The 50,536-nt window shown below is 55.5% G+C and overlaps 1 protein-coding gene across 1 annotated transcript; it reads right to left on the bottom strand.

Moving 5' to 3' along the window:
* Window positions 1-5,391: 5,391 nt before the first annotated feature.
* On the bottom strand, window positions 5,392-31,550 carry LOC142918166 (protocadherin Fat 1-like). Its single transcript, XM_076062280.1, has 16 exons — window positions 29,043-31,550; window positions 28,777-28,901; window positions 24,765-24,978; window positions 24,401-24,462; window positions 23,184-23,489; window positions 22,851-23,067; window positions 21,331-21,470; window positions 20,395-20,691; window positions 15,133-15,343; window positions 11,137-14,862; window positions 9,987-10,373; window positions 9,555-9,757; window positions 8,706-8,859; window positions 8,336-8,578; window positions 7,134-7,526; window positions 5,392-7,012 (listed from the first exon to the last, which is right to left on the bottom strand). The coding sequence occupies exons 1-16, from the start codon at window positions 31,432-31,434 to the stop codon at window positions 6,807-6,809; spliced, it is 9,276 nt and encodes a 3,091-aa protein (XP_075918395.1). The 5' UTR covers window positions 31,435-31,550; the 3' UTR covers window positions 5,392-6,806.
* Between the last annotated feature and the right edge of the window lie 18,986 nt (window positions 31,551-50,536).

The following is a 50,536-nucleotide window of genomic DNA, read 5'->3' as shown; positions in this document are numbered from 1 at the left end:
TCTTACCCCATGGCCCCTACTACTGGACATCTGTGATGCACTAAGAGCTTCACAGCTCTTCGGATTCCTCCTCCCGCTGCTGAAGTATGGATATTCTGATGCTGAATTGGCGAGGACAATTCACAATTGATTCAGTTGATTCCACCATCCACCCTCACCACCCTCCCCCACCATCCACCTCGCCTCACCCCTCTCCCTATCACCACCCTCCCCCACCACCCCTTCCCAACCTCCGCACCCCGCGTCCCCCCCCCATCTTGCTCGTCGTCGGCCACTGACAAACTCGACGGGCGACCGAGACTCTCGCCCCTGCGCTCTAAACCAAATCTCCCGTGTGATTTTTTTTTACGATGTCCCGGACGGGACGAGATTTTAACGGTCTAAACCCCCGACGGAGCGCAGCTCAGCTTGCCCGGCTGGAGGAGGCATTCGTGGACGAGCCCTACCCGGACCCACATCGACAGCTCATGCTCGCTCTTGCCACCAACATCTCGGTGAGGAAGGTCAAGGTAAGTCCCCCCCCCCCCACCAACCACGTGGTGGTAATCTCAAAGCTAGGGTGGGAGGAGCAGAAGTAGTCGTTGGCTTTAGTGACCGATCTTACCGGAGACGGTGGTCATGTCTGGTTGCTAGACTATCGCACACACAGACACACGTAGATACACACAGACACACGTAGACACACACAGACACACGTAGACAAACACGTAGAAACACAGACACACGGAGACACGTAGACACACAGACACACAGACACACGTAGACACACACAGACACACAGACACACACAGACACACGTAGACACAGACATATGTAGACACACACAGACACACGTAGACACATGTAGACACACAGACACAGACAGACACACGCAGACACACACAGACACACGTAGACACACACAGACACACGTAGACACACAGACACGGAGATACGTAGACACACAAACACACAGACACGTAGACACACAGACACACACGTAGACACACAGACACACACGTAGACACACAGACACACGGAGACACACGTAGACACACACAGACACACGTAGACAAACACGTAGACACACAGACACACGTAGGCACACACAGACACACGTAGACAAACACGTAGACACACAGACACACGTAGACACACACAGACACACGTAGACAGACACGTAGAAACAGACACACGTAGACACACAGACACACAGACACACACAGACACGTAGACACACAGACACACACAGACACACACAGACACACGTAGACACACAGACACACGTAGACACACACGTAGACACACAGACACACACAGACACATGTAGACACACACAGACACCACGCACACCGCTGGATGATTTTGTTATTGCGGTCCTGGTCAAGGGTTGGTTCCAAAACCGACGAGCCAAGTGGCGATGGCTGGAGCAGGAAGCGGCGTGGACGACGCACGTCACCGAAGCCAGGAACGCCGTCGCCACGGACGCCATCACCCCCGCCACGGCCACCAGCGTCACCGTCGCCACGGCCACCACCACCACCGTCACCACCACCACGGCCGCAATGAACCGGTAATTGGCATCGGCTCGCTCTGCGAGTCTGCGGAGAGCGGTGAGCATCGAGCGGTGAATGGTGAGCGTCCACAGAGCGTCCAAGCGAGGCGTCATCCATCCCACGTCGATGAACGGACAAGTTCAGCCTTGCAGCTCTTGACTCGCCTCACACTCATGGGACCCACGGTGGCTATGAGATGTTGACTACCTCGCCTGGTGTACAGGAGGTCGTGGGTTTGATACCAACCCTGACGATGCCTGCTGCTGTATATTTGGAGTCTGCGTCTGTCATCATCATCACGGTGGCTATGAGATGTTGACTACCTCGCCTGGTGTACAGGCGGTCGTGGGTTTAATACCAACCCTGACGATGTCTGCTGCTGTATATTTAGAGTCTGCGTCTGTCATCATCATCACGGTGGCTATGAGATGTTGACTACCTCGCCTGGTGTACAGGAGGTCGTGGGTTTGATACCAATCCTGACGATGCTTGCTGCTGTATATTTAGAGTCTGCGTCTGTCATCATCATCACGGTGGCTATGAGATGTTGACTACCTCGCCTGGTGTACAGGAGGTCGTGGGTTTGATACCAATCCTGACGATGTCTGCTGCTGCATATGTGGAGTCTGCGTGTCTCATCACGGTGGCTATGAGATGTTGACTACCTCACTTGGTCTACAGGAGGTTGCATAGATAATCGCCGTGATCGCGTGGAGTCTCTGTATCTCCATGAGTCTCTATGTATCTCCTTGAGTCTCTAGGTATCTATGAGTCTCTATGGTACCTAGAGATGCATAGAGACTCATAGAGACACATAGACTCATGGAGATACATAGAGACGCATAGAGACACATAGACTCATAGATATACTTACAGACTCATGGAGATACATAGAGATGCATAGAGATACATACTCATAGAGATACATAGAGACTCGTAGAGATACATAGAGACTTAGAGATACAGAGAGACTCATAGAGATACATAGAGATACATAGAGACGCATAGAGACTCACGGAGACTCATAGAGGTGCGTGTAGTGCCGTCGTTAGAGCAGCGGCCAAACCTCCGCCTCCACATTTACAGGCAGAGGCAGCAGCAGCAGCAGGTGAAGCGCGAGATCCACACGCGCTCCGCCAACCCCCACGTGGGAGCCAGCACCGCCAAGGTGACCGGCGTACAGACACCAGAACCTCCATCCGCTCCACCTCCATCTACTCCACCTGCATCTACTCCACCTCCATCTACTCCACCTCCATCTACTCCACCTGCATCCACTCCACCTGCATCTACTCCACCTGCATATACTCCACCTGCATCTACTCCACCTGCATCTACTCCACCTCCTGCACCTCCATCTACTCCACCTCCATCCACTCCACCTCCATCCGCTCCACCTCCATCTACTCCACCTCCATCTACTCCACCTCCATCTACTCCACCTGCGTCTACTCCATCTCCATCTACTCCACCTCCATCCACTCCACCTCCATCTACTCCACCTGCATCTACTCCACCTGCATCTACTCCACCTCCATCTACTCCACCTCCATCCGCTCCACCTGCATCTACTCCATCTACTCCACCTCCATCTACTCCACCTGCATCTACTCCATCTCCATCTACTCCACCTCCATCCACTCCACCTCCATCTACTCCACCTGCATCTACTCCACCTGCATCTACTCCACCTCCATCTACTCCACCTCCATCCGCTCCACCTGCATCTACTCCACCTGCATCTACTCCACCTCCATCCACTCCACCTCCATCTACTCCACCTCCATCTACTCCACCTCCATCCGCTCCACCTCCATCCGCTCCACCTCCATCTACTCCACCTGCATCTACTCCACCTGCATCTACTCCACCTCCATCTACTCCACCTCCTGCACCTCCATCTACTCCACCTCCATCTACTCCACCTCCATCCACTCCACCTCCATCCACTCCACCTCCATCCACTCCACCTCCATCTACTCCAGCTCCATCTACTGCACCTCCATCTACTCCATCTACTCCACCTCCATCTACTCCACCTGCATCTACTCCACCTGCATCCACTCCACCTCCATCTACTCCACCTCCATCCACTCCACCTCCATCTACTCTACCTCCATCTACTCCACCTCCTGCACCTCTATCGACTCTACCTCCATCCACTCCACCTCCATCTACTTCACCTCCATCCACTCCACCTTCATCCACTCCACCTCCTGCACCTCCATCCACTCCACCTCCATCTACTCCACCTCCATCCACTCCACCTCCATCCACTCCACCTCCTGCACCTCCATCCACTCCACCTCCATCTACTCCACCTCCATCCACCCCACCTCCTGCACCTCCATCTACTCCACCTCGTCCAACCCCCATCACCTGCACCACCACCCCCACCCTCCTCCTTCCCCATGTTCCTCCCCCCTCCTGCACCGTTCCTGCACCACGGCATCAATTCAAAGGTCGAAGTTCATCCGTCGCTGTAACAGTGACGGGGATTATCTGAACGGCACCCGGGCCTCCCCTAGGTCGACCCGGCCTCAAACGTGCGGAGGGGGGGCTCCTGGTGGTTCCCCGCCGGTTTGCGCCGTCGCCCGGCCACCCCCCGCCGGCATCCCGCCGGTTGCGGTGCTCTCAAGCGCCGCCGCTCGCACCGTCGGTGCCCACGCATCCCTGGTGGCGGTGGCGGCGGCGGCGGCGACGGTGACGACGGTGTTGGTGATTGTGGCGACGGGGATGACCACGGCCGCCGCCGCCGTTGCTGCTTCTACGAGCCGTCCTGAAATACGCCCTCGTCTGTAACGACGTCGCCGCACTCGACCGCTCCTTCAACATCGCCGCACAAGTGAACCGCTCAGCACAGCTCTGTGGTGGTGGTGATGATGGTGGTGATGATGGTGGTGGTGGTGATGATGGTGGTGGTGGTGGTTATGGTGGTGGTGGTTATGGTGATGGTGGTTATGATGGTGGTGGTGGTTATGGTGGTGGTGGTTATGATGGTGGTGGTTATGGTGGTGGTTATGGTGGTGGTGGTTATGATGGTGGTGGTGGTTATGATGGCGGTGGTGGTGATGATGGTGGTGGTGGTTATGATGGTGGTGGTGGTAGTTATGATGGTGGTGGTGGTTATGATGGTAGTGATGATGGTGGTGGTGGTTATGATGGTGGTGGTGGTTATGATGGTGGTGGTGGTTATGATGGTGGTGGTGGTTATGGTGGTGGTGGTTATGATGGTGGTGGTGGTCATGATGGTGGTGGTGGTTATGGTGGTGATGGTGGTTATGATGGTGGTGGTGGTGGTGGTTATGATGGTGGTGGTGGTTATGATGGAGGTGGTGGTCATGATGGTGGTGGTGGTTATGATGGTGGTTATGATGGTGGTGGTGGTTATGGTGGTGGTGGTTATGATGGTGGTGGTTATGATGGTGGTGGTTATGATGATGGTGGTGGTGGTTATCATGGTGGTGGTGGTTATGGTGGTGGTTATGATGGTGGTGGTGGTTATGATGATGGTGGTGGTTATGGTGGTGGTGGTTATGATGGTGGTGGTGGTGGTTATGATGGTGGTGGTGGTCATGATGGTGGTGGTGGTGGTTATGGTGGTGGTGGTTATGGTGGTGGTTATGATGGTGGTGGTGGTTATAATGGTGGTGGTGGTTATGATGGTGGTGGTCATGGTGGTGGTGGTGGTTATGATGGTGGTGGTGGTTATCATGTGAGTTGTATTAGCACTCCACTGAGATTGACGTTCCACAGTGATTTATAATAAAGGCTGTTACAAGTTCTACCCGCCTCGTGATTTACAATTCCATTTACGTATGAAGAAGGTGCGCAGATCCGGACAGTAATTACGTTTATTTTTTATTAAACTCATGATATTTAATAAAAAAAATTAAGTGAGGTAAACTACCTTAGCCCTCAGGTCTAAATGCGTAAAAAGAGAAGCGTGTGTATTCCCGTAATATGAGCACCGTATTTTCCCGCATATAACCCGCAGACGCATACACACCCCGTGTCAGCATGCGAGCTCGCATGCTGACAAGGGGTGTGGCCGACTCAAGCTACATAGAGCGACATTAACCTGGGGCTGCTGCTGCTACTGCTGATAGCGGGTGGTGGTGGCTGCTGATAGTGGGTGGTGGTGGCTGCTGCTACTGCTGATAGCGGGTGGTGGAGGTGGCTGCTGCTGCTAGCGGGTGGTGGTGGTGGCTGCTGCTGATAATAGGTGGTGGTGGTGGTGAGGGCTGCTACTACTGATAGTGGGTGGTGGTGGTGGTGGCTGCTGCTAGCGGGTGGTGGTGGTGGTGGTGAGGGCTGCTGCTAGCGGGTGGTGGTGGTGAAGGCTGCTGATAGCAGGTGATGGTGGTGGTGAGGGCTGCTGCTAGTGGGTGGTGGTGGTGAAGGCTGCTGATAGCGGGTGATGGTGGTGGTGGTGAGGGCTGCTGATAGCGGGTGGTGGTGAGGGCTGCTGATAGCGGGTGATGGTGGTGGTGGTGAAGGCTGCTGATAGCGGGTGGTGGTGGTGGTGGTGAGGGCTGCTGATAGCGGGTGGTGGTGGTGGCTACTGCTGATAGTGGGTGGTGGTGGTGGTGAGGGCTGCTACTGCTGATAGTGGGTGTTGGTGGCTGCTGCTGCTAGTGGGTGGTGGTGGTGGTGAACGCAACTTTGAAGGGGGCGAGGGTCTAAACCAAACAAACAGGAGAGAGGGGGGCACCATCAGTCGAACGTGGACTCGCCGCCCACACGCCGGCTGTGGCGAGGACGCAGCATCTCCTCCCTGCTGTCGTTGCCGCTCCACTCAACGGATGCCGAAACGGCGAAGGAGGCGGCTTCAACGGCGCAGCACAAACACAGCAGGGAGACGGCTTCTTCAACTGAACAACGAACACTACCAGCCACCATGGTCACCATGATATCGCCGCGTCCTGGCACCCCACGGTAGCCCCGCAGGCGGCTGGGCGTGACGGTGAGCGGCTCGGCAACGGGAAGAGTTCGCGAATTTAAATCCTGCTCGTGCAAAACAAAAGCAACGGTGCATTTTGACGGTCAGCAGGTGAAGACCCCCCCCCCGCTCGCTGAGCTGCTGCTGCTGCTAGCTGCCAGCTGCCGATGACGACCACGAGGGACGATGACCGTTTGGCCAAATGATCCCGTTGAAATGTAAATTTGCCGACGGTCTAGCGACAACGTAACCGCGTCGTTACGGGTCAACGCCACCACCTCCCCGACGACAGCGTCGCCAGGCAGGGCGTCCTCCCCGACGACGGCGCTTCACGAGCCCATTGGGGGAACCGCGGACGCGTCGTCGTCGACGTCGGTGACGTCCACGGTCACCACGGTGACGGCGCTCGGCGAAGTCGCCGCCCCTCCGGCGGCGTCGTCGTTGTCATCGTCGCTGGCGGCGGCCGCCCACACCGTCAGGTAGTGGTGGCGGCGCTTCTCGTAGTCCAGGGCCTTCGCCGCGACGCGTATTACGCCTGGGCACACGCGGCACACGCGACGCACGTCTGTGAGACGGAGAGACGGAGACACACGGACGGGGGAACCCCCCCACGGCCCGAGGGGACCGCCGCCTGCGCCCCGCGCCGCGTCTCTCACCGAGCCTCCGGTCGACGTCGAAGGCCCCGAGCTCGTTGCCGCCGGCGATGCCGTAGCTCACCGCGCCCCCCCCGCCGAGGACGGCCGCCACGGCGACGACCACGTTGCCCGGCGCTGCGTCTTCCGGCACGGCGGCGCGGTAGGCCAGCTGCCGGAACGCCGGGGCGGCGGCGACGCCGCGCTCGTCGTCGTCGTCGTGCAGGGACACGGAAATCACCGCAGTGGAGGACGCCGTCGCCGAGGCTCCGCCGCCGCTGTGGGCGAGCACCGTGAGGTTGTAGACGTCGCGGCTCTCCAGCGGACGCTTGACGGTGATGACACCCGAGCGGCCGTTGATAGCGAAGCGGTCGCCGGCAGAGTTCAGCAGAGAGTGAGTCACCCTGCGGTGGGGGCCTACAATACACGGCGACAACAACAACAACGGCCGTTCGCCACCGAGTGGCGGCGACGTCACCACGGCGCTTGTGCCAGGCCAGGTGCACGTTGGGGACACGTGGAGTGTCGAATGCCCGCCGGCAGGAGGTCACGGGGCAGACCCAGCAGGTGCCACGGGTTCACTGACCGAGACAAGTGGCCGATGCACCACCTGTGCCCCCTACTTTGCTTCAGCCACCCGGCGCTCCGCTCGTTGTTGTGAGTGTCGCTCCTCCGCCCTCCATTGTTGTTGGAGGGCGACTGCCTCCAACTGCCCAGTAGCGTCCTTCACGAGCCTCCTCCACAGAGGCCGATCTTGACACCGCTGGTACCGGTCATCGGCAAGTCCACTCAGCTCCACATCCTCCTGTACCACATCACTTCATCTCTTCGCGCCCGTTCAGCCCCCTATATCCGGCCAAACAGGAGCTGCTTGGGCTTGCGGTGGCTGGGCCATGTGGGCTACACGACCGAGCCAACGCAGTCTTGCCTGCCGGAACTCACCGATAAGAACATGTCTAGATTGCCAAAGATCCCATGTGTAGCCTCAGGCTGTAGGGGCAAGTGCTGTAAGAGAGCAGCACCTATGAAGGCCGGCACCGTGGCACACGAGGGGGTGGGTGGCCAGCACCATGCCCGGCCGCCTTTGTCTCTCGAGTGGCGATGTTCGCCAGGTTCGTAGCGCTGCGCGCTAACCGCTACCCATAATGTACACACACACGCGCACATACACAATCAAAGTCACGCGTGGGCGCGTGTGTACGTCGTCACCGTCGCCACCGTCGTACCCAGGTCGGCGTCGACGGCGCGCGCGCTCGTCACCGCCGTCCCTACACCGGCGTGGCTCAGGCGCAGGGCGACGGCGCGGGGGGGCGACCCCGTGAGGAAGCGCGGGGCCGAATCGTCCACGTCCTCCACCCTCACGAGGACCTCCGCCCGGCAGGAGCGGCCGCCGCCGTCGGTCGCGGCCACGGCGAGCGCGTGGGCCGGGGCGGCCTCGCGGTCCAGCGGCGCCAGCGTGAAGAGCTCCCCTACGCGGGGCCACGCCGACGAGAGAGACGTTAACCACCTCGCCCGCTACACAGGAGGTGGACGTGAAATTTGATCACAACCCCGACGGCTGCGAGAGCGCGATGGAGAGAGCGCGATGAGCGTTACCGCTGACGGAGTCCAAGCGGAAGAGATTCGCTCCGGCACCGTGTAGCGAGTACCCGATGGTTCCGTTAGAGCCGGAATCGGAGTCACGGGCTGAAACCCTCAGCAGGAAGACTTGTGGGGCGACGTCCTCCCGCACGGTAACGTTGTACCACAGCTGGGGCACCGTGGGGCACAGCGGTAGTGCAGTGAGCCCAAAGGTGAGGGAGAGCCGGTAGTCGAGGCGACACTTATTTAACAGTAACTATAGCACAGGGTCTCTAACACGAAGGGGGTGACGGCCCCTTACGCCCGCCATCTGGGGAGGTGTGGCCTCTGGGCTATCGTGTCCTATCGACTGGGACCACGTACACTCTCAGCCCTGCGGCTAGGGGCCCTAGGGGGAGGCTACTTTGACCCAACCCGGCCAAAGTCCTTGGGTCCGACCACTTTCCCTCACAGCCCCGGCCCTTACAAGGACAGTGGGTCTGGGGGTTCCCAGGGTCCTACTCTAAGCCCGGTCTCCAGTCTTCAACTTGAGAACTGCGGAACCCATTCAGGGGTCCGGCTTTTATACTCCGCCCCTGGCCACGCCCTCTCCGCCCCTGGCCACGCCCTCTCCACCCCTGGCCACGCCCTCTCCGCCCCTGGCCACGCCTTCCTTCCAGAGTGTTCCAGGGGATCCTAGAATATTCCCACAGCCCCCTTATTGGGGTCTTGGGAACCCCGGTGGCCCACATACCACCCCCTACTGGCGTCTGTCCGCCAGTGCAGGTAAGTATACCGTGTGTTCATGGCGTTACAGCAGTACGGTGGTGTGGTAGGGTATGACGAATCTGTGAGCCTGTGTGGCGAGTCTACGGTTACGGGTACCTTGTCACACACGGGGCCGTTGTCGTTGACGTCCAGCACGGTGACGGCCACGACGACCGTCCTCACCAAGGTGCCGTCGGTGGCCATCACCAGCACGTGGTGGCGTTCCTGCTCCTCCCGGTCGAGCGGCCGCTCCAGGCGCAGCGTCCACTCGCCCCCCCTCTTGACGGGGCCGAGGGAGAAGTGGCCCAGCGGGTCGCCGCCTGTGGCCAGCGTGGACGGGGGGTGGGACGCGGACGTCGCTCGCCGTCGAGACGGAGAGTGTGACGAAGAGAGTGTGATGAAGAGAGTGTAATGACGAGAGTATGATGACGAGAGTCGGTTTAATGCAGAGGCTTCCGCGAACAACTGTGAATGCGGTAGTGGGTTCACTCCAACACAACAGGTGTAGTGGCGTACTAGTAGACTACACTATACACTACTGTACACTACCTGTCAGGTGGTACGTAAGATCCCGGTTTTCCGGCGCGGCGTCCGCGTCGTCCGCCTGGACGACAGCCAACGCCAGGCCGGGCGCGGCGTCCTCCGGCACTCGGACGTCGATCACCGAGGCCGAGAACCGCGGGGGGTGGTCGTTGGCATCGCTCACGATGACGAGCACCTTGGCGACGGCCGGCGGGCGCTCGGGGCGTGCCGGGTCGAAAGCCTCGACGAGGAGGTGGTGCCGGTCACGGGCCTCGCAGTCCAGCCGGCTCAGCGTGCTCACCCAGCCGCTGCGGGCGTCCACCATGAAGAGCGGCTCCGCTTCTCCGGCGTCGCCGCTCTCGCGCAGCTCGACCAGGTTGTGTACCGGCTGAGCACCTCCGTCTCGGTCCGTCGCTGAGGGACGGGTCGGGGGGAGGATGGGGGGGGGGGGTGTTGTATGTAGGCCCTTTTTCCAAATTGATATTAAGAATGATTTTGCCAATATTTGTTTTATCAATCATGGTGTCGCTTGGAGGCCAGATGGGGTGAGGTGAACACCCTCCCTCCCCTCACAGCAACAGCCTCTCACACACAACCGAGGGACGGAGATAAGCCATAAAAGAATCAAACCAGGGTGAGACTGAACAGATGGCTTAATAAATCAGAACACACGGACACACGTACAACCAACCCCCCCCCCCCCCCCCCCCCCCACAGCACAGAGCGAAATCAAAGGAAGTTCCGATCCTTGGTGAGAAGGCGGCAGAGGAAGAAATTTGGCATAAGAAGAGAGACACGAGCCATACATCGTCATCACAGCTACCGGCGGCAGAAGACGGCGACCAACTAGCGAAGACGACAGCCAGCCACCGAGGTCGATCAGTCACCAAAGAGTTCTGCAATGTCAAGCCATCAACGTCGAGAAAGGGCGGAAAGCGCCAAGCATCGACCGAGCCAGCATCGCAGAGAACCAGCGGCATGCGCAATCGACACCGCCAGGGGAGAGCACGCCGCTGCGTCAACAGCGTCAGGCGGGGTCCCCCACCTGCCCTGCTGTTTCCAGGCCTCGTCCCTGCGGACACTTCCTCCCGCCGTGATATTTTCCCACCACACAGACACCCACACAAAGACGCGTTTGTTGACCGAGTCAGCCCAGCGCCGCACACGGTTGCGTTACCTCTCACTTGCACGAGCAGCACTCCGCCTGGCAGGTTCTCCAACACGGTGGCCTCGTAGACGCTCGACTCGAACACGGGCGCTTCGTCCTCCACGTCCTCCACACGCACCGTCACCGGGACCTGCGCCGTGACGTCGGCTCCGCCCCGCCGCCACGTGGCCCTCACCTCGAAGCGGTGGCTCCCCGCGGCCTCGCGGTCGAGCGCCCTCGCCACCACGATCCGCCCGTCGCCGGCGACCACCGCGAACGCGCCGCCCCCGGCGCCGTCATCCGCCACCCCGCTGCCGCCGCCGGGCACCGCGGCGTACGCGGCCGCCTCGTCGCCCGCGAGCGCGGCCGCCACAGCGCCGACCACGCTCCCCGCCCGCGCGTCCTCCGTGACCGTCAGCTCGTAGGCCGCCTGGGCAAAGGCCGGTGCCGCCGTGCCGGCGGGCAGCACGGCGACGGACGTGGGGACGGCGGCGACACGCCCGCCGCCGTCCTCCGCCACGACGAAGAACGACAGCCGCGAGCCCTCCAGGCCGGCGAGGCCGCCCTTGGTGATGACGCGGCCCGTCAGGGGCTCCACCTCCAGGACGTCCTCGGAGGCGTCCGGCTCCCGCCCCTTCCGGAGCGAGTAGACGACGGCCGCGTTGCTCCCCTCGTCGCGGTCCGTGGCGGCGACCCGCAGGACCGCGGTCCCCTTCGCGGCGCTCGCCGGCACTCCGCCGGAGTACTCAGCGGCGACGAACCGGGGCGCGTTGTCGTTCTCGTCCGTGGCGACGACCCTGACCGTGGCGAAGGCCGCCCTGCCTCCGCCGTCCCGGGCCACGACGCGGACGTCCACGGCCCTCTGCGAGGGGTCCTCCCTGTCGAGGGGCGCCCTCGCGAAGATCCGCCCGCTCCCGTCGACGGTGAAGCGCTCGCGGGCGAACCGGTTTGCGATGGAGTACGACGCTCGCCCGAACGCGCCCGCGTCGGCGTCCGTGGCCCGCACCGAGGCCACCGGGGTCCCCGCCACGGAGTTTTCGGGAATCTCCGCCGCGTACTCGGCCCGCTCGAAGGCGGGGGCGTGCCGGTTGGTGGGCCGCACGTCGACCGCCAGCGTGGCGTCGCCGACGAACGCGCCGTCCGTGGCCGAGACTCGGAGGTGGTAGCAGGCGGCCAGCTTCTTCCGCTCAAGTGGGACGGCGACGGAGACGACGCCCGTCTCGGCGTCGATGGCGAAGCTCGCTGGGTCGTCGTCGCCGGAGACGATGGCGTACCGCAGCCGGTAGGCGTCCGACGCGTCGGCGTCCAACGCCCTCGGCGCGGCCACGAAGTGCCCGGGCCAAGACAGCCGGCTCACGGACGCCTCGTACAGCGGCCGCTCGAACACCGGCGCGTTGTCGTTCGCGTCCTCGACGGCGACGGTCACCGTGACGTCGGAGGCGAGGGGAGGGGAGCCGCCGTCCGTCGCCCGCACCGAGAAACGACGGAGCCGGCTCCGCTCGTGGTCCAGGGGCGCCGTGGTCACGACCAGCCCGCCGTCCGGGTCCACGTAGAATCCCTCGCCGCCCTTCTCCCCGTCGTCCACGATCTCGTAGCGGAGCGCCCCGTTGGGGCCGGCGTCGGTGTCGACGGCGCTCACCCGGACGACGGAGGTCCCCGGGGGCGCGGATTCGGACAGTCTGGTGGCGTAGGCGCCCCGCGCGAAGAGCGGCCGGTTGTCGTTGACGTCCCCGACGACGACGTCCAGGCTCGCGTCGGCGTGCAGGCCCGTCGTCGGGGAGGCGGCCCGCACCGCGAGGCGGTAGTTGGCCCGCGTCTCGCGGTCCAGTGAGCCGACAACGCTCACGACGCCCGTGCCAAAGTCGACGGAGAACTGGTCGAAGGGGTCGCCGTCGACGATGGAGAAAACGAGCGGCAGGCCCTCGGGACCCGCCGCGCGGACGTGAGCGATCGGCGCGGGCGGCCCGACGTCCTCGGGCACCCACGCGACGTGGGAGAGACTCTTGAATGCCGGCGCGTCCTCGTCGAGCACCGTGACCGTGACGCCGACCGCAGACGAGAGCGGAGGAGTCCCGCAGTCTGTCGCCACCACGGTCACGACGAAGTCCTTGCCCGACGCGCCCGGGGCGAAGCTCGTCCTCAGCAAGATCTCGCCGCCGGAAGGGCGGACGCGAAATCGGCCGTCGCGGTCGTCCCTCAACGAGTACCTCACCCTGGCGTTCTCGCCGACATCCCGGTCGAGGGCCGCCACAGTGAGCACGGCGCTCCCCGGCGCCGCCGCCGCCCCGACAACGGCGCGGTACGGCAGGCCAACGAACGCCGGGGCGTTGTCGTTGACGTCTTCGACGGCCACCTCGACCACGGTGCGAGCGACGCTCGGGCGCGCCCGCGAGCCGCCCCTCACCTCCACCAGCAGCTCGTAGCGATCGCGCTCCTCCCTGTCGAATGTGACGCCGGCCGTCTCCAGGACGCCCGCCGTCGGCCTCATCCGGAACGCGCCGCTCGGGTCGAGCAGGTCGAAGACGAGCGGCTCGTTGAGGTCCCCCCCCGTCGCGACGACCGCGGCCACGACGGCGCCCGCCGCGCCGTTCTCGGGGATGCGCGCCGAGATCTTTGGCGGAACCCGCAGCCTGCCGCCGACCGCCCGCACGGAGACCTTCACCCGCGCGGCGCTCCGAAATTTCCCGTCGGACACCTCAACCCCGAGGTCGTAGCCGGCGGCGAGGAGGGAGGCGTTTCGCACCTCGACGTCCCCGGTGCGCGCGTCCATGGCGAACGCGCCGCCGACGTTTCCCGAGGAGATGCGGTAGGTCAGCGCGGCACCGACGTCCGGGTCGGAGGCCGCCAGGGTCAGCAGGCGGACGCCGGCGCGGGTCGGCACGGTCAGCGTCGTCTCGTACGCGGCCGTCGAGAACGCCGGCGGGCAGTCGTTGGCGTCCAGCACGGCGACCGTCACCTCGGCCGGCGCTTCGGCGGACATCCTCGGGCTGCCGCCGTCCGAGGCGGTCACCCGGAAGCGGAACTCGGCCGTCGTCTCGCGGTCGAGGGCCCTGGCGACCCTGATGGCCCCCGTGCGCGGGTCGACGGAGAAGTACTTCCTGGCTCCGAACTCGACGATCCCGTAGGCGACCGTCGCGCGCCCCTCGCCGTCGTCCGCGTCGGCGGCCCTGACGACGAGCGGGATGCCGTCCGGGTCCAGCACCGGGGTCCCCGCCGCCGCCTCCTCGCCGACGGCCCCGTGGTAGCGAGGGCGGTCGAAGACGGGCCCGTTGTCGTTCTCGTCGAGCACGCGGATCGTCACCGACGCGTCCGTCGAGAGGCCCGCCGCGTCTGTGGCCCGCACCGTCAGCCGGTACGACGGCGTCCGCTCGCGGTCCAGCGGCCGTTTGGCGGCGACGACCCCGGACGTCGGGTGGATGTCGAAGGCGCCTTCGGGATCGCCCTCCCGTATTTCGTAGGCGACCGTCGACCGGCCAGAGGCGCTCACCGCGAGCACGAAGCTCCCGGGCGCGGCCCCTTCGGCGACCTCCGCCGAGTAGCCGCCGCCGCCGCCTCCGGAGGCGAATTCGGGGGGGACGTCGGCGTCGGCGGCGACGACGACGACGCGGACGGCGGCATTCGTGACGCGGCGCGGGCGCCCCCGGTCCACCGCCCTCACCGTCAGCTCGTAGGCCTCCACCGCGGAGCCGTTCAGCTTCCTCGCCACGAAGACGACGCCCAGCGCGCGGTGGACGGCGAAGGAATTCCCCACGTTTCCTGCCGGGAGAATTCGGAGGAGCGGGACGGGCGCGAGTTCACGTCACCGAATCCGGAGGGAGACGCCGAGGGCAAACGACGCGGGGGAAACCGCGGCGCCCGTCGGCTCCCGAGCGATCCGAGTTGGACCCGCGGCTCGCGACTCGCTCGGGGAGAGGGACGCGACGGAGAAACCATGACGCTGGAAACGTGCCCCTGTGCAGAAACTCCCCCCCCCCCCCCGGGGCGGTTGGGAGGGGCGGCGGGAGTGGCAGCGGAAGCGGCGGTCACCGTATCTGATGCTATATCTGACGTCGGCGTTGGGGCCGTCGTCGCGGTCCGTCGCCGTGACGCGCACCACGGCGGAGCCCACGGCCGCCGACTCGGCCACGCGGGCCTCGTAGGGGCCGCCGGTGAAGCGGGGCGCGTGGTCGTTGGCATCGTCGACGCTCACCGCCAGCGTGGCGTACGCTCGCCTCACGGGGACCCCGCCGTCCTGCACCTGCTCGCGCGGGTGAGAGAAAGAGAGTGAGAGAGTGAGCGAGTGAGAGAGTGAGAGAGTGAGTGAGAGAGTGAGAGAGAGTGAGAGAGAGAGTGAGAGAGAGAGTGAGAGAGAGTGAGAGAGAGTGAGAGAGAGAGAGAGTGAGTGAGAGAGAGAGTGAGAGAGAGTGAGGGAGAGAGTGAGAGTGTGAGAGAGAGAGAAAGTGAGTGAGAGAGAGAGTGAGAGAAAGTGAGAGAGTTAGAGAGAGAGTGAGAGAGAGTGAGTGAGTGAGAGAGTGAGCGAGAGAGTGAGAGAGTGAGAGAGTGAGAGAGTGAGAGAAAGTGAGAGAGAGAGAGTGAGAGTGAGAGAGTGAGAGACTTTGACTTTTAAATAAACTTTATTGTCCAGCAGCAAATGCCCTGGACGGTTCCGGTGCTCCATTGCGAGAGTCGCCAATAAAAAAGCCAACAATGTCCGTGCGCGTCATCGCGCGCAAGACCATCGACACCAGCCACAGGCAACAACCTCGTCACCGTCAACACAAGCGCACATATCGAAAAACAACACCGTTCTGCAATGACACAGAAGCGGGAAAAAAAACGGGTCCAAAGTGCGAACCACGCGCCGCCCCCCCACGGTACGGGTGAACCCAACCACCAAAACCAAATCAAAATCGGTCCGCACGTGTCACCGCGTGCACATCCAAATGACGCAGCTGATCGCCGCCAATGCAGGTAGGTATACAGACCGCCTCAGTGGACGTGCTGCACACGAGGCACGCACAGCACACCTCCTGGCGTGGCCACCGCCAGCTTAGGTGGCTCACGGTCCACCGCCAGCCTCTAGTGATCGCGTGCGCAGAGGAAACCGTTTCGAGTCCGCGCGCGTCATCGCGCACCTTGCCCTTTTAAATCCCGAGGCCACAACGCTAGGTGTTGGTGTTGGCGGTGGCCGCAGGGGGGGGGCCCTTTAGCTGGGAGGAATACCTCCTCTCTGCCTTCCGTACTAGAGCCTCCACCTTGTCGGCTTCCTTCCGGCTGCAGACTTACCTTTGCGGATCCTTGCAAAGTGGTCACGCGGCCTGCATGAAGGCCAGCGCGTCGGGGAATTGCTCTCTGAAGGTGCCCGCGCGCCCCTTGAAGGGGTGTCGTACATAGTCAATGATGGCCCCTGGGTTGTACTCTATCCCCCTCCGGACTCGCGGGCGGCTCGTTTCACTTGTGTTCTCAACAACGTTGGACCTTAACCACCCGTCGTCCCTGTAGGTGTTGTTGTTGTTGTCGTTATTTTCGTTGCTGTTGTTTTTACAGTCGCCTTGTATGTTCTCTTGGGGCTTGGCGGCCGCCTCTCGTGTCAGGCCACCCCGAGCCGGGTTTTTCTTGGGCTTGGGGTGGTGTACCTCCGCGGGTCTAGCAGCCATCGCCCCGTCAGACGGGGAGGCGGGTTGCTCGTCTCTCGCGTGCGCCGCGGCACCGTCAGGTGTCACGGCACCCTCGAGCGCCGCGGCACCGTCAGGCGCGGCGGCGCCGATGAAGGTGATGGTGGTAGTGGTCGTGAAGCCTTCAATAGCTGTACCGGGGGAATCTCCATATGGTACAGATATAAAGGGAGGCTGATCGATGCCCGGGCGCGGTCAAGGGATGGCTCCCTATTGCTCAACCACGTTATGTATGCTGATGATTTGGTAATAGCTGCTCATTCAGAGGAGGTGTTGGAGACGCTGCTGCTGAGACTGGAGCGTGCCACTAAGAGGTGGGGCCTTACCATCAGCCCCACCAAAACTAAGCACCTGCCTGGGTATTTTGTACCATCGGACACTACACCCCCACAACTCCCAATCGGTGATGGGGCAGTTGTGGAGAGAGTGGAGAGTTTATCATACCTGGGCAGTGTGCTTATGACCGGCTCCAGTTTAACAGCAGAGGTCTCACTCCACATCAGTCGAGTGGCAATATCTTTTCATCAGTTGCGTAAGGCTGTGTGGAAGCTACCTGGTCTGTCGCTCCGCACTAAGCCTCAGGTCTTCTTGGCCACGGTCATTCCCACCCTTCTCTACGCTTGCGAAACGTGGACCCCCCTAATGGAACATCTTCGCCGGTTGGAAACATTTAGGCTGGCCTGCCTACGATCCATCCTGGGTTTAACCAGACTGGATTGTGTGAGGAGCTCACAAATCCTTGAAAGATCTAGGAAAGGTCCCATCGGTGAGCTCCTCCGGCGGGCAAGGCTGCGATGGCTGGGTCATGTAGCCCGCATGCCCAGCCACCGCATGCCGAAACAGATTTTGTTCGGCCGGATTGAGGGGGCTAAACGGGCGCGGCACGGGCTAGAGAAGAGATGGAGTGATGTGTTACAGGAGGACGTGGAGCTGAGTGGACTTGCCGATGACTGGTACCAGCGGTGTCAAGATCGGCCTCTGTGGAGGAGGCTCATGAAGGACGCTACTGGGCAGTTGGAGGCAGTCGCCCTCCAACAACTACGGAGGGCGGAGGAACGACGCTCACAACAACGAGCGGAGCGCCGGGTGGCTAAAGCACAGCAGGTTGGCACAGTAGGGGGCACAGGTGGTGCATCAGCCAGTCATCTCAGTCAGTCGACCCGTGGCACCTGGGTCTGCCCCGTGACCTTCTGCCAGCGGGCGTTCGACACTTCACGTGGCCTCAGTGTGCACATAGCCTGGCACAAGCATCGTGGTGACATCACCGCCACTTAGTGGTGAATGGCGGTTGTTGTTGTTGTTGTTGGTCTGCAATTCCGGAGCGGCCAAGGCTGGGTCCGGCTCCGACGGTCGCTCTGCTACCGCGACGTCGTCCGGCAGGTGGAGTCCGCCGTCGTTGCTCATCCCGTCCCGCGGCCCAGGTTCGCCGTCGCTCCCCGTCGCCGCTTCCGTGCGGTCCTCCGGCTCGCTGTTGTCGCCGGCGACCACCGTCCGCATCGCGGGGGCCCCGACGCGTCCCGCTGACGCGGGGTCGCTCCTTGCCCTCCGCTTCCTCCGCCAGGGAGGGGCGGACGGGCGGACGAAAACGTCTCCCTCGTCCTCGGTCGTCCGTGCCCCGCAGTCAGCTGCCAGGACGGCGAGATCACCCCGCTGCCCTCCCTGCTACTGCTGTTGTTGATTTTGGTGTTCTTCTTGTTGTAGTTGATGGCGGTGCTGTTGCTGCGGCCGCTGCTGCTGTGTCTGCTGCTGCTCCGCCCGCCCCGTTGCGGGCGGAGCAGCAGGCGCGGCGGACTCGCTCGCCCTGTTCGGGCAGTTCCTCCGGGCGTGGCCGCTGCCTCCGCACCCGGAACAACGCATCCCCGCCGTGGATGCGTGTACTGTGTACACGTGGCCCTGCACCGTGTACTTAAAGTTAATGTCTAAGTCCGTGTTGCCGTCCTTCAGGACCATAAAAACCTGGCGCTGAAGCGACAATACGTGCGCCGACCCGGGGTCCCTCGTTCGTAGAGGCAGCAGCGTGACTTTCGACACCGCCGTCCCGTAGCGTTGGAGGTCCCGCAGCAGGTCGGCGCCGCTCAGAAAGGGCGGCGTGCCCGAGAGCGCCACCCTGACGGCGGGCGTGGCGAGCGGGGCGCACCGCAGGTGAAGCTCACCCACGGTGAGCCCCGTCTCCACCAGGCGCGCCGCCATCGCCTCCTCCGCCACGTACACCGTGACCCCTCCGCTCTGCCGCTGGGCCGCGACGACGCCGGCATAGCCGACGTCGTCGCGGCCACCGCGGCGGCGACGACGGCGATCCCGGACGGCGGAAAGGTGGCGAAACCGTTCCTCCTCGTGAGAGTCTCCAGCGCGGTGTGCTGCACCATGGTGGTGGTCGGCAGCAGCCACACCTGCGCACGTGTTCGCTGTAGTTGTCGTCGTTGTTGTTGTCGTTGTAGTTGTCGTCGTTGTTGCCGTTCTCTGTTCAGCCCACGAGCTGCTCGGAATAAATTTTCCGGGACGACTCAGTGAGCAAAAATAAAGAAGAAATCAAAGGGAATAAACCATTACAAAACGAGGGGAAGAGCGATGTTTAAACTCCCCATTGTAACCTCTCTCAGGCTTGGCCTAATTTATGGAAAATCAGGCCCCCATTGATCCAGGTGAGCAGCGCGGAACTTCACCTGGACGCAGCCTCCTCCGCGCATGCGCAGAGAGAGAGAGAGTGTGAGAGTGAGAGAGTGTGAGAGTGAGTGAGTGATAGTGAGAGTGAGTGAGAGAGTGAGAGAGCGAGAGAGTGAGAGAGAGTGAGAGTGAGAGAGCGAGAGAGCGAGAGAGTGAGAGAGTGAGAGAGAGAGTGAGAGAGTGAGAGAGAGAGTAAGAGAGTGAGAGTGAGAGAGAGAGTGAGAGAGTGAGAATGAGAAAGAGAGAGAGAGTGAGAGAGTGAGAGAGAGAGTGAGAGAGTGAGAGAGAGAGTGAGAGAGTGAGAGAGTGAGGGAAAGAGTGAGAGAGTGAGAGAGTGAGAGTGAGAGAGAGTGAGAGAGTGAAGAGAGAGAGGGCTGAGCGGAGCGCTCGCTCCGAACGCCCCCGGACAGGAGGCTTTCGCGGCAGACGCCATTCTCGGTGGAGGGACGTGCTGGTTGCGTGCAACGTGTCGTCGTCCGACTGTGCCACCGCCGCCTGACATGGCCGGTCGGCAAGGTTTTGTGTCACCCAAACAAAATGTGGCGATTTAGTTACACGGCTTGTTTATGTGACAAACTACACTATACGCATTACTATGCAGTACACCGCACACTGTGGTCACCACGCAAGACGGTGGTCATGGCGTCGTCGTCGTCGTCGTCGTCATCATCGTCGCCTTCGATCAGCAGTCGGCTACGTACAGTTGCGGACGAAGTTCAACGGACACACACACACGTACACACACGTACACACACACACGTACACACACGTACACACGTGCACACACACACATGTACACACACGCACACACACACACGTACACACACACGTACACACACGTACACACACACACACGTACACACACACATGTGCGCACGTACACACACGTACACACACACACGTACACACGTACACACACGTACACACACACGTACACACGCGCACACCCGGCGTGGAGTCACGTACTCACCATGACGGTGAGTACGTGGCTCCACTTGGCCTCTCGGTCCAGCCTCTCGGCGACGGTGACCTCGCCAGTGACGGGGTCTACGCGGAACAGACGCCGGCCCTCCACGGCGTCGCCGCCGCCCACGCCGACGAGGAAGAAGGAGAGCCGGGCGGCGGCGGCGCCGGCGTCGGCGTCGGTCGCCTCCAGCCGCAGGATCCGGGAGGCGCCGGGAGAGGCGTCCTCGGTGACGGTCGCCTCATAGAGGTCACGGGAGAAGCGGGGCCGGTGGTCGTTCACGTCCTGCACCGTCACCACCACCTAGCGGGGGGGGGGGGGGGGGTGAGTAAAGTGGTGATGCGGGTGGCGGTGGTGGTGGTGGTGAGGAGGAATTGGCAAGAGGTGCCGATGCACCCGGCACGTCTCACGCGGCCACCGCGGCAACCCCCGGCCTCGTGACGTCACCGCGTCGCCCTGACGGCCTCGTCACGCCCACCTTGTGCGACAGACAGACAGACACGCACACAGACACACACACACAGACACACACAGACACACACAGACACACACACAGACACGCACAGACACGCACACAGACACACACAGACACACACAGACACACACAGACACGCACAGACACGCACAGACACACACACAGACACACACACAGACACATAGAGACAGACACAGACACACACAGACACACACAGACACACACACAGACACACACACACAGACACACACAGACACAGACACACACACACAGACACGCACACACAGACACACAGACACACACACACAGACACACACACAGACACACACAGACACACACACAGACACACATACACAGACACACACACACAGACACACACACAGACACGCACACAGACACACACAGACACACACAGACACACACAGACACGCACACAGACACACACACAGACACGCGTGCCCGCCCACCAGGGTGGTTGAAGCGTTGGTCCCGTCGGTGAGCGTCACGGTGAGCCGGTAGGAGGAGCACCGCTCGGCATCCAGCGGCTTGGCCACCTCCACAACGCCGCTGTGCTCCGTCACGTGGAAGCTGCGCTCCACGTCACCGCCTGTCCACAAGCGGCGCCCCCCTAACGTCATCATCATCGTCACCGTTAACACACCATCATCATGTCACCGTTAACACACCATCATCGTCACCATTAACACACCATCATGATGTCTCCGTTAACACACCATCATCGTCACCGTTAACACACCATCATCATGTCACCGTTAACCCATCATCATCACCATTAACACACCATCATGATGTCACCGTTAACACACCATCATGATGTCACCGTTAACCCATCATCATGTCACTGTTAACACACCATCATGATGTCACCATTAACCCATCATCATGTCACTGTTAACCCATCATCGTGAGGTCACCATTAACACATCATCATCGTCATCGTTAACACATCATCATCGTCACCATTAACACACCATCATGATATCACCGTTAACCCATCATCGTGATGTCACCGTTAACCCATCATCGTGAGGTCACCATTAACCCATCATCGTGGTGTCACCATTAACACACCATCATGATGTCACCGTTAACACATCATCATCATCGTCACCGTTAACACATCATCGTCACCGTTAACCCATCATCATCGTCACCATTAACACACCATCATCGTCACCGTTAACACATCATCATTGTCACCATTAACACACCATCATCGTCACCGTTAACACATCATCATCGTCACCATTAACACACCATCATCATGTCACCGTTAACCCATCATCATGTCACCGTTAACCCATCATCGTGAGGTCACCATTAACACATCATCATGAGGTCACCATTAACACACCATCATGATGTCACCGTTAACACACCATCGTGAGGTCACCGTTAACACATCATCGTCACCATTAACCCATCATCATCATCACCATTAACACACCATCATGTCACCGTTAACACATCATCATCGTCACCGTTAACACACCATCATGATGTCACCATTAACCCATCATCATGAGGTCACCATTAACACATCATCATCGTCACCATTAACACACCATCATGAGGTCACCGTTAACACATCATCATGAGGTCACCATTAACCCATCATCATGAGGTCACCATTAACACACTATCATCGTCACCATTAACACACCATCATGAGGTCACCGTTAACACACCATCATGAGGTCACCATTAACCCATCATCATGAGGTCACCATTAACACATCATCATGAGGTCACCGTTAACACACCATCATGAGGTCACCGTTAACCCATCTTCATGAGGTCACCATTAACACATCATCATGATGTCACCGTTAACACTTCGTCATGATGTCACCATTAACGCACCATCATCATGATGTCACCGTTAACCCATCATCATGATGTCACCATTAACACACCATCATGATGTGGGGTGGGATGTGGAATGTGTGTGGTGGCACCACGTGACCTGTGATGCTGAACCAGAGGAGGCTCCCCGCCGTGCTCTGCGTGGGCAGCGCGATCACCACGGAGCCCACGGCGGCCGTCTCCAACACGGTGACCGCGTGCCGGCTCAGGCCGAAGGCCGCGGGCGTCTCCGGTGGCCGGGGAGCGGCGATCCACTCCACGTGGATGACGGCCGTCGACGGCAAGGTCGGCGGTTGCCCCGAGTCCCTGGCTTCGATCTGCGGGGCGGGCAACGGCAAGATCGGCGAGTTCTGCTTCACGGTGGGGGGTCAACATTGTCAAGCGTGTCCATGAGGATGAGGGGGGAGGACCGCGAGGGGAGTGTGCCCAGTACCAGGATGGAGTGGGATGTCCCCGCACGGTGCAAGTCGCTCCGGCTGTAGACGACTCCGTGCTCATCGGAATAGTAATTGTGTTGCCACCCGCGGACGGTGTACAACAGCATGCCGTTGTTGCCCCAGTCGGCGTCGGCGGCGTAGACGCGGGCGATGGCCACCACCGTCGGCTCCTTCGCCGCCACCGCGTAAACGCGCGTGAGGTTCCTGCGGAAGCGCGGGGCGTTGTCGTTCTCGTCGGAGACGCTCAGCGTCACCGCCACCCTCGCTTCACGCGGGGGCACGCCGCCGTCCACGATGGACACCTGGCGCCGGCGGGCGGGACGCACGCAGACACACGCGCAACAACAACAACGACCTCCACTAAGTGGCCGTGACGGCACCACGACGCTTGTGCCAAGCCATGGGCACGTCGAGGCCACGTGTCGAACGTCCGCTGGCAGGAGGTCACGGGGCACACCCAGGTGCCACGGGTCGACTGACTGAGATGAGTGGCCGATGCACCACCTGTGCCCCCTACTGTGCTTTAGCCACCCGGCGCTCCGATGGGTCTTTGTCCAGATGTTTTAATGATTTGTGAGCTCCTCACACAATCCACCCTGGTTAAACCCAGGATGGATCGTAGGCAGGTGAGCCTAAATGTTTCTAACCAGCCAAAGATGTTCAATTAGGGGGGGTCCACGTTTCGCAAGCGTAGAGAAGGATGGGAATGATTGGCCGAGAAGACCCGAAGCTTAGTGCGGAGCGACAGACCAGGTAGCTTCCACACAGCGTTATGCAACCGATGAAAAGATAATGCCGCTCGACTGATTCGGAGTGAGACCTCCGCTGTCAAACTGAAGCCAGTCATGAGCACACTGCCAGGGTATGGGAAACTCTCCACTCTCTCCACAACTGCCCTATCACCAATTGTGAGTTGTGGGGGTGGATTGTCCGATGGTACAAAATACCCAGGCAGGTGCTTAGCTTTGGTGGGGCTGATGGTAAGTCCCAACCTCTTAGTGGCAAGCTCCACGTTTAGCAGCAGCGCCTCCAACTCCTCCTCTGAGTGAGCAGCAATTACCAGATCATCGGCAAGGTTGAGCAATAGGGAGCCATCACTTGACCGCACCTGGGCATCGATGAGCCTCCCATTATATCTGTACCAGATGGAAATTCCTCCGGTACAGCTATTGAAGGCCACTACCACCACCACCACCATCACGGTGACTCTCACCTCCAGCTCGTGCTCCGCCTGCCTCTCTCTGTCCAGCCGCCTGCTGGTGGTGTGGATGACGCCTGCAACGAGTCCGTTCACCGGAGGTCAACAACAACCATCCCACGCCGGCCGGCACACGCACGCAGTGGGGTGGGGTGGGGGCCAACGTGGATAGTAAATGTTGCTGGATTTGCTCACCAACACACCGGTTAGTGCTGTACTAGTAACGAATTGGCACATTCTGTAGTGTATAGTTGTGTCGTGCATAATGTAGTGTACACTATACACTACATTATAATTGTAAATGTTATAGATTTGCTTTCTACACTACACTATAATTGTAAATGTTCTGGATTTGCTCTCCACCACCACCAACCCCCACCTGTCGCGTTGTTTATGGTGAAGAATCCCTGTGGGTCTCCGCTGACGATGTTGAACGTGAGGCCCCTGCCCCGGGCATCGTTGGAGGACATGGCGGCGGCGTTGTCCAGGTCCCAGGCGTCCACCTGCACTGCCCTGACGCCCCCACGGTAGTTCTCCGCCACCGCGGCCTGGTACCACGGACGCGATGCCCGCGGGGGGTTGTCGTTAACGTCCTGGGGGGGGGGGGGAGAGACACACGGTACTCGCATTGTGTGTCGTTTTAAAATGCAGGGGTGCATACGCATGTGTGTGTATGTGTGTGTGTACTTGTGTGTGTGTACGTGTGTGTGTACGTGTGTATATACGTGTTGTGTGTACGTGTGTTTGTGTGTGTGTATACGTGTGTGTGTGTATGTGTGTGTGTGTATATGTGTGTGTGTGTGTGTACGTGTGTGTGTATATACGTGTGTGTGTGTGTATATACGTGTGTGTATACGTGTGTGTATACGTGTGTGTGTGTATACGTGTGTGTGTGTACGTGTGTGTGTGTATACGTGTGTGTGTGTGTGTGTCCTCCAGAAACAACGAAAAGCCACTACGGGTGGCCATGTGGAATGTTTGAATGCTCACAGCGGAGGAGAGGCTGCCACTCCTCTGTCGGGAGCTGGACCGGTACCACCTGGATCTATGTGGCATTCAGGAGGTCCGGTGGACTGGCTCTGGCTCCTGCCACTATGAGGGGCGGACAGTCCTCTACTCGTGGCAGCAGACTGCCAAACAACAGGGTGTGCCTCTTCTTTTGAACAAAAGAATGAAGGGGGTGTGGGAGCGTGGCGGTGAGGTGTGGGAAGCTGTAAGCCTCAGGCTACTTTGGGCTCGCCTTCCCATCAACCGGAGGCAAGGCATGGTGGTCGTGGTTACTTATGCCCCCACCGAAGATGAACATCCGTGGAGGGATGCAGGCAAAGCCGATGAGTCAGATGCCTTCTATGACCTCCTGTCACAGGTGCTGGCTAAAGTGGCCCCTCGGGATAGAGTCATCATGTTGGGTGACTTCAATGCCTGAGTTGGTCATGATACTGGCACCTGGTATGGAGTGATTGGAGGGCATGGGCCAGATCAGCTCAATAACAACGGTAGGAGGCTGCTAGATTTTTGTGCAGCCCATGGGCTTGTAATTACCAACACGCTGTTCCGGCATCGGCGCATCCACACAACATCATGGTTGCATGCCGGGTCCAAGCAAGAACATCTGCTGGACTACATAGTGACGGACCAGCGGATGCGAGCCCTCGTCCTTGACACCAGGACCTACCGTGGAGCTGATCTGCCCTCTGACCATCGACTAGTCATCTGTAAGATGCGCCTGCCATTCTTCCACTCCGGTGGTAGGTGTACACCCAGGACCCCATTCCAACCTAAAGTGGCCTGGTCTCAGTTATCTGATGAAAGTTGCAAGCGAGAATTTCATCATCGCTTGCGGCTGGGATTGGCATCGTCCCTGACTCCTGATGTCGAGGGTAAATGGGCGAGGTTTAGGACTGTGACATGCAGCTGCAATGGCTGCTTTGGGTACACGGTCCAGACCTCCCCAGAGACCCTGGCTGACAGAGGAGGTGTTCAGGATGATTGAGAAAAAGCGACAGGCCCACTGTCATCGGCTACAGAATCCCACGTCAGAGAATGAGGAGACTTACCGCAGCCTTCGCTCGGAGGTTCGGAGAGCCGTGAGGCGCTGCAAGGATGGGTGGTGGTCGCGGGTTGCTGAGGAGATGGAGTCTGCCTCAGTGGCCCGTGATCACAAATCTCTATTTAACTCCATCAAAAAAGTAACCTGCAGCGCCACACCTATTACCATCATTAGGGGAAAAAACGGTGATCCAATCTCCAACCCCCAGGAACAGGTTTTTAGATTTGCTGAGCATTTCTGTGAGGTCCTGGGGGAGGGAAAATCCCTCAGCCAGAAAAACATCGTGGCACAAAGTGAGGATGACCCTGCTGAGGCTGCGGTGCCTCAAATATTGGAAGAAGTCACCCCCTGTGAGTGGCTGGCTGAGGTGCCATCTGTTGAGGAAGTCCTGAAGGCAATCCAGAGTCTGAGACCAGGAAAGGCAGCGGGCAGAGATGATCTCCCAAGCGAAATGCTGAGGGAGGGTGGCGTTTGTGCACAGACTGCCCTATATGACATCATAACAACGGTCTGGACCACTGGACGGGTTCTGCAGGATTGGAAGGATGCCATGGTGGTCCCCCTTTTTAAGAAGGGGGACCGCACAGACTGTAACAACTACAGGGGCATCTCACTCCTCAGTGTGCCGGGAAAGGTCCTGGCAAGGATTATTCAGCATCGCCTTGCCAGGCACGCTGAGGAGAGGCTTGCGGAGCCCCAATGCGGTTTCAGGAAAGGGCGGTCCTGCACAAATGCCATATTTTCTGTCCGTCTGCTACAGCAGAGGTGTAGGGAATTCCAACAAGACCTACATATCTGCTTTATTGAGCTGGTCAAGGCCTATGATACCATCAGTAGGCCTGGGCTCTGGGTTGTTCTTCGTGCTTTTGGAGTACCTGACCCTCTGCTCACGATCATTAAGGACCTTCATGATGGTGAGTGGGCCCGGGTAAAATTACGTGGCCGGGAGTCCGAGCCATTCCCTGTACACCTTGGGGTGCGACAGGGATGTCCTCTGACTCCCACATTATTTAACATCTATTTTGACCAGGTAGTTCGTGAAGCCTTCAATAGCTGTACCGGGGGAATTTCCATATGGTACAGATATAATGAGAGGCTGATCGATGCCCGGGTGCGGTCAAGGGATGGCTCCCTATTGCTCAACCACGTTATGTATGCTGATGATTTGGTAATAGCTGCTCATTCAGAGGAGGAGTTGAAGACGCTGCTGCTGAGACTGGAGCGTGCCACTAAGAGGTGGGGCCTTACCATCAGCCCCACCAAAACTAAACACCTGCCTGGGTATTTTGTACCATCGGACACTCCACCCCCACAACTCCCAATCGGTGATGGGGCAGTTGTGGAGAGAGTGGAGAGTTTCCCATACCTGGGCAGTGTGCTTATGACTGGCTCCAGTTTAACAGCAGAGGACTCATCGGTTGCGTAACGCTGTGTGGAAGCTACCTGGTCTGTCGCTCCGCACTAAGCTTCAGGTCTTCTCGGCCACGGTCATTCCCTCCCTTCTCTACGCTTGCGAAACGTTGACCCCCCTAATGAAACATCTTCGCCGGTTAGAAACATTTAGGCTGGCCTGCCTACGATCCATTCTGGGTTTAACCAGACTGGATTGTGTGAGGAGCTCACAAATACTTGAAAGATCTGGGCAAGGTCCAATCGGTGAGCTCCTCCGGCGGGGAAGGCTGCGATGGCTGGGTCATGTAGCCCACATGCCCAGGCACCGCATGCCGAAACAGCTTTTGTTCGGCCGGATTGAGGGGGCTAAGCGGGCGCGGCACGGGCTAGAGAAGAGATAGAGTGATGTGGTACAGGAGGACGTGGAGCTGAGTGGACTTGCCGATGACTGGTACCAGCGGTGTCAAGATCGGCCTCTGTGGAGGAGGCTCGTGAAGGACGCTACTGGGCAGTTGGAGGTAGTCGCCATCCAACAACAACGGAGGGCGGAGGAGCGACGCTCACAACAACGAGCGGAGCGCCGAGTGGCTCAAGCACAGCAGGTTGGCACAGTAGGGGGTACAGGTGGTGCATCAGCCAGTCATCTCAGTCAGTCGACCCGTGGCACCTGGGTCTGCCCCGTGACCTCCTGCCAGCGGGCGTTCGACACTTCACGTGGCCTCAGGGTGCACATAGCCTGGCACAAGCGTCGTGGTGACGTCACCGCCACTTAGTGGCGAATGGCGGTTGTTGTTGTTGTGTGTATACGTGTGTGTGTGTGTACGTGTGTGTGTGTACGTGTGTGTGTATATACATGTGTATACGTGTGTGAATACGTGTGTGTGTGTATACGTGTGTGTATACGTGTGTGTGTATATACGTGTGTGTACGTGTGTGTGAGTTTCCGTACCTGCACGTCCACGTAGACGTGCAGTGTGGAGAAGCGAGGGACGACTCCGCGATCCGTCGCGCGCACCGTGAGCCAGTAGCTGTCAGCAGTCTCCCGATCCAGCGGCTGCACCGTGACGATCATCCCTGCCAGCGCGGAGCGCCGTGCACGACACGCGGCAGAGACGGGCGCCGGCGTGAGCCGTCAGTCGGCATCGTGAGCCGTGAGGAGGAGGATGGGGGGGGGGGGGAAGGGAGGAAGGAGGGGGGGGAGTAGGTGCGGTTTACCATTCTCTGGATGAATGCTGAAGACGCCCAGGCCGGATTCGTCCACGAGGGAGTACCGCACCTCCCCGTCGATCCCCCGGTCTTCATCCGTGGCCGTGACGGTGACGACGACGGCGCCCACGGGGGCGTCCTCCCGCACGGCGGCGGCCGCCGCGAACTCCGTGAACCGCGGGGCGTGGTCGTTCTCGTCCACGTCCGCCACCTCCACCGTCGCCCGGCAGGCGGCCGGCGGCGGCCCCCCGGGGTCGCCGTCGCGCGCGGCCACCGTCAGGTCGTGGCGGCGCCGCCTCTCGAAGTCGAGCGGCCGCGCCAGATGCAGGGCCCCGCTCGTCTCGTGCACCCCGAACGTGCTGCCGTCCTCGTCCTCGCCCGACAGGGAGTAGCGCACCTCCCCGGCCGGCCCCGCGTCGGGGTCGCGAGCGTCCAGCCAGCCGAGGACGGCCCCCACCGGGAAGTCCTCGGGCACGCGGAGGCGGAGGGGCGCCGGCGCGCACGCGGGCGCGTGGTCGTCCACGTCCTCCACCGTCACGGTCACCATGGCGACGGAGGAGAGGCGGCTCTCCTCCGGCGCCAGGTCCGACGCCTCCACCAGCAGCGCGTGCTCGGCGCGCCGCTCGCGGTCCAGCGGCGCCGCCACCTCCAGGGCGCCCGTCTCGGCGTCCACGCGGAAGAGGTCGGTGTCGGACAGCAGGCGGTAGCGCACGACGCCCGCGGCGCCCGCGTCGCCGTCGGCGGCCTCCAGCCGGAGCACCTCGCGGCCCGGCCGCGCGCTCTCCGGCACCCGGGCCTCGTAGGCGCGCCGCAAGAACTCCGGCCGGTTGTCGTTGACGTCCGAGACGACGACGCGGAGGGCGGCGCTCGCGGAGCGCCGCGGCGTGCCCAGGTCGCGGACGACGATGTTCACGAGGTAGGAGGCGGCGGCCTCGCGGTCCAGCGGCACCAGGACCCTCACGACGCCGGTCTCCGCGTCCACGGCGAGGCCGCTCGCCCCGCCGTCGTCCGTCAGGGCGTACAGCAGCTTCCCCTCGAAGCCGTCGTCCGGATCCGTGGCCTCTATTCGGGTGACCTCGGCCCCGACTGGCAAATCTTCGCGGACTTCCACGGCGACCGCCGGGGCGGCGAACGCCGGCGCGTGCCGATTGACGGCGCCGGCGGCGAGGGGGCGCGGGCGGTCTCGCCATTGGTTTGCCCGGTGGAGCCACGCGACCATCCTCCGGGCGATCCCCGTCTCCACGCACCGCCATGACGGCGCCCGTCCGGGAGCGGCGTCCACGACTGAGACGTTCAGGAACGCCGTCTCCGCCGAGAGCTCCCCGTCGGTGGCCGTGAGGCCGAGGCGGAAGGCCCCCGCCGGCCCGGCGGCGACGTCGGCGAGGGAGCGCGCGAGCGTCACGACACCGAGGGTGCCGTCCAGCGCGAAGAAGCCGCCCTCGTTCCCGGACGCGATGCCGTAGAGCACCGGCCGGAGCTCGTCGGCGTCGATGGCCGACGCGGTGAAGATCGGCTCGCCCGGCCGGAGGTCCCGGGGGATCTCGCCCACGCAGTCTACGGACTCGAAGACGGGCGCGTTGTCGTTCATGTTGGTGACGTTCACCATCACAGTCGCCTCGGCCTCCCGGCGGAACGGAGTCCCCCAGTCCGAGGCTCGCACGCGCAGCCGGTAGGCCCCCGCCATCTCCTCGTGGTCCAGCGGCCCCGTCGTGACGACGATGCCCGTGCGAGGGTCGACGGCGAAGGGGCCAGGCTCGTCCTCCGCCAGGCCGTACGTCACGCGGCCGTCGTCCCCCTCGTCGTCGTCGGCGGCGTGCAGGATGAGCACGAACGTGCCCGCCGGGACGTCCTCGCTCAACGAGGCGGAGTAGTTGGGCCGCTCGAAGACCGGGGCGTGGGCGTTGTAGTCCGCGACGTCGATCGCGACCCCGGCGACGCCCGGGCCGGCGTACGACAAAGCCGAAAACAGCGGATTCAGGTCGTTGCGGTCCAGCACCTGGACGAAGACCGTGGCGGACGCCGAACCGCGGCTGTTCTCGGAGAACGCCTTCACCCCCAGCGTGTAGCCGTGGCGCTCCTCGCGGTCCAACGGCACGCCCCTCGTGCGGACGCGCAGGAACCAAAAGTCGCCCACGACGAGCCCCTCCGCCTCGAACGCGGCCCCCTCGTCCCCGGACACGACGGCGTACCGGGCCCCGGGGGCCGAGCGGCCGACGTGGATCCCCATCTTGTCGTGGCTCTCCACGTACGTCCCGGGCGCGGAGTTTTCGTAGACGGTGGCTTTGTAGGACAAGCTGGTGAAGCGCAGGGCGGGCTTCGGCCGGCCCCGTTGCCCGTCGAGGCATTTCCCGCACGGCGGCAGCAGCAGCAGGAGCAGCAGCGGGAGGAGCGCCGAGGCCATCGTGTTGGGCGTCAGGCTCTGCGCCCGAGAGCCGCCGACGACACGGAGCCGCGGTCGGAGAGGTGGGCGACGCCAAAGTCTGGCGCTCCCAATGGGGTGTCGGTCCTCCTCCTCCTCCTCCTCTAACATGTCAGATCAAGACCAAACACAAACCAAACTATTTTTTTTTGCCAGGTAAGGCACCCCGCTGAGCTACCGGGTAGTGCTTTTTGAGAAGCGAATCGGCTGTCGTGAACGATAGCTCAACAAAGTGGCTCATCATCGTCGTCATCACCTCGTGGACATTTATAATTACAGCAGCAGCCAAATACTTGAAAAGGCACGTTTCTACAGGCACAGAGATCCACAGAAACCCACCCACTGCGAGACCAGAGAGACCCACTCACCTTGGTAGGGTGTGGGCTGGGCCGCTCCCCCGGCCACGCTACAATAATACTATCTAAGCGCAGTAATAATAATATCTAGGGGCTCTATAGTAGTAACAGGATGCATTGGTGTGGAGTGGGGAGAAGAGGACATTCAACCTCAGCGTGTTGTGTGCGTTTTTGTTGCAGTTTTAACGCGAATGAAAATGTGTGCCGATCGTGTGTGCATTGCTAGGGGCAACCCTTGCCAGCGGTGCAAAGTGTAATTATATAAATGCTTACGATACCAATGTGTGCGACTTGCCTGTAGAGTGTGCAGGCGAATAAAAAAGGACGCACGCCTCCGTCGATGGTGCGTGAGAGCTTGCAGGGGCCAACCGTGCGAGCGTTGTGCACGTGCGCAGCTGATGACGTTGTCTCCGGGCCGAGGCGCGCGGGGAAATAAATAAATAAATAGATAGCCGCAAACCTAACTAAATATTTAAATGGAAATCGCCAACACAACTCAACTTTAACTCTTTTGAATGCGAGCGACGGGAAGACGGCACAGCGCTTGCCCACGGCGTGCTTCCTGGCAGAAACATTTCTCACGTGAACCCCACGGTTTGGTAGCCAAATCCCTCGCAAGCACGCGTGCGCAGACGGACACAGACAGACGATAAAATTAATTGTATAGGTTAGAGAGACAAAGACCCCCCCCGTGTAGCCTTAACAGACTGTAGGGGCAAGTGCTGTTTGCGAGCGCCTACGAAGGCCGGTAACGGTACACGAGGGGGTGGGTGGCCAGCAACCACACCCGACCGCCTTTGTCTCCCCAGTGGCGATGTTTACTACACACCGCACCAGGTACTCATTTGAGGCTGAGTCGACCTAGGGGAGGCCCAGGATCGGTTTAGATAATCGTCACTGATGGTGTTGGCCGTGAGCGGGAATCGAACCCGGGTCGCTGGGTTCATAGCGCAGCGCGACAACCGCTACACTACCGCTCCCCATATAGACCACACACACCACATTATTATATATACAGGTAGTCCCCGACTTACGATGGAGATGCGTTACCACGACCCCATCGTAAGTCGAAAATATCGTAATGCGAAAATGGCCTAAGCCTACCCAGGAGTCTTAAAGAATGGTGATAGTTTAGCAAAACAGAGCAATTTACAGTATCGTACTGTATAAACTATATACTGTATGTATTTATTAATTACAATACTGTATTACACAGTAAAATTCAAAGTAAAAAACAAGGTAAATTCTTAGCCTACCTATGTGAACTGCAATTTCATAGAAAGTGTTTTCAGGAAACAATCCTATCTGCTATAAAAACTTTTAACATGCATTAAACGTATGTATCGTAGTAACCCTAAAATGAAATCGCTAAAGCTATGTTATCATACACGCATTGAACGTATCGTAACGTATCATATTGTACTGGACTCACCAAGATTCTGTCCGTCGTCTGCACACTTGAACGATGTTAGGTTGATGGCCACATTAACTTAGTTGTTGGAAGAGGAGGATGGCGATGATCAAGTTACAGTCTCGTACCTCGTAGCATGCTGCTGCGTTTGCCTGCCGCGCAAAATTAAAAATATTTTGCTATTTTGTCATATTGCTATCGCCATCGTAACTGTGGTGCCACCACAGCGGAGCAACTCCGCCGGCTCTACCCTCTACTCGCACCCCCCTCCCCATCCCACGAACGCACGCACGCCCCACTAAACACCCGCATGCACCCCCGTAGGGTCGCGAGGAGGGATCACCTGGTGCGATGGGTTTTCACCCGAGGACCCCACTAGCAGGGATGTTCCACGGTTTCCCCGGACCAGGAAATTGGCCGAGCCCCCCAGACCGGATTATATGGCGCCCCCCCCAAGAAGGGGGCATAGAGCTTTACAGGCCGGCCGCGATGAAGCATACACAGCACGGGGGGGTGGGACCTTCAGCCAGTACCCAGCGGCAGGGTAAACAGTGGGGTGGGAGGGAAAAGCCCCTAGGCAGATAAGAAGTTGACTTAAGTTGGAGGGAACGAGGGGATTATCGATGAGTCAACGGCGAGGAACGCAGGCACAGACACAATGGGAAGGGGGGGGGATGACGCCACCCCCCCCCCCACCCAACGGCCAGAGCGCTCAAAGCGGCCGCAAAGAGGATTCGATTGGATGCGCAGGATGACATCATGTGACCCGGGGGTTAAGGGGCTTTGGAGACATAAGGGGGCCGGAGGGGTGGATTGAATCAGAGTTCTTCTGGAGCGGCGGGAGAGACCAGCCGTCCTCAGCGTCCGGGCGCGCCTGCAGGGTGGAGCTGGAAACGGTCGGCCAGAAAAAGTCCCCGAGGCGAGCATCTTCCCCAGCCCCCATCGGGCAGCTGAAGAGGTGAGTGGGTACGGGAAAGGGGGGCCAATTTAGTCAGCTCGAGCTTGGGGGATAGACGCAATCTGCGACGGGTAAGTGATAGGAGGAAGGGTGCTGGCTGGAGGGGGCCATAAACGGGGGTTCACTATTCGCTCCGGGAAATAAATCTCAGCACAGACTGACGCTGTGACGCGTGGTGCCATGTGTGCATCTGTGAAGAGCGGTGGGACAGCAGTTGGCGCAACGACGGTGTGTGGGTGACTTTAATCGGCATAGGCAAGACGCGCACACGCACAAATAAATAATTAATTAGAGGGACGCTTGAACGCGCCCGCGAGCGTAGCGTGCAGAGAGTAATTAATTATTGATTCCGAGCACCGTTGGCTTGTTGACACAATGGCTTAGCAGAAGTAATTAATTAACTCTAAACAGCCGGCCAGTCAAACCATTACGTCATCCACGCGGTTAGGCCACACGGAGTGGGGGAATCACGCGGCGCCTAATCAACCCCTAGGCGGGCTGGGCCAGCCGCTAGCTATGTCGGTCCGAGAGACACAAACGCGGAGGGGACGGGGGTGGGGGAGGCAAACACCCCCCCCCCCGCGCGTGGAGGGGGAGGGGGGTACCAGCCCCCACCCATTAGCCGTGGCGCCCCCCCCCCCGCTCGTGGTGAGTGAGATCAGCCCCCACGTAATGGGGAGTGGGGAGGGGGGCACTAGCCCCCACATAACATCTAAATATCGTAAGTCGGACCGTCGTAAGTCGGGGACCACCTGTATAGAGACCACACACACCACACATTATGATAGAGACCACACATTATTATTTATATAGAGACCACACACACACACCACACATTATTATTATAGAGCAGGGGTCGGGAACCTATGGCTCGCGAGCCAGATGTGGCTCTTTTGATGATTGCATATGGCTCGCAGATAAAACAAAATATTCTCACTTGTTTTAATCCATCCATCTATTTTTCACTGCGCATGTCCTGTTCAGGGCTGCAGGAGCAATTGTCCATTATTTTAATTGGATGATACTGGCCTACGTTTGCTGTTGCTGGGTAAAACAGGTAAACGCCCCCTTTTGAATCAGTCTGAGACTGCGTCTGCTCGGTCATTAGCTCAAAGCTAACCCTTCGACGAAGATGGCGAAAAGAAAAAAAAGACGACGAGTATCGTACATTTCAGGACGAACGGACCGAAGAATTCGCCTTTGTGGAGAGAGCGGGTTCTGCGGTGTGTCTAATTTTCAATGACAAAATTACATCGTTGAAACGGTCGAATGTAAAGCGGCACTTCGACACGCGCCACGCTACCTTTGCATCAAAATACCCTGCGGGAGACAGCAGAAAGAAAGCGTGCCAAGAGCTTCTGAGCAGGGTGCAAGCTAGCCAGCAGCAACTCCGCGTATGGACCCGGCAAGGTGACTATAATTCGGCTAGCTTTGCTGGTTCTTTAGCAATAGTGAGGAACGGAAAACCATTCACAGATGGCGAGTATGCTAAAACGTTCATGCTGGATGTAGCCAATGAACTTTTTGATGATCTTCCGAACAAAGACAAGATAATCAAACGGATACAAGACATGCCTCTGTCGGCAAGAACTGTTCATGATCATACCATCGTGATGGCAAACAAAGTGGAGGAAACGCAAGTGAAGGACATAAATGCAGCGCCGTTCTTTTCTCTGGCTTTGGATGAGTCAACAGACGTGAGCCATTTGTCGCAGTTCAGCGTGATTGCAAGATATGCTGTTGGTGACACACTGCGCGAAGAAAGTCTTGCTGTTCTGCCATTAAAAGGGTCCACAAGAGGTGAGGATTTATTCAAGTCTTTCATGGAGTTTGCTCAAGAAAAAAGTCTACCTATGGATAAACTTCTCTCAGTGTGTACTGATGGTGCTCCGTGTATGGTGGGGAAAAACAAAGGATTTGTGGCGCTTCTCCGTGAACATGAAAATAGACCCATCCTAAGTTTCCATTGCATTATACACCAGGAGGCACTTTGTGCTCAGATGTGTGACAGGCAGTTTGGCGAAGTGATGTCGCTGGTCATTCGTGTGATCAACTTTATTGTTGCCCGAGCCTTAAATGATCGCCAGTTTAAAACACTGCTGGATGAAGTTGTAAATAACTATCCTGGTCTGCTTTTGCACAGCAATGTGCGTTGGTTGTCAAGAGGGAAGGTGCTTAGCCGTTTTGCGGCTTGCCTGAACGAAATCCGGACTTTCCTTGAAATGAAAGGCGTCGGGCATCCTGAGCTAGCCGACACCGAGTGGCTCCTCAAGTTTTACTATCTCGTAGATCTGACTGAACATCTGAACCAGCTCAACGTGAAAATGCAAGGCATTGGAAATACAGTGTTATCCCTTCAACAAGCTGTATTTGCTTTTGAAAACAAGCTGGAGCTTTTAATCACGGATCTTGAAACAGGTCGTTTACTACATTTTGAAAAACTGAGCCAATTTAAAGATGCATGCACAGCAAGTGAGCCCATTCAAAACCTTGATCTCCACCAGCTAGCTGGCTGCACATCCAGTCTCCTACAGTCCTTCAAAGCACGCTTTGGAGAATTTCGTGAGCACACTCGTCTTTTTAAGTTCATCACCCATCCAAACGAGTGTTCACTGAACACAGCCGACCTGAATTACATCCCTGGTGTCTCCGTCAGAGATTTTGAAGCAGAAGTGGCTGACCTGAAGGCCTCAGACATGTGGGTGAATAAGTTCAAGTCACTGAATGAAGATTTGGAAAGAATCACACGACAGAAAGCGGAGTTGGCGAGCAAGCACATGTGGACAGAAATGAAAAAACTCCAACCCGAAGACCAGCTGATTCTCAAAACTTGGAACGCGCTTCCTGTCACATACCACACACTGCAGCGTGTGAGTATTGCTGTATTGACCATGTTTGGATCTACGTATGCATGTGAGCAGTCATTCTCACATCTTAAAAACATCAAGTCCAACCTACAATCACGTTTAACGGATGAAAGCCTCAACGCTTGCATGAAGCTTAACCTCACCAAGTACCAACCCGACTACAAAGACATCAGCAAATCCATGCAGCACCAGAAGTCGCATTAATGGTGAGTGTTATAACAACATTATTTAAAAGAATAAATTCAGAGGGGAGCGAGACTGTCTGGTAGGACAGCGCTGGAGTGAGAGAGCCACGTTCAGATCACGGCTTTTAAGCTTAGAGTCGCGGCATCTCTTCAGAAAGGTGAGAGACTCGATTAGTTGAGCCTTCTTATCCCGAAGTCTGTTGAATGATCTTAAGGATGTGTGGAATCCCTCCCCGTAGAGGCGGTTAAATTTCGATTTAAAGCTTTCGTGACTGCAATGATTCATCTTCTTTGGTTCTTTCGGTAAAGTCACGTAGAATGAGAATAAAATAATAAATTGATAAAATAAAATAACAATAATATTCTCACGACGTTTCGGCCACAACACAAGCGGCCTTCATCAGGTGAAGGGAGCGAGACTGTCTGGTAGGACAGCGCTGGAGTGAGAGAGCCACGTTCAGATCACGGCTTTTAAGCTTAGAGTCGCGGCATCTCTTCAGAAAGGTGAGAGACTCGATTAGTTGAGCCTTCTTATCCCGAAGTCTGTTGAATGATCTTAAGGATGTGTGGAATCCCTCCCCGTAGAGGCGGTTAAATTTCGATTTAAAGCTTTCGTGACTGCAATGATTCATCTTCTTTGGTTCTTTCGGTAAAGTCACGTAGAATGAGAATAAAATAATAAATTGATAAAATAAAATAACAATAATATTCTCACGACGTTTCGGCCACAACACAAGCGGCCTTCATCAGGTGAAGGGAGCGAGACTGTCTGGTAGGACAGCGCTGGAGTGAGAGAGCCACGTTCAGATCACGGCTTTTAAGCTTAGAGTCGCGGCATCTCTTCAGAAAGGTGAGAGACTCGATTAGTTGAGCCTTCTTATCCCGAAGTCTGTTGAATGATCTTAAGGATGTGTGGAATCCCTCCCCGTAGAGGCGGTTAAATTTCGATTTAAAGCTTTCGTGACTGCAATGATTCATCTTCTTTGGTTCTTTCGGTAAAGTCACGTAGAATGAGAATAAAATAATAAATTGATAAAATAAAATAACAATAATATTCTCACGACGTTTCGGCCACAACACAAGCGGCCTTCATCAGGTGAAGGGAGCGAGACTGTCTGGTAGGACAGCGCTGGAGTGAGAGAGCCACGTTCAGATCACGGCTTTTAAGCTTAGAGTCGCGGCATCTCTTCAGAAAGGTGAGAGACTCGATTAGTTGAGCCTTCTTATCCCGAAGTCTGTTGAATGATCTTAAGGATGTGTGGAATCCCTCCCCGTAGAGGCGGTTAAATTTCGATTTAAAGCTTTCGTGACTGCAATGATTCATCTTCTTTGGTTCTTTCGGTAAAGTCACGTAGAATGAGAATAAAATAATAAATTGATAAAATAAAATAACAATAATATTCTCACGACGTTTTGGCCACAACACAAGCGGCCTTCATCAGGTGAAGGGAGCGAGACTGTCTGGTAGGACAGCGCTGGAGTGAGAGAGCCACGTTCAGATCACGGCTTTTAAGCTTAGAGTCGCGGCATCTCTTCAGAAAGGTGAGAGACTCGATTAGTTGAGCCTTCTTATCCCAAAGTCTGTTGAATGATCTTAAGGATGTGTGGAATCCCTCCCCGTAGAGGCGGTTAAATTTCGATTTAAAGCTTTCGTGACTGCAATGATTCATCTTCTTTGGTTCTTTCGGTAAAGTCACGTAGAATGAGAATAAAATAATAAATTGATAAAATAAAATAACAATAATATTCTCACGACGTTTTGGCCACAACACAAGCGGCCTTCATCAGGTGAAGGGAGCGAGACTGTCTGGTAGGACAGCGCTGGAGTGAGAGAGCCACGTTCAGATCACGGCTTTTAAGCTTAGAGTCGCGGCATCTCTTCAGAAAGGTGAGAGACTCGATTAGTTGAGCCTTCTTATCCCGAAGTCTGTTGAATGATCTTAAGGATGTGTGGAATCCCTCCCCGTAGAGGCGGTTAAATTTCGATTTAAAGCTTTCGTGACTGCAATGATTCATCTTCTTTGGTTCTTTCGGTAAAGTCACGTAGAATGAGAATAAAATAATAAATTGATAAAATAAAATAACAATAATATTCTCACGACGTTTCGGCCACAACACAAGCGGCCTTCATCAGGTGAAGGGAGCGAGACTGTCTGGTAGGACAGCGCTGGAGTGAGAGAGCCACGTTCAGATCACGGCTTTTAAGCTTAGAGTCGCGGCATCTCTTCAGAAAGGTGAGAGACTCGATTAGTTGAGCCTTCTTATCCCGAAGTCTGTTGAATGATCTTAAGGATGTGTGGAATCCCTCCCCGTAGAGGCGGTTAAATTTCGATTTAAAGCTTTCGTGACTGCAATGATTCATCTTCTTTGGTTCTTTCGGTAAAGTCACGTAGAATGAGAATAAAATAATAAATTGATAAAATAAAATAACAATAATATTCTCACGACGTTTCGGCCACAACACAAGCGGCCTTCATCAGGTGAAGGGAGCGAGACTGTCTGGTAGGACAGCGCTGGAGTGAGAGAGCCACGTTCAGATCACGGCTTTTAAGCTTAGAGTCGCGGCATCTCTTCAGAAAGGTGAGAGACTCGATTAGTTGAGCCTTCTTATCCCGAAGTCTGTTGAATGATCTTAAGGATGTGTGGAATCCCTCCCCGTAGAGGCGGTTAAATTTCGATTTAAAGCTTTCGTGACTGCAATGATTCATCTTCTTTGGTTCTTTCGGTAAAGTCACGTAGAATGAGAATAAAATAATAAATTGATAAAATAAAATAACAATAATATTCTCACGACGTTTCGGCCACAACACAAGCGGCCTTCATCAGGTGAAGGGAGCGAGACTGTCTGGTAGGACAGCGCTGGAGTGAGAGAGCCACGTTCAGATCACGGCTTTTAAGCTTAGAGTCGCGGCATCTCTTCAGAAAGGTGAGAGACTCGATTAGTTGAGCCTTCTTATCCCGAAGTCTGTTGAATGATCTTAAGGATGTGTGGAATCCCTCCCCGTAGAGGCGGTTAAATTTCGATTTAAAGCTTTCGTGACTGCAATGATTCATCTTCTTTGGTTCTTTCGGTAAAGTCACGTAGAATGAGAATAAAATAATAAATTGATAAAATAAAATAACAATAATATTCTCACGACGTTTCGGCCACAACACAAGCGGCCTTCATCAGGTGAAGGGAGCGAGACTGTCTGGTAGGACAGCGCTGGAGTGAGAGAGCCACGTTCAGATCACGGCTTTTAAGCTTAGAGTCGCGGCATCTCTTCAGAAAGGTGAGAGACTCGATTAGTTGAGCCTTCTTATCCCGAAGTCTGTTGAATGATCTTAAGGATGTGTGGAATCCCTCCCCGTAGAGGCGGTTAAATTTCGATTTAAAGCTTTCGTGACTGCAATGATTCATCTTCTTTGGTTCTTTCGGTAAAGTCACGTAGAATGAGAATAAAATAATAAATTGATAAAATAAAATAACAATAATATTCTCACGACGTTTCGGCCACAACACAAGCGGCCTTCATCAGGTGAAGGGAGCGAGACTGTCTGGTAGGACAGCGCTGGAGTGAGAGAGCCACGTTCATTCAACAGACTTCGGGATAAGAAGGCTCAACTAATCGAGTCTCTCACCTTTCTGAAGAGATGCCGCGACTCTAAGCTTAAAAGCCGTGATCTGAACGTGGCTCTCTCACTCCAGCGCTGTCCTACCAGACAGTCTCGCTCCCTTCACCTGATGAAGGCCGCTTGTGTTGTGGCCGAAACGTCGTGAGAATATTATTGTTATTTTATTTTATCAATTTATTATTTTATTCTCATTCTACGTGACTTTACCGAAAGAACCAAAGAAGATGAATCATTGCAGTCACGAAAGCTTTAAATCGAAATTTAACCGCCTCTACGGGGAGGGATTCCACACATCCTTAAGATCATTCAACAGACTTCGGGATAAGAAGGCTCAACTAATCGAGTCTCTCACCTTTCTGAAGAGATGCCGCGACTCTAAGCTTAAAAGCCGTGATCTGAACGTGGCTCTCTCACTCCAGCGCTGTCCTACCAGACAGTCTCGCTCCCTTCACCTGATGAAGGCCGCTTGTGTTGTGGCCGAAACGTCGTGAGAATATTATTGTTATTTTATTTTATCAATTTATTATTTTATTCTCATTCTACGTGACTTTACCGAAAGAACCAAAGAAGATGAATCATTGCAGTCACGAAAGCTTTAAATCGAAATTTAACCGCCTCTACGGGGAGGGATTCCACACATCCTTAAGATCATTCAACAGACTTCGGGATAAGAAGGCTCAACTAATCGAGTCTCTCACCTTTCTGAAGAGATGCCGCGACTCTAAGCTTAAAAGCCGTGATCTGAACGTGGCTCTCTCACTCCAGCGCTGTCCTACCAGACAGTCTCGCTCCCTTCACCTGATGAAGGCCGCTTGTGTTGTGGCCGAAACGTCGTGAGAATATTATTGTTATTTTATTTTATCAATTTATTATTTTATTCTCATTCTACGTGACTTTACCGAAAGAACCAAAGAAGATGAATCATTGCAGTCACGAAAGCTTTAAATCGAAATTTAACCGCCTCTACGGGGAGGGATTCCACACATCCTTAAGATCATTCAACAGACTTCGGGATAAGAAGGCTCAACTAATCGAGTCTCTCACCTTTCTGAAGAGATGCCGCGACTCTAAGCTTAAAAGCCGTGATCTGAACGTGGCTCTCTCACTCCAGCGCTGTCCTACCAGACAGTCTCGCTCCCTTCACCTGATGAAGGCCGCTTGTGTTGTGGCCGAAACGTCGTGAGAATATTATTGTTATTTTATTTTATCAATTTATTATTTTATTCTCATTCTACGTGACTTTACCGAAAGAACCAAAGAAGATGAATCATTGCAGTCACGAAAGCTTTAAATCGAAATTTAACCGCCTCTACGGGGAGGGATTCCACACATCCTTAAGATCATTCAACAGACTTCGGGATAAGAAGGCTCAACTAATCGAGTCTCTCACCTTTCTGAAGAGATGCCGCGACTCTAAGCTTAAAAGCCGTGATCTGAACGTGGCTCTCTCACTCCAGCGCTGTCCTACCAGACAGTCTCGCTCCCTTCACCTGATGAAGGCCGCTTGTGTTGTGGCCGAAACGTCGTGAGAATATTATTGTTATTTTATTTTATCAATTTATTATTTTATTCTCATTCTACGTGACTTTACCGAAAGAACCAAAGAAGATGAATCATTGCAGTCACGAAAGCTTTAAATCGAAATTTAACCGCCTCTACGGGGAGGGATTCCACACATCCTTAAGATCATTCAACAGACTTCGGGATAAGAAGGCTCAACTAATCGAGTCTCTCACCTTTCTGAAGAGATGCCGCGACTCTAAGCTTAAAAGCCGTGATCTGAACGTGGCTCTCTCACTCCAGCGCTGTCCTACCAGACAGTCTCGCTCCCTTCACCTGATGAAGGCCGCTTGTGTTGTGGCCGAAACGTCGTGAGAATATTATTGTTATTTTATTTTATCAATTTATTATTTTATTCTCATTCTACGTGACTTTACCGAAAGAACCAAAGAAGATGAATCATTGCAGTCACGAAAGCTTTAAATCGAAATTTAACCGCCTCTACGGGGAGGGATTCCACACATCCTTAAGATCATTCAACAGACTTCGGGATAAGAAGGCTCAACTAATCGAGTCTCTCACCTTTCTGAAGAGATGCCGCGACTCTAAGCTTAAAAGCCGTGATCTGAACGTGGCTCTCTCACTCCAGCGCTGTCCTACCAGACAGTCTCGCTCCCTTCACCTGATGAAGGCCGCTTGTGTTGTGGCCGAAACGTCGTGAGAATATTATTGTTATTTTATTTTATCAATTTATTATTTTATTCTCATTCTACGTGACTTTACCGAAAGAACCAAAGAAGATGAATCATTGCAGTCACGAAAGCTTTAAATCGAAATTTAACCGCCTCTACGGGGAGGGATTCCACACATCCTTAAGATCATTCAACAGACTTCGGGATAAGAAGGCTCAACTAATCGAGTCTCTCACCTTTCTGAAGAGATGCCGCGACTCTAAGCTTAAAAGCCGTGATCTGAACGTGGCTCTCTCACTCCAGCGCTGTCCTACCAGACAGTCTCGCTCCCTTCACCTGATGAAGGCCGCTTGTGTTGTGGCCGAAACGTCGTGAGAATATTATTGTTATTTTATTTTATCAATTTATTATTTTATTCTCATTCTACATGACTTTACCGAAAGAACCAAAGAAGATGAATCATTGCAGTCACGAAAGCTTTAAATCGAAATTTAACCGCCTCTACGGGGAGGGATTCCACACATCCTTAAGATCATTCAACAGACTTCGGGATAAGAAGGCTCAACTAATCGAGTCTCTCACCTTTCTGAAGAGATGCCGCGACTCTAAGCTTAAAAGCCGTGATCTGAACGTGGCTCTCTCACTCCAGCGCTGTCCTACCAGACAGTCTCGCTCCCTTCACCTGATGAAGGCCGCTTGTGTTGTGGCCGAAACGTCGTGAGAATATTATTGTTATTTTATTTTATCAATTTATTATTTTATTCTCATTCTACGTGACTTTACCGAAAGAACCAAAGAAGATGAATCATTGCAGTCACGAAAGCTTTAAATCGAAATTTAACCGCCTCTACGGGGAGGGATTCCACACATCCTTAAGATCATTCAACAGACTTCGGGATAAGAAGGCTCAACTAATCGAGTCTCTCACCTTTCTGAAGAGATGCCGCGACTCTAAGCTTAAAAGCCGTGATCTGAACGTGGCTCTCTCACTCCAGCGCTGTCCTACCAGACAGTCTCGCTCCCTTCACCTGATGAAGGCCGCTTGTGTTGTGGCCGAAACGTCGTGAGAATATTATTGTTATTTTATTTTATCAATTTATTATTTTATTCTCATTCTACGTGACTTTACCGAAAGAACCAAAGAAGATGAATCATTGCAGTCACGAAAGCTTTAAATCGAAATTTAACCGCCTCTACGGGGAGGGATTCCACACATCCTTAAGATCATTCAACAGACTTCGGGATAAGAAGGCTCAACTAATCGAGTCTCTCACCTTTCTGAAGAGATGCCGCGACTCTAAGCTTAAAAGCCGTGATCTGAACGTGGCTCTCTCACTCCAGCGCTGTCCTACCAGACAGTCTCGCTCCCTTCACCTGATGAAGGCCGCTTGTGTTGTGGCCGAAACGTCGTGAGAATATTATTGTTATTTTATTTTATCAATTTATTATTTTATTCTCATTCTACGTGACTTTACCGAAAGAACCAAAGAAGATGAATCATTGCAGTCACGAAAGCTTTAAATCGAAATTTAACCGCCTCTACGGGGAGGGATTCCACACATCCTTAAGATCATTCAACAGACTTCGGGATAAGAAGGCTCAACTAATCGAGTCTCTCACCTTTCTGAAGAGATGCCGCGACTCTAAGCTTAAAAGCCGTGATCTGAACGTGGCTCTCTCACTCCAGCGCTGTCCTACCAGACAGTCTCGCTCCCTTCACCTGATGAAGGCCGCTTGTGTTGTGGCCGAAACGTCGTGAGAATATTATTGTTATTTTATTTTATCAATTTATTATTTTATTCTCATTCTACGTGACTTTACCGAAAGAACCAAAGAAGATGAATCATTGCAGTCACGAAAGCTTTAAATCGAAATTTAACCGCCTCTACGGGGAGGGATTCCACACATCCTTAAGATCATTCAACAGACTTCGGGATAAGAAGGCTCAACTAATCGAGTCTCTCACCTTTCTGAAGAGATGCCGCGACTCTAAGCTTAAAAGCCGTGATCTGAACGTGGCTCTCTCACTCCAGCGCTGTCCTACCAGACAGTCTCGCTCCCTTCACCTGATGAAGGCCGCTTGTGTTGTGGCCGAAACGTCGTGAGAATATTATTGTTATTTTATTTTATCAATTTATTATTTTATTCTCATTCTACATGACTTTACCGAAAGAACCAAAGAAGATGAATCATTGCAGTCACGAAAGCTTTAAATCGAAATTTAACCGCCTCTACGGGGAGGGATTCCACACATCCTTAAGATCATTCAACAGACTTCGGGATAAGAAGGCTCAACTAATCGAGTCTCTCACCTTTCTGAAGAGATGCCGCGACTCTAAGCTTAAAAGCCGTGATCTGAACGTGGCTCTCTCACTCCAGCGCTGTCCTACCAGACAGTCTCGCTCCCTTCACCTGATGAAGGCCGCTTGTGTTGTGGCCGAAACGTCGTGAGAATATTATTGTTATTTTATTTTATCAATTTATTATTTTATTCTCATTCTACGTGACTTTACCGAAAGAACCAAAGAAGATGAATCATTGCAGTCACGAAAGCTTTAAATCGAAATTTAACCGCCTCTACGGGGAGGGATTCCACACATCCTTAAGATCATTCAACAGACTTCGGGATAAGAAGGCTCAACTAATCGAGTCTCTCACCTTTCTGAAGAGATGCCGCGACTCTAAGCTTAAAAGCCGTGATCTGAACGTGGCTCTCTCACTCCAGCGCTGTCCTACCAGACAGTCTCGCTCCCTTCACCTGATGAAGGCCGCTTGTGTTGTGGCCGAAACGTCGTGAGAATATTATTGTTATTTTATTTTATCAATTTATTATTTTATTCTCATTCTACGTGACTTTACCGAAAGAACCAAAGAAGATGAATCATTGCAGTCACGAAAGCTTTAAATCGAAATTTAACCGCCTCTACGGGGAGGGATTCCACACATCCTTAAGATCATTCAACAGACTTCGGGATAAGAAGGCTCAACTAATCGAGTCTCTCACCTTTCTGAAGAGATGCCGCGACTCTAAGCTTAAAAGCCGTGATCTGAACGTGGCTCTCTCACTCCAGCGCTGTCCTACCAGACAGTCTCGCTCCCTTCACCTGATGAAGGCCGCTTGTGTTGTGGCCGAAACGTCGTGAGAATATTATTGTTATTTTATTTTATCAATTTATTATTTTATTCTCATTCTACGTGACTTTACCGAAAGAACCAAAGAAGATGAATCATTGCAGTCACGAAAGCTTTAAATCGAAAAATAAATTCAGAGGCTTATTATACTGACATTTAGTTGAATTCACTTTTAAAATATATTATATGGCTCTCACTGAAATAAATTTCCAAATTTTTTGCTTTCATGGCTCTCTTAGTCAAAAAGGTTCCCGACCCCTGTTATAGAGAGACCCCCCACACACACACATATTCTACAAACAAAATGAAGGTACCCCCATGGGTTCTCCCTGATCAGTGGTACCAAATGTTTTCAATGAGAAATTTGAAACAGATGCCATCCAGCCATCCACCCTACGTCCTTCCTTGTGGAAGAGATACGTAGATGACACTTTCGTCATTTGGCCGCATGGCCTGCCAGCACTGAACCATTTTTTCAACCACATAATTTCCATACACCCATCCATCAGATTCACCATGGAAGTGGAGAATGACGATAAGCTAAGATTCCTGGATGTTTTGATCGAGGAGAGGCCTGATGGCTCATTGGGACATTGCGTCTGGAGGAAAGCCACCCACACGGGTTCCTTTCTAAAGCCTGATTCCCAACACCATCCGGCCCAGAAGAATTCCCCCATCAAATCACTACACTGTAGGGCAACACTGCATCTCCGACCAACATCACCGAGCCAGTGAGCCGGAGCACGTACACAAGGCCCTCAAGATGAATGGATATTCAGGCCGCACAATCCACAAAGCTGTATCCCAAACCATGGGGAGACAACCATCTGAGCACCCAGTCAAAACCATCACCTTGCCATACATAGCAGGTGTTACCAAAAAGATTTCCAAAATCTTAAACATACACAAGATCCAGGTACGAATCAATACAATACACAAAATCCGTGATTGATCACATCTGTTAAGGATGTCATTCCTGACATGCAATACCCGGGTGTCTACAAACCAAGTTGTGTCTGCAGCAGCAGTGACATTGGGGAAACGAAACGACGTGTCTCAGACCGTGTTCGCGAACACAAGGCAGATTTGAAACACTGCAGAACCAATACCTCTGCCGTGGCTGATCATTGTTATAACGCTGTGGGCTTGCACGATATTGTGTTTTCCGAGACCAAGATACTCCGCAAACCTTTGGGCCACCATCGAGATTTGTCCATCAAGCCGTCCAGATATATAAACACAGAAACAATTTCAACCGAGGAGATGGGCATAAGCCGAGCAATCATTGGAAGGACGTTATGAACCGGGTAAAGTAATAACTCGCTGTGATGCTTCCAACCTTCCTGCCGTTTGGCCGTTACCTCCGACTGAGTTGCATTGCCCTGTGGGATGCACTTTGCATTAACGGGCTGGGGTTCTCACTAACATCGCCACCTCTGCTCCCTTTGCCTCGATGCATCAATGGTTCTTACCGTTCGATGGGCGCGTGTCTCACCTGGCACGGCCACTACTGCGGTGGTTGACGCGCTTGCCTCTCACAGCGCAGGCCTGGCCAGTTTGTGCTCCACAGACTTGACGTTCGCTTGGTAATCTCCCCCAATCGCTCTCCCTCTCTCCCATCGACAGTGCCAATCCCCCGTTAACGCTACCGCTGTGCAGGCGACGGTGTGCTCTCATGCGGCGACGGAAGCTCATTGACTTTGACACGCTCATCTCTCACTAATCTCTCTCCCCATAATCTCGCCCATTGACACAGCTGACATATACAACCCGTTGTGGTAGCAGCGTTCTCGCTGTGTTCTTCCTAGTTCAGCTGTTCTATACTGCTGGGTTCTGTTTCGCCTGATGACAATCGCTTGTGTTGCGATCGAAACGTCGTGAAATATATTTTATTTTGCGTCTACGCGACTTTAACGAAAGAACCAAGAATATGAACACACATTGTTACCATGATATAGAGACCACATACACATTACATATATAGAGACCGCACACCCCCTGTAGTAGACACATCGTCGAATGCAGTAGCAGTGGTAGTAGTGCTGGCAGTAGTGGTGGTACTAATGATAGTCGTGGTGGTAGTAATAGTAGTGGTGGCTGTCGTGGTGATAGTAGCTAGTGGTGATAGTAGTTAGTGATAGTTAGTGGTGAAAGTTACATTGCCACTTGCCTGCAGAGTGGTGAGAGCGGACAGCACCAAATGGGGCCGTTAGCAGCAGCACGGGATGGAGACGGCGGCACGCTGAGGGGTTGGTGACAGCGCTGCCCCTAATAACGTGTTGTAGTGTGTGTGTGGGTCTCTAAACGTGTTGTAGTGTGTGTGTGTGGGTCTCTAAACGTGTTGTAGTGTGTGTGTGGGTCTCTAAACGTGTTGTAGTGTGTGTGTGTGGGTCTCTAAACGTGTTGTAGTGTGTGTGTGGGTCTCTAAACGTGTTGTAGTGTATGTGGGTCTCTAAACTTGTTGTAGTGTGTGTGTGGGTCTCTAAACGTGGTGTAGTGTGTGTGTGGGTCTCTAAACGTGGTGTAGTGTGTGTGTGGGTCTCTAAACGTGGTGTAGTGTGTGTGGGTCTCTAAACGTGTTGTAGTGTGTTGTGTGGGTCTCTAAACGTGTTGTAGTGTGTGTGTGGGTCTCTAAACTTGTTGTAGTGTGTGTGTGGGTCTCTAAACGTGTTGTAGTGTGTGTGTCTCTAAACGTGGTGTAGTGTGTGTGTGGGTCTCTAAACTTGTTGTAGTGTGTGTGTGGGTCTCTAAACGTGTTGTAGTGTGTGTGGGTCGCTAAACTTGTTGGAGTGTGTGTGTGGGTCTCTAAACTTGTTGTAGTGTGTGTGTGTGGGTCTCTAAACGTGCTGTAGTGTGTGTGTGTGGGTCTCTAAACGTGTTGTAGTGTGTGTTGGTCTCTAAACGTGTTGTAGTGTGTGTGTGGGTCTCTAAACGTGTTGTAGTGTGTGTGTGTGGGTCTCTAAACGTATTGTAGTGTGTGTGTGTGGGTCTCTAAACTTGTTGTAGTGTGTGTGTGGGTCTCTAAACTTGTTGTAGTGTGTGTGTGGGTCTCTAAACGTGTTGTAGTGTGTGTGTGGGTCTCTAAACGTGTTGTAGTGTGTGTGTGGGTCTCTAAACGTGTTGTAGTGTGTGTGTGGGTCTCTAAACGTGTTGTAGTGTGTGTGTGGGTCTCTAAACTTGTTGTAGTGTGTGTGTGGGTCTCTAAACGTGGTGTAGTGTTTGTGTGGGTCTCTAAACGTGGTGTAGTGTTTGTGTGGGTCTCTAAACGTGGTGTAGTATGTGTGTGGGTCTCTAAACGTGGTGTAGTGTGTGTGGGTCTCTAAACGTGTTGTAGTGTGTTGTGTGGGTCTCTAAACGTGTTGTAGTGTGTGTGTGGGTCTCTAAACTTGTTGTAGTGTGTGTGTGGGTCTCTAAACGTGTTGTAGTGTGTGTGTGGGTCTCTAAACGTGTTGTAGTGTGTGTGTGGGTCTCTAAACGTGTAGTGTGTGTGTGGGTCTCTAAACGTGTTGTAGTGTATGTGGGTCTCTAAACTTGTTGTAGTGTGTGTGTGGGTCTCTAAACGTGGTGTAGTGTGTGTGTGGGTCTCTAAACGTGGTGTAGTGTGTGTGTGGGTCTCTAAACGTGGTGTAGTGTGTGTGGGTCTCTAAACGTGTTGTAGTGTGTTGTGTGGGTCTCTAAACGTGTTGTAGTGTGTGTGTGGGTCTCTAAACTTGTTGTAGTGTGTGTGTGGGTCTCTAAACGTGTTGTAGTGTGTGTGTTGGTCTCTAAACGTGGTGTAGTGTGTGTGTGGGTCTCTAAACGTGTTGTAGTGTGTGTGTGTGGGTCTCTAAACTTGTTGTAGTGTGTGTGTGGGTCTCTAAACGTGTTGTAGTGTATGTGGGTCTCTAAACTTGTTGTAGTGTGTGTGTGGGTCTCTAAACGTGGTGTAGTGTGTGTGTGGGTCTCTAAACGTGGTGTAGTGTGTGTGTGGGTCTCTAAACGTGGTGTAGTGTGTGTGTGGGTCTCTAAACGTGGTGTAGTGTGTTGTGTGGGTCTCTAAACGTGTTGTAGTGTGTGTGTGGGTCTCTAAACTTGTTGTAGTGTGTGTGTGGGTCTCTAAACGTGTTGTAGTGTGTGTGTGGGTCTCTAAACGTGGTGTAGTGTGTGTGTGGGTCTCTAAACGTGTTGTAGTGTGTGTGTGGGTCTCTAAACCTGTTGTAGTGTGTGTGTGTGGGTCTCTAAACGTGCTGTAGTGTGTGTGTGTGGGTCTCTAAACTTGTTGTAGTGTGTGTGTGGGTCTCTAAACGTGTTGTAGTGTGTGTGTGTGGGTCTCTAAACGTGTTGTAGTGTGTGTGTGGGTCTCTAAACTTGTTGTAGTGTGTGTGTGGG

The sequence above is a fragment of the Petromyzon marinus genome, unplaced genomic scaffold (genome assembly GCF_048934315.1).
Source record: "Petromyzon marinus isolate PM22_M1 ecotype Great Lakes invasive population unplaced genomic scaffold, UKy_Petmar_22M1.pri1.0 PM_G_Scaffold_56, whole genome shotgun sequence".
In the NCBI taxonomy this organism is placed as follows: Eukaryota; Metazoa; Chordata; class Hyperoartia; order Petromyzontiformes; family Petromyzontidae; genus Petromyzon; species Petromyzon marinus.
This window is presented reverse-complemented; position numbering and strand designations above follow the sequence as displayed.

Excerpts from the sequence above, each read along its gene's own strand:
- LOC142918166 (XM_076062280.1), bottom strand. The coding sequence starts at position 31,434 with ATGGCCTCGGCGCTCCTCCCGCTGCTGCTCCTGCTGCTGCTGCCGCCG. Across the intron at positions 24,979-28,776 it reads ACGTCTACGTGGACGTGCAG|GACGTTAACGACAACCCCCC; the intron begins GTACGGAAACTC and ends CCCCCCCCCCAG. Across the intron at positions 21,471-22,850 it reads CCTCTGGTTCAGCATCACAG|GCGGTGACGTGGAGCGCAGC; the intron begins GTCACGTGGTGC and ends GCTTGTGGACAG.